Raw genomic sequence first — 72,089 nt, 5'->3', positions numbered from 1 at the left:
CCTTGATATTCCCCCAATATGCTGATCACCAGACCCTTTTCCTGACAATAGATCTATTTTAATTTCTAGGTTTCTGTAGTTACTCTAGGATATTTCTCCCATCTGAAGATTTGGATCTCGGAGTCTCTCATGGGAAAGAACATGTGACATGATCTTTCTTGGTAAGGATTACCTCATTCAATATGATCTTTTCTAGTTCTGTTAATTTACCTCCAAATTTTAGGGTTTGATTTTTCTTTAGCTGAATATATTCCATAGTGTATATGTACTACATTTTTATCAAATATTCATTAGTTGAAGAATATTTACAATGTTTTTATTTATTAACTATTATGAATAGAGAGGCAAAGAATGTAGGTGAATAACTTTTCTCAAAAAAATCTTTTTTAAAATTTTTTGTATTATTATTATTATTATTATTACAAATTATCACCACCTCCCCTCCTCCCAATTTCCCTCCCCTCCCCCCATTCCCCTTCCCCCTCCTTCTCCAGTCCAAGGAGCAGTCAGTGTTCCCTGTCCTGTGGGAAGTCCAAGGTCCTCCCCCCTCCATCCAGGTCTAGGAAGGTAAGGATCCAAACAGACTAGGTTCCCACAAAGCCAGTACATGCAATAGAATCAAGACCCAGTGCCATTGTCCTAAGCTTCTCAGTCAGCCCTCCTTGTCAGCCATGTTCAGAGAGTCCTGTTTGATCACGTGCTCCATCAGTCCCAGTCCAGCTGCCCTTGGTGAGTTCCCATTTGATAAGCCCAACGGTCACAGTGGGTGGGCACATACCTCACGGCCCTGACTTCCTTGCTCATGTTCTCCCTCCTTCTGCTCCTCATTTGGACCTTGGGAGCTCAGTCCAGTGTTCCAATGTGGGTCTCTGTCTCCATCTCCAACCAATGCCAGATGAAGGTTCTATGGTGATATGCAAGATATTCATCACTGTGGCTATAGTATACAGCCAGTTCAGGTGCCCTGTCCTCAGCTGCTCAAGGAGCAAGCTTGGGACATCTCCTTAGATACCTGGGAACCCCTCTAGAGTCCAGTCTCTTGACAACCCTCAAATGGCTCCCTTAATTAAGATATGTACTTCCCTGCTTCCATATTCACTCTTCCTCCATCCCAACTGTCCCATTCGCCCAAGCTCTGCCCATCCTCCCCTTCTTACTTCTCTCTCCCCATCTCCTTTTAACCCCATCCCACCCCGACCCACAAGCTCTCAATTTTTGCCTAGCAATCTTGTCTACTTTCAATATCCAGGAGGATAACTACATGTTTTTCTTTGGGTTCACCTTCCTATTTAGTTTCTCTAGGATCATGAATTATGTGTTCAAAGTTTTTTATTTATGGCTAGAATGCACTAATGAATGAGTACATACCATATTCATCTTTTTGGGTCTGGGTTACCTCACTCAGGATAATGTTTTCTATTTCCATCCATTTGCATTCAAAATTCAAGATGTTATTGTTTTTTACCACTGATGCGTATTTATCCCACACTTTCTATATCCATTCTTCCATTGAAGGGCATCTAGGCTGCTTCCAGATTCTGGCTATGACAAATAATGCTGCTATGAACATAGTTGAACAAAAAGTCTAGTTTCTTGAGTTCTTTATATAATTTGAAGATCAGAACTTTGTCTGATGCAGGGTTGGTGAAGATCTTCACCCAATCAGTAGGTTGCCTTTTTGTCTTAATGACAGTATCCTTTGATTTACAGAAGCTTCTCAGTTTTAGGAGGTCCCATTTATTCAATATTGGCCATATTGTCTGTGCTACTGGGGTTATGATGCGGGAGATTTGAAATAACCAAAAATAGTCCTTTTAGAATAAATCAGTTTTAATAAAAGGAGAAAGAGGGACACTTACAAAGCCAAGGCTCCAGCGAAGCAGAGGGTGACGCAGGGGGAAAAACAAGGCGTCTCTCTGCCACCCGGTTCTTTTTAAAGGTACCCTTCTCCACTGAGGCAGCCACGCCCCTGAACACAGGGATTGGGCCAGCTGCCCTAAAATCTCCCCCTTTTGTCTAAATAAGGCAGATTCAGAAATCAAATACAACTATATACAATGGGAATAGATCATATAAAATTACAAGAAGCAGACAATATTAGGCGAGGAACATATAACAAAAAACATTTACTAAACATTCTACTTCAGGAAGTCTAAATAATGTAGAAGGTAGCTATAATTATCTAATCTTCAACCCCATCAAAGACCTGAGAAGGGAAGTAATATTACTAAAGCAACCAGGAAGCACAAACGAGAAACTTCCAAAATGTGCAACAGAAGACAGAGACAATTGACTATCTGGGCAACCACACGAAATCATGTTAGCAATGTTGAGGCAACCAACTTTGGCTGAGGCCTGATATAACCTGACATACCATTATACAACGGCAAGGAACCTTTAGCAGAACTATCCTATCCTGTCTTGGCAAGATAAGACAGGTCTGTTTTATCCACTTATGGATATTTTGTAGCTTAGTCAGTAGTGGAGATATGGGCTTTTCTTTGCCCAAAGGCCAGTTCTGCCAAAAAAGAAGACAAACTCCCAGTGGAGTGTCTTTGGTGCTCAACGTTCTCTCGGGAGTAGAGCATTGTTGCCAGGAGTGATTGTGTCTCCTAAGTACAAAACTCTAGGTTAGATTAAAGGCCATGTTCTACAGCTCTTCAAAGAGGTCGAAGATTATGCTATCTATACTAAATATAATCTCTATGTGTCTGAAAAAACCCGATTATCCTAAATATAAATATGACAAACATATAGTTCTCAACACTTATCTAACTGTATGACTAATAGAATAGACAACTGTGCAATAAATGAAGACAATGATTTCCAAATGTAAACAAGGACATTACATAAATAATATCTGAGGTAGAAATGTACATTGCAATATAGTAAACAATGTCATTACATAAATAATATCAGAGGTAGAGATGTACATTGCAATATGGTATACAATGTCATTACATAAATAATATCAGAGGTAGATATGTACATTGCAATATGATATATATCTCAATATAACAATTGTTTCAAACAGAGGTAGGATCATACTCTCATACAATGTTCAATATATCAATATACAAGAATCAACACCCATATAGTTTTCAAAAAACAATAACTCACAAAAATCAATTATTCCTTCAGACCACCAGTTAATCCCTCCCCCACTTTTTTTGAAATAAATATATACATATAAGTAGTTTATATCCCTGAGTCCATATAAAATCTTGCTCAACCCCTCAACCCTATACCAGCCGACAATTAGTGTCCCTAAACCTGAGGGTAAACTTTGTTGGGAGGGGGGGCATCGTCATCTAAGATTGCTTCCAGCTGACATAGGGGCGACTTTTCTTCTCAGGGGGTCCTGTGAAAGCAAATGATGGTAAAATACCCAGGGTAACATTTCATCTAGGAAGAATGGTTCTAGCCTCTGAATATTTTGAGGAGATCCGGCCAGAATGTTGTCAAAAATGTGCAATATTCAAAAGTGTTCTGTGCAATTGTTACCAAAAACAGGCCAAATATTAGTGCTACAATAACATGACATCATAATAACCAGTTGGAGTTGATGTTGGGGGGCCCCGTCTTCATCCTGGAAACTGCAAAGATTACTGAAGAAAAAATTTGTTGTTTGTTACAAGAAAGATAAGCATTATCTACCGAGACATATACAGACATATACGTGCATATCTTCAATGAAAGGTGAATTAAAGACAGACATAGATAGGAGGGAAGGCAAAGAAGGCAAATATATTAGTATCATTATTAACATTATTATTATAATTATTCTGTCTCATAACATGGCTCCTGACATGAGACAGAAAATCTGAGAAATCTTTTATAAACAACTTGGAATTGGAGAGGGACTGGGCCAGAGTCCAACTCCAAAACACCAGCTCTAAATATTTATAGAGAAATGCATATTGACGCACATTCAAAAAATTGTTTTTCACACTCACAGAGTTTACCCAGTGTTAATGTTGATCCTTGATGGGCTGTAACTGGTTTCCATCCATCAATATTTAAGATATCCAGGGTCCCTCAGATCCTTTGAAGGTGAGCGTCTTTCTGTAGAGATAAGAAAAGAACCCTGCCTCCAAACTATAGTTCTCTTACCATCAGTATGTTCACCATCCTTGTGCATGAATTGTTATTCTCCTTTTCCAAGGGGCTTCTCCTCTTCAAACCGAACCTTTATTAACTTTGATGGTATCCACGATATTTCTTCTCCTGTGGAGACAAGAGCAAAACCCCTTCCCCAACGCAGCACATCCCCTGGCTTCCATTGTGAGGTCAGCACATCCTTGAAATAAACTGGTTGATTTAATTCAGCAGACTTTTCAATTATCCAATGTCTTTCTGCAGCCGTGTCCCCTTCTCATTAGCGTTGAGAAAATTCAAGGTTAGTAAAGCATTATGTAATCTATTTCTGGGGGTATTTTCCACCCCTTTTTGTTTGTTTAACATATCCTTTATAGTTCTATTTGATCTTTCAATGACTGCTTGACCTGTAGGATTATAGGGTATACCTGTAACATGCTTAAAGTTGTAATAAGCAAAAAACCGTTTCATTTTCCTAGAGACATAAGCTGGACCATTATTCGTCTTTATTTGTACAGGTATACCCATGATGGCCATAACTTCTAACAAGTGAGTGATTACTGAATCGGCCTTTTCTGAGCTTAAAGCAGTTGCCCATTGGAAGCCTGAATAAGTGTCAATGGTATGGTGTACATATTTTAATTTTCCAAATTCTGCGAAGTGGAACACATCCATCTGCCAGATTTCATTCCTTTTAATGCCCTTTGGATTAGTCACTGCAGGCAGTGGTGCTTGGTTATAGAAAGAGCAAGTAGGGCATTTCTTTACAATCTACTTAGCTTGTTGCCATGTAATAGAAAACTCTTTCTTCAAGCCTTTGCTATTGACATGATGCTTTTCATGAAATTCGGAAGCCTGCAGCACACTACCAATCAATAACTGATCAATATCTGCATTACCTTGTGCTAAAGGACCTGGTAGACCTATATGGGATCGGATGTGTGTTATATACACAGGGCAAAGTCTATTCTGATCATTTCTTGTACCTGGATAAACAATGAGGTTAGTTCAGTATCATCAGGTATGAATTCAGCAGTTTCAATATGTAAGATAACTCTTTCTGCATATTGTGAGTCACTAATAATGTTAAGAGGTTCCTTAAAATCCCTTAGCACCATAAGAATGGCAAATAACTCTGCCTTTTGGACAGAATCGTAAGGACTTTGTTCTACCTTACTCAAGTCTTCTGATTTGTAGCCTGCCTTCCCTGATTTATTAGCATCACTATAAAACGTGCGGGCTCCAGTTATTGGAGCATGACAGACTATTCGAGGAAGAATCCAAGAAGTTCTCTTTATAAAGTTAAGCCTTTTGCTTTTTGGATAGTTGTTATTAACTTCTCCTAAAAAGTTAGCACAAGCACTTTGCCATGGTTCATTATCTTCCCATAATTTTTTTTATCTCATCAGCGGTGAAAGACACTGATTTCTGCTGGGTCCATGCCTGCTAGTTGACGAAGTCTCAATTTGCCTTTTATGATTAGTTCAGAAACCTTCTCCACCTAGGTTTTTATTTTCTTACTTGGCTTATGAGGTAGAAAGATCCACTCTAAGATAATACCATCTCTTTGCATTAAAATTCCTGTAGGAGAAAATTTTGAAGGCAATATGACGAGAATACAACTGAGTTCTGGATTCACCCTATCCACATATGCTTCCTGCAATCATTCTTCAACCATTTTCAGTTCTTTTTCTGCTTCAGCTGTTAATTCTCTGGGGCTGTTTAGGTCTCTTTTCCCATCTAAGGTTTTGTTTAAGTGAATTATCATATCAAGTGTTATCCCAACAGCTGGTTGAAGGCTGGAAATGTTTCCCAACAACCTTTGAAAGTCATTAAGAGTTTGTAGTTGATCTCTCCTAATTTGTGCCTTTTGTTTCTTAATTTTTTGCAAGCCTATTCTATAACCTAGATAATCAACAGAATCTCCTCTCTGAATTTTTTCAGGAGCAATCTGTAATCCCCATTTAGGTAGAACTATTTTCACTTCTTCAAACAGTCTTTCTAAGGTATCCATGTTTGAATCAGACAATAAGATATCATCCATATAATGATAAACAACGGATTTGGGAAACAGCTTGTATATTATTTGCAATGGTTGATTTACAAAGTATTGGCACAGGGTGGGAGAGTTCAACATGCCCTGTGGGAGGATGGTCAACTGGTATCTCTTGGTAGTTTGAGAGTTATTATAAGTAGGCACTGTGAAGGCAAACTTTTCTCTATCTTTTTCTTGTAAAGGTATGGTGAAGAAACAGTCCTTCAAATCAATAACTATGAGAGGCCATTCTTTTGGTAATAAAGAAGGCAGAGGAAGTCCAGATTGCAGAGAGCACATAGGCTGAATAACCTTGTTGATAGCTCTGAGATCTGTCACCATTCTCCATTTACCAGATATTTTCTTAATCACAAATACAGGAGAATTCCAAGGGCTGGTAGATTCTTCTATATGCTGAGCATCCAATTGCTCTTGTACTAGCTGTTCTAAAGCTTGCAACTTTTCCTCAGATAAAGGCCATTGTTTTGTCCATATTGGTTTCTCAGTCAACCCTTTTAGAGGTAGGGCCATTGGTGATTCTGGAGGGGCATCCTTTGCTTTGTGTTCTTGTACAGCCCAAATGACTTGTTTTCACCATCTGTAATACCTTTTGATGTTTTCCCCAGAAATATATGCTCTAGAGGCAGCAGGAATGTTAATTTGAGTATTCCCTGCTGCAATAAGTCACGACCTCATAAATTTACTGCAATATTAGCTACATATGGCCTTAATTTTCCGATTTGTCCTTCTTTCCCTATGCATTCAACCCATCTCATTCTTTGTCTTACTCTAGATAGGGTTCCAATTCCCAAGAGCCGAACATTTACATCCTGTAGAGGCCAATACGGATGCCAAGATTCTGGAGTAATGATACTAACATCTGCTCCTGTGTCTAGCAGGCCAGTAATGAAAATGCCATTTACACACAATCTTAACTTTGGTCTTTGATCACTTATAGAAGTTTGCCAAAATACATGTAATTCATCTTTCAGGCCGTTTTTGCTTCTAACAGCAGACATGGGGTTTTCGAATTGTCCTGACAAGGAATGTTCTCTGTTGTAACGGGAAATGACTGGACCACATTCGCCATGGGGGCCTGCGAGAGGCCCCCCATGGCATTTCCCGCTTGCAGCGGATTTCCTTGCCTATCTCTTGACGATCTGCATCCACTGTCCCAATGTCTACCTTTTCCACATCTCCTACATAAACCTGAAGGCTGAGGCCTCCTATTCCTGTTATTCCTGGAAGAGGCATTATTATTATTTCTGTAAATCCTTTGTCTGCAATTCCGTTTCATATGTCCCATTCTGCCACAATTAAAACATTTGGTATTTTGATGTCTTCTTTTACCGTTGGCAATGGCTTCTTCCACCCAGGCCTCTGTATTAAAATCAGCCGATTCAATGTTCATTGTATGTAAGACCCATTCATCTAGAGGTGCTGATCTGATCTTTAGAGGCATCAAAATCCTTTTGCACCCTACATTGGCATTCTCATAAGCCAAGGACTCAATTATTACCTGCCTTGCTTCTGGGTCAGATATCCCTATTTGTACAGCTTTAGTTAGTCTATGTAAAAAGTCAACAAATGGTTCTCCCGGACCCTGTTTAACTCTGATATATGATTCCGTTCTCTGTCTTAGGTCTTGAACCCTGTCCCAAGCCTTTAAGGCTGCAGTAGTACATATGGATAAAGTATGTTCATCATAATTAGCTTGTTCTAGAGGATCAGTATAAAGTCCTTCACCCAGAATTTGATCTAGAGTAATGTCAACTCCCTTTGATCTTTCCTGCTGTTCTAAAAGCCTAGCCTCTTGTCTGAACATACACTTCCAGCTTAATTGAGATCCACTCTCTAGAACCGCAGACACTAGGTCAATCCAGTCCCTTGGTGTAGGGTTCATATTTATGAACCAAGACTTTAGCATCTCCTTAACAAAGGAGCTATGTATCCCAAAATTCATAACAGCTTGTTTAATTCCTTTCAGATTATTCATACGGATGGGTTTCCATGTATATTCCTTGGTGACCTTAGGGTTTTTAGAACCAGTCACCTTTTCTGTTGTTATCACTGGAAAAATAGGCAGAGTTTTTTAAAGCTATCCCGGAGAGTTCTATTTTCCGATGGGGTCGGGATTTTCTTTTGTACTATTTGCTCCTGTTCATCAAAGTCTATAATTTCCTCAATCTTTTCAAATCTGTTTACCATTGCCTTCTGCAATGCCTCAATCTCTTGCCCAGTATTATGTTCCAAGGCTTTCATAGAGGATTCAAAGGTATGAAGTTTGTCCAACACCGATAATGTGTCATCCTTGGACAGAATTTTCATGGCATGAATGGTGCCATCTTGTATCGAAATTCTGTCCAGTAATCTTTCATATCCCTTTGATAAGGTCTTGTTTATACATTCAACGGTTCGAATCTTCTCAGATAATGTTTCAGTTCCTACCGACACGGATTGCAATTTATGATTCAAATCAGCTGTTCCTGCCTCCATATCTTGCATTTTTTTTCTCAAGTGATAAATCCATCTCAGGGAAAGATCTGTTATTCCTTTCCTCACGAGATTCAAACTTCCCCTCGAGAGCTTCATGCCATTTACAAATCTCTTGCATATTTTTCTCAATTGACAAAGCCATCTCAGAGGAAGCTCTACTATTCCTTTCCTTGAGTACTGCAAACGTCTCTTCAAACTGTTTATTGGTGTGGCAGAAGTTATTTTCCAAACCAGTTTTGTCCTTGTTTAGTTTTTTAACTCCTGCCTGTAGGGACTCTATCACATTTCTATCTTCCAACCATGTTGTAATGAAAAAAATAAAAATAAAGAAGATACCAAGCCCTGTAAATATCCAGCCAAAGGAATCCACATCTGTATTGCTCCAAAATTCAGTCATCATGTAATTAAACAAATTATAGAATCCTTTAACAGTGATATTATCAGACATTTTCAATCTGAATTTTTAATTTCAATCGAAAGAAAAATTACCTGTAAATACCGTTGTCTGCCAGTAGATGGCGCAGTTCACCTAGGTTCACATGTTTTTGGGAAACCAAAGATGGCGTCCTGGACCAGGGCATGCAGAGCTCACAGCGGCTGGAGAAATGGTGGCAACAGGGAGGCTCAGGCAGGATGATGCGCTAGCTTAAAATCAAAGTTGAATCTCTGCAAAAGCTTCACAAGCAGCCTGTGGTCGAGTGGGCGGGCGGCCAGGGCTGAGAGCTCCAGATGCGTCAAGCCGAGGGAAGGGGGGAGGGGAAATACAATCTCGGCGCGGCGCGCGTGGTTGATTTCCCACACTAAGATGCAGGCAGCTCAAAGAAAAGGAAAAACTGCAGCAGACAACTTTGCAGGAGTTCCTCCGCATTGGTGGCTATGGGGACGCGCGGAGCCGAGAAATGGCGGGTTGCTGGCCCCTGGAGAAGGGGGGGGGCACGTTGGAATGCCAAAATGATGTGGGAGATTTGAAATAACCAAAAATAGTCCTTTTATAATAAATCAGTCTTAATAAAAGAAGAAAGAGGGACACTTACAAGCAAAGGCTCCAGCCAGCGAAGCAGAGGGTGACACGGGGGAAAAAACAGGGCGTCTCTCTGCTACCCGGTTCTTTTTAAAGGTACCTTTCTCCACTGGGGCAGCCACACCCCTGAACGCAGGTATTGGGCCAGCTGCCCCAACAGGGTTATATGTAGGAAGTGGTCTCCTGTGCACATATGTTGTAGACTATTTTCTACTTTCTCTTTTATCAGGTTCAGTGTGTTCAGATTGATATTGAGACCTTTAATCCATTTGGACTTGAGTTCTGTGCATGGTTATAGATATGGGTCTATTTTTATTCTTCTACAGGTTGACATCCAGTTCTGCCAGCACCATTTGTTGAAGATGCTTTCTTTCTTTCATTGTATACTTTTAGATCTTTTGTTAAAAATCAGGTGTTCATAGATTTGTGAGTTAAGTTCCGGGTCTTCTATTAAATTCCATTGGTCTACTTCTCTGTTTTTATACCAGAACCAAGCTGTTTTCATTACTGTAGCTCTGTAATAGAGTTTGAAATCAGGGGTGGTAACGTCTCCAGAAGTTCCTTTATTGTATAAGATTGTTTTGGCTATCCTGTTTTTTTTTTTCCATATAAAGTTGATTATTGTTCTCTCAAGGACTGTGAAGAATTTTGTTGGAATTTTAATGGGGATTGAGTTGAATTTATAGATTGCCTTTGGTAGAATTGCCATTTTTACTATGTTCATCCTACCTACCCAAGAGCATGGAAGGTCTTTCCATTTTCTGGTGTCCTCTTCAATTTCTTTCTTCCATGCCTTAAAGTTCTTTCAAATAGATCTTTCACCTCCTTATTTAGAGTTACCCCAAGATATTTTATGCTATTTGTGGCTATCTTTACAAGTGAAGTTTCTATGAATTCCCTCTCTGTTTCTCAATCATTTGTGTATAGGAGGGCTACTGATTTTTGTTAGTTGGTCTTGTAACCTGACACATCACTGAGTTATTTGTCAGCTGGAGGAGTTCCTTGGTAAAGGTTTGGTGGTCACTAATGTACACTATCATATCATCTGCAAATAATGAAAGTTTGACTCTTCCTTTCCTATTTGAAGCCCCTTGATTTCCTGATGTTGACATACTGCTATTGCTAGAACTTCAAGAACTATGTTGAAGAGATATGGTGAGAGTGGACAGCCTTGTCTTGTTCTTGATTTTAGTGGAATGGCTTTGCGTTTCTCTCCATTTAATCTGATATTGGCTGTTGGTTTGTTATATATTGCTTTTATTATATTTAGGTATGATCCTTGTATCCCTAACCACTCTAAAACCTTTATCATAAAGGGGTGTTGAACTTTGTAAAATGCTTTTTCTGCATCTAATGAAGTGATCATATGGTTTTTTATTTCAGTTTATTTATATGATGGGTTACATTGATAGATTTTTGTATGTTGAACCAGCCCTGCATCTATTGGATGAATCCTACTTGATCATAATGGATAATTTTTTAAATGTATTCTTGGATTCTGCTTGCCAGAATTTTATTGAGAAATTTTGCATCGATGTTCATGAGTGAAATTGGTCTCTAATTCTCTTTCTTGGTTGGGTCTTTGTGTGGTTTTGGAATCAGGGTGACTGTGGTTTCTTAAAAAGAGTTTGGCAATGACTCTTCTGATTCTATCCTGTGAAACACATTAAGGAGAATAGGTATCAGCTCTTCTTGGAAGTTCTGATAAAATTCTGCATTAAAACCATCAGGTCCTTGACTTTTTTTGTTTGGGAGGTTTTTTATGACATCTTCTATTTCCTCGCGACTTATAGGTGTGTTTAAATTGTTCACCCGGTCTTGATTTAATTTTGGTAAGTGGTACTTATCTAAAATCAAGTCCACCTCTTTTACATTTTCCAACTTTGTGGCATATAAGTTTTTGTAGTAAGACCTAATGATTCTCTGAATTTCCTCAGTGTCTGTTGTTATGTCCCCCTTTTCATTTCTGATCTTGTTAATTTGCATGTTTTCTCTTTGCCTTTTGATTAATTTGGATAAAGGTTTGTCAATCTTGTTGACATTCTCAAAGAACCAGCTCTTTGTTACATTGATTGGTTTGTTTTCTGTGTTTCTATTTTGTTGATTTCAGCCCTCAGTTTGATTATTTCCAATCTTCTACTCCTCCTGGGTGAGTCTGCTTCTTTTTTTTCTAGAACTTTCAGGTGTGCTGTTAGGTCTCTAATGTGAGCTTTCTCCATTTTTTTAATGTGGGCACTTAGAGCTATGAACTTTCCTCTTAGCACTGCTTTCATAGTGTCCCATAGGTTTGGGTATGTTGTGTCTTTATTTTCATTGAATTCAAGAAAAACTTTAATTTCATTCTTTATTTCTTCCCTGACCCAGGGGTGGTTCAGTAGTTGTCTGTTCAATTTCCAAGAGTTTGTAGGCTTTCTGGGGATAGAATTATTGTTAAATTCTAACTTTATTCCATGGTGGTCCGATAAGACACAGGTGGTTACTAGTATTTTTTTTTTTTTTGTATCTGTGGAAGTTTGCTTTGTTACCGAGTATGTGGTCAATTTTCAAGAAGGTTCCATGAGCTGTAGAGTAGAAGGTATATTCTTTCCTATTTGGATGGAATGTTCTATAAATGTCTGTTAAATTCATTTGATTCATAACCTCCATTAATTCTCTTATTTCTCTGTTAGGTTTTTGTTCGATTGACCTGTCCATTGGTGAGAGAGGAGTGTTGAAGTCTCCTACTATTAGTGTGTGTGGTTTGATGGCTGCTTTGAGTTCTAGTAATGTTTCTTTTAAATAAGTGGGTTCTTTTATATTAGAGCCATAGATATTCAGGATTGAGACTTCATCCTGATGAATTGTTCCTGTTATGCATATAAAATGTCCCTCTCCATCTTTTCTGATTGATTTTAGTTTAATGTCAACTTTGTTAGAAATTAGTATGGCCACACCTGCTTGTTTCTTAGGTGCTTTTGATTAAAAAACCTTTTCCCAACCCTTTATTCTGAGTAGATGTCTGTCTTTGTGGTTGAGGTGTGTTTCTTGTAAATGAATGAATGTTGGATTCTGTTTTCATATCCAATCTCTTACCCTGTGCCTTTTTATAGGTGAATTGAGTCCATTGATATTGTGATGTTAATGACCAGTGGTTAACTCCGGTCATCATTTTCTTTGGTAGTAGAGTTTGTCTGTTTCCTTCTTTGAGTTGTGCTGTTGAAGCGTTGCTATTTGTCTGAGTTATTGTGGGCATTGTTGGATTCCTTGGTTTGTGATTTTCCTTCTATTACTTTTTGTAAGGCTGGTTTTGTGGCTACAGTTTCTTTAAATTTGTTTTTATCCTGGGATATTTTGTTTTCTCCATTTATAGTGAATGAAAGCTTGGCTGGGTATAGTAGTCTGGGCTTGCATCCATGGTCTTTTAGTTTCTGCAGAATCCAAGACTTCCTGGCTTTCATTGTTTCCATAGAGAAGTCAGGTGTAAGTCTGATAGGTTTACCTTTATACATTACTTGACCTTTTTCCTTTGCAGCTCTTAATATTCTTTCTTTATTTTGTATGTTTTGTGTTTTGATTATTATATGGTGAGGGTCTTTTTTAGATCCAGTGTATTTGGTGTTTTGTATGCTTCTTGAACCTTCATAGGAATATCCTTCTTTAGGTTGGGAAAGTTTTCTTCTATAATTTTGTTGAATATATTTTCTGGGCCTTTAAGCTGTAATTCTTCTCCTTCTTCCACTCCTATTATTCTTTGTTTGGTCTTTTCAAGGTGTACCAGATTTCATGAATTTTTTGATGAGAATTTGTTGGATTTGCTGTTTTCTTTGATCAGTGCATTTATTTTCTCTATTGTATCTTCAGAATCTGAGATTCTTTCTTCTATTTCTTGTATTCTGTTTGTTATGCTTGTTTCTGTAGTCTCTATTCATTTACCTAGTTTTTTCATATCCAGCCGACCCTCAGTTTGTGTTTTCTTCCTTGCCTCCATTTCAACCTTCAAGTCTTGAACTGTTTCCATTATCTGTTTTTCCTTGGTTTCCTAGGATATCATTTATGGATTTACTCATTTCTTCAAACTTTTTGTTATTCTTCTCATCCATTTCTTAAGGGAGTTTTTCACCTACTGTTTAATGGACTCTATCACTTTAATAAAGTCAAGTTTTTCTACTTCTTCTTGATTAAGGTGTTTGAGTCCTCCTTTCATAAGTTTGCTGGGTTCTGGTACTTTTATGTTGTTTTACAAATTGCTGGAGGAATTCTTGCATTGGTGCCTGCCCATCTCTTCCTCTGACTTCTCCCCTATGGATCTTCTGGTACAGGTTCAGTTCTCCTTGCTGGCCAGGGAGCTCACAGACAAAAGGCCTAACTTGCTGCAGGCAGGCTGTTGAAACAAAGGAACTCCCGCCTGCCTGGTTGTGCTCACTACCTGGTCCCAGCGCCCAAACAGGCTGAGCTGGGGGATTTTATGGCCTTGAAGAGGGGAGGATGAACGGGGGGTTCTGGGTGCAAACTGGGATGGGATAGGAAGAGAGAGGCAATAACCAGGGAGAGTAGCCCCTGCAGGAAGACCAGGAAGTATAGGGGGTTGAGGAAAGTCTTTCCTCTATTGACGGGCTGCTGTCACGGGTCAGGCACTCACTCACCCCACTGATGGATCTTCTGGTAGAGAATCAGGTCTCCTTGCTGGCCAGGAAGCTTGCAGACAAAGGGCCTACCTTGCTGCAGGCAGACTATTGAAACAAAGGAACTCCTGCCCGCCTGGTTGTTTTCACTACCTGGTCCCAGTGCCCAAATAGGCTGAGCTGGGGGATTTTATAGCCCCAAGGAGGGGAGGATGAAGGGGGGGTTCTGGGGCCAGCTGGGATGGGACAGGAAGAGAGAGGCAGTAACCAGCGAGAATAGCCCCGGCAGGAAGACCAGGAAGTATCTATATTTTGTTTTATGATTATTATATGGCCAGTGGATGCTTTTTTAAATCCAGTCTATTCTGTGTTCTGTATGCTTCTTGAACCTTCATGTGTATATCTTTCTTTAGGTTGGGAAAGTTTTCTTCTATAATCTTATTGAATATATTTTCTGGGTCTTTGAACTGTAATTCTTTTCCTTCTTCTATTATTATTATTCTTAGGTTTGGTCTTTTTATTGTGTCCCAGATTTACTGGATGTTTTGGGATGAGAATTTGTTGGATTTGCTGTTTTCTTTGATCAGAGAGTTTATTTTCTCTATGGTATCTTCAGAATCTGAGATTCTTTCTTCTATCTCTTGTATTCTGTTGGGTATGCTTGTTTCTGTAGTCTCTGTTCATTTACCCAGATTTTCCATATTCAACCAGCCCTTAGTTTGTGTTTTTTTCATTGCCTCCATTTCAGTTTTCATGTCTTGAACTGTTTCCATTATCTGTTTGATTGTTTTTTCTTGGTTTCCTAGGGTATCATTTACAGATTTACTCACTACTTCAAACTTTTTGTTATTCTCATCCATTTCTTTAAGGGAGTTTTTCACCTCTTGTTTAAGGGACTCTATCACTTTCATAAATTCAATTTTTTCTACTTCTTCTGCATTAGGGTATTCAAGTCCTCCTGTTGTAAGTTCGCTGGGTTCTGATGTTTTCATGTCGTTTTTCAGATTGTTGGAGGGATTCTTGCATTGGCGCCTGCCCATCTCTTCCTCCAAATGTTCCCCGATGGATCTTCTGGTACAGGATCGGGTCTGCTTGCTGGCCAGGGAGCTCGCAGACAAAAGGCCTACCTTGCTGCAGGCAGGTTATCAAAGGAACTCTGGCGCAGTTGCACTCACCACCCTGTCCCAGTACCCAAACAGGCTGAGCTGGGGGATCTTATGGCCCCAAAGAAGGGAGGAAGAAGGGAGGGGTAGCCTCTGTGCAAGTTGGGATGGGATATGAAGAGAGAGGCAGTAGCCAGGGAGAGCAGCCCCTGCAGAATGACCAGGAAGAATAGAGGGTTGAGGAATGTCTGTGCTCCTTCTCCAAGGCTTCTGCCATGGGTCAGGAACTCACCCCTCTGATGCATCTTCTGGTGAAGGATCAGAGCCCCTAGCTTGCCAGGGGCCTCACAGACAAAAGGCCTAACTTGCTGCAGGCAGGCTATTGAAACAAAGGCACTCCTGCCCGGTTGTGCTTACCACCCCATCCCAGCACCCAAATAGGCTTAGCTGGGGGATTTTATGGCCCTGAAGAAGCGAGGAAGAAGGGAGGGGTAGCCTGGGTTCAAGCTGAGATGGGATAGGAAGAGAGAGGCCATAGCTGGGGAGAATAGCCCCTGCAGAACGACCAGGAAGTATAGGGGGGTGAGGAATATCTGTGCTCCTTCAACCGGGCTTCTGCCTGTGGGTCAGGAACTCACTCACCCCTCTGATGGATCTTCTGGTACAGGATCAGGAACCTCGCAGTCAAAAGAAAAAAATCTTGAATAAATTCATCTTCCTAATAAGTTTAATTTCTCTTTTCTACAAAATATTTTGTGAGCTCTGCTTTTGTTCTTGAATATGTAGATATCATTTAAAACATATCGAGGTTTTATCTAGGATGACATGGTAAATGGAAGTTTACATGGATGTGGAAATCCCCTTTGTTTGGTGTTAATATGTTTTATTACCATTGGTTAATAAAGAAGCTGCTTTGGGCCTGCAGCAGGGCCGAATATAGCCAGGCAGGAAATTTGATATGGAGAGAGAGGAGGCAAAGTCAGCGAGGTGTCATGTATCTGCCGAAAGAGACAGATGCCAGAATGTTACTCATTATCCACAAGCCTCATGGCTTTACACAGCATAATAGAAGTGGGTTAGTTTAAGATTTAAGAATTAGTTAATAAGAAGCCTGAGCTAATAGGACAAGCAATTGTTTAATTAATACAGTTTCTGCGTGGTTATTTTTGGTTTGGGCAGTTGGGAGTGAACAAGCAGCCTCTAACTACAGAAATTTACCTTCAAGTAGAGACAAGGTGTTTTCTGAAGTGACAGAAATGTTTGTCATCCTCACAGTTTATATGAATTGGTCATGTGCCATGGTCATCGCTTATACTGGTGGTTGTTTGAATGAACTTGATATGATCTTACATTGTGTTTGAATTCATTTTCATGCTCTTCTAAATTTTTAACATACCTTCCCTTGTGAAATGTTTTTAAATATTATACCAGTTTTTATTGGCTATTTTTCTACTTTTGTTTATTCCAGATTTCCTTTTTTATTTTAAGTCATTGACTAGACACCTTCATGAAAAATATTCTATTGATCTGTAGCTTGAAATTTTCTTTGTTTAGCTGTTTTTCTCACCATAACAATTTTATGTTTTAATGTAATCTATTTAGTTCTTTACATCTACTTAAATCTAATGATTTCACTGTTTAATTTTAATCAACCAATTAATGAATTAGTTTATTAAACATCTCTTGCTTTCTTTTGGCATGATTTTTTAAGAAATTAGTAATTCTCACAAAAAAGTGTCTGTGACCTACTTTTATTTAGTATTTGCCTTTGTATGAGATGATAAATGAGGATCCTCTTATTGTTCATTCCAGCTACCTATATTTCAGGCACCATTTACTAAAAACACTGTCTTTTACTACTGATATTTTTGGCCAGTTTTGTCGTAGATTAAGGATATGAATGAGCCTACTTTTGGACGTCGTTCTACTTTAGACACTGCAAATAGAAATGAAGAAGCATCTAAATGAATAGATAGCTACTACTTGTTCATGAATTGCAAAACTCAGTTTTTGAACCATAAATTTAAGTATGTCTGCATTGATTTCAGAGCCAATGAAAATTATAAGCTTCAAAATTAAAAAAAAATTGTTCACGTACTTTTTCTTTTTATTGAAAATAGAATCTTTTCACATAATATGCCCTGATTAGGGGACCCAAACACACACAGGAATACACACACACACATACACACACACACACACACACACACACACCACACATACACACACATGGGGAGAGAGAAAGAGAGAGAGAGAGAGAGAGAGAGAGAGAGAGAGAGAGAGAGAGAGAGAGAGAGAGAGAGAGAGAGAGAGAGAGAGAAAGAGAGACTCAAGAGAGTTCCTTTTCATTTCCCAACCCATCTGGGTTTATTCCTTCCTGTATCTCATTAGAAAAGATTAGACTTCTAATGGATAATAATAAAGATTGACAAAATAAAATATAGTAGGACAAAACAGGAGCTATCATTTAAGATTTGGACAGGAAAGACAAAGAGATTTTACAAAAAGCCCAGGAGATGGCAAAACAATCAGAGACCTATGGTTCACATACCCAGAAATCTCATAAAAACACTAAACTGGAAGCCATAATATATACTCAGAAGATACTGTTTGAGTCTCCGTGTTTTCATATGAGCTTTGACCTTGTTAACTTAGAAGTTCTTGGTTGTTTTGGTGTCTTCCATCACACTGGCTTTTGCATTCTTCCTGACTCCTCTTTAATGGTGTTTCTAGAGCCCTTAGAGGAGGAATTCCAAGGAGACATCTCATTTAAGGCTGAATGATCCAAGGTCTTGCCCTCTGAATAATGGCTGGCTGTTTTTCTCTGTATTTGTTCCAATCTTTAGCAGGAGGAAGCTCTTATGATAATTGTTAAGAAAGGCACTGATCTATGAGTATAACAACATGCCATTTCAAAGCATTTTATCACTATGTTTTTTATACTACCAATATTTAGTTTTATCCTAGGTCCCTGTAGGCCAGGGCAAGGCAAGGCAAAGCTTCGTCCATCATATATTCTTTCTGAAAGTTTAACTAGAATTTGATCTCTCTGATTGAGAATCCCATGGATAATTATACAACTTTTTGTAGGAACTAAAGTTTAATATGTCCTAGCCTGCTTGTGCATAACCTCCTACAGCTGACAGCTTATACTAGATAAAGTCATATTGCTTATTTATGTGAAGCCTTCCTATTACCCCATGAAAGTGATGAGAGAGATGCCATGACATAGTCTTCCCTTCATAACTACATGTTCTGGACGTTCTGAGACATAACTAGATCTCTGAATATTTGGATATGATTTGCACTGGCTGAAATAAAGACATTAAATTGACCATCAACTACATATGAGCAGTCATCACTGGGTTCAAAGGGTTTGTGGCTGTATGTGGTAGCTTGCCAATTACCTTCCTACACCAAAGACAATAGAATGTAGGGTTGAAGGCTCTACGTAGGCACCAGATTGACTTTTCTATGTTCAATGTGTTGTGTAGGTGTTGTCTTCAGCAAGGCAACATTGGTGTCAATTTGTGGAGAATAATTTACAGTCTTAGAAACAGCTTGGTTTGTTTAGGGATTCTCATGTTACCCCTTTTGCCAACAGTTCAATTAGATATCATCTAATTCTATTACTAGGAGTTTCATTTGGTGGCAAGAGATATCTAGTTGGACCTTTGTCTCTTTCATTATTGTGCAATTTCATTTATATCACCTTCATGTAAATACATATTTTAGAAACTTCTGCTGTATCAGATTTCCATACTATCCCTCAAGTGACCATGAATTTTTTTGGTGTCTTTCCCCCTATACTTTCTTCATTTGCTTTTCTCCTCCTAACAGCTTGGATCTCCGGTTCTAGTTCCCAAGCACATCTATCCACAAGTATCTACTCTGTCTCTTTTCAATCAAGATCTGTCTGTACCCTTTAGTTCTTTACTGTATCCTTTACTCTTTGTGGTACAATGAATTGTAGTTTGGTTATCATTAATTTAACAACCAATATCCAAATATTAGTCAATGCATACCATAGTTTTCCCTCTACCTCTGGGATATCTTATTCAGTGTGATTTTTCTAGTTCCACCTATTTGCTTGCAAATTTCATGATCTCATTTTTTAATGGCTGAGTAATAATCCATTGTGTTAATGTCCCCTATTTTCTTTATCCATTCTCCTGTTGCCAAACATCCAGTTTCCTGTTTCTGGCTACTATGTATAATGCAGCAATGAATATGACTGAACAAGGTTTCTTTTGGTAAATAGAGCTTGTGTTTATACCTAAAAGTTGTTGTGCTTTGCATTACCCTGATGGCTATGGATGTTGGACACATCTTTAAGTGTTACTCAGCCATTTAGTTTTCCTTTATTGAGAATTCTCAATTTAGAACTGTACCCTAATTTTACTTGAGTTATTTGTTTTCTTAATATGTATTTTCTTGAATACTAAATATATTCTGGATATTAATCCTTTATCTATCAGATGTGTAGTTGGTAAAAGTATTTTTCTATTCTGTAGGCTGCTGCCCTGTCAGAATGACAGTGTCCTTTGCCTTGTAGAAGCATTTCAGTTTCATGAGGACTTATTTATTACTTATTGATCTTACTGCCTGTTATAATGTTTTTATGATCAGGAAGTTGTCATCTGTACCAGTGTACTCAAGACTGTTCCCCACTTTTTATTTTTCAGGATGAGTGTATCTGGTTTTATATTGAGGTATTTGATCCATTTAAAGTTGATTTTTGTGCAAGGTGATAAGCATGGATTTATTTAGATTCTTTTATACTTAATCAACCAGTTTGATCAGCACTATTTGAAGAATATGGCATTATTTTACAGTGTGTGTTCCTACCTTCTTTCCAAAAATATTAGGTATCGGTAGCTGTATAAATTTATATCTGTTGTCAATTCAATTCCCTTAGCAGCATATCTGTTTTTATGTTAATTCCATTCTGCATTTTAACATTATTATGGTTTTGTAGTACATGTTGAATTTGGGAATAATGTTTAGTGATGCTTCCTAGAGTTTTTTCCTTTCAAGGACTGTAAAGAATTGTCTTAGAATTCTGATAGGGATTTCATTGAATTTGTAAATTGCTTTTATAGGATGACCATGTTTAATATGTTAATCCTAACAATCCAAGAACATGTGAGATCTTTCCATCTTCTGATATCTTCTTCGGCTATTTTCTCCAATATCTTAAAGTTTTTATTATACACAACTTTTATGTATTGGTTAGAGTTACCTCAAGATATTCTATATGATTTGAGACTGTAAAAGATGTTGTTATCCTGGATTCATTCTCAGTTTGTCATTTGTATGTAGAGGACTACTGATGTTTGTGCATTAATTTTGTATCCAACTACATTGCTGAAAGTATTTATCAGCTGTAGAATTTCCTTGATACAATTTTTAGGGTCACTTATGTAAACTACCGTATCATCTGCAATAAACTTTTGACTTCTTGCTATTCAGTTTGTAACCCCTTGACCTCCTTCAGTTGTTGACCCAGCCTTGCATTTCTGAGATGTATCCAGATCAGCATGGTGGATGATATATTGTTGAATTTGGTTTGCAAGTATTATAATGAGCATTTTTACATGTATGTTCATAAGAGAAATTGGTTTATCATTCTTTTTCTTTGTTAGGTCTTTATGTGGTTTGGGTATCAGTGTAACTGTTTCCTCATAAAATCTTTGATTAAAGGTGTGCACCTCTACTGCCTGAATTCTGTGGCTAACTATTGTGGCTGCTGGGATTAAAGGTGTATGCAACCACTACATGGCCTGGATGGCTGACTAGTTTGGTTGCTTTGCACTGACATTTTGACAAAATTTGTTTATTAAAATGCAAATATTATACAACTCCAGTCCTGTTTTTTTTTTTGATTCAAGGAGGTTTTAACTTCAATAGAATGGTGGGTAAAAGTGGTCTTTTATCCTGTTACCTAGTATTATTTTGCAAGGGAAAATGAAAACTTTAATTAATTAAATACTATGCACACACACTGAAATAGTCTCATTTTAGCTATACAAAATATGATTTAATATCAGAAAAACACACAAAGTGACCCCCCAAAAACAACTTAATTTAGTGTTGTGGAGGTTAGGGAGTAACCATTATCTAACATATGTAAAAAGTGAGACTCGGATTGAGGACTGTTCAGATGGTCTTTTTTTGTGTAACTTCTCTGTCTACTGTACTTCTGTCTTATGGGCTCCTACCTTTGGACCTTTCCCTTCCCTCATCTCTTCAGTTATAATGATTATTTTGGAAAAGAATGGTAAAGTTTTAATTTTTTTAAATAACCATATTTATGCACATTTATTCTTAAATATGCAAAGAGTAGTGCTCTTAATTTTATTCTTCAACCTATCCTAGTCATGCTTGGACACTGTGAAACTAAAACTAAAAACACATAGATAATTTTGATATGCAAATGCAACGCACGAATTCCAGAGATGAAATTTCTAACGAAACTTGAAAGTTCAAGGCATCAAAAAAATTACAGAGTCTATAGAGGGTCTAAAAAATAACCAACTCCATGATAACGAATGGCAAAGAGAGTGTATTCGATGAAATCTTAAACAAAGAGTTCAAAAGAATAATCATAAGAATATGCAATAATCCCCCGCCCACCCGCCTGCCCGCCCTCTGCCTGCCCTCTGCCCTCCACCTGCCCCGGGGTCTCTTTCCCCTTCCTCCTCCTCCACCCCCTCCTCCACCCGCCAGCAGGGCCCCCCTTGCCTTCCTGCCAGCCCCTATTGTTCCATCCCCTGCCTCCCGCCCTTCCCCCTCCTGCCAGCTCTCCTTTTTCCCTCAGTTGACTCACACCTCCAGTTTTGGCATTCACTCCCACCCGTGACCAAAGACTTGACCACTCAAAAGTCCAGCTCCCTGTAACTACTAGACATGGACACCAGTGTGATTGAAGGTGGATTAAATGTTGCTCTAACTATCAGGCTACTTATGCATGGAAAGTAAGTTGGCAGTATCATCGGAAAGAAAGGAGAATCTGTTAAGAAGATGCACGAGGAGAGTTGTGCACGTATCAACATCTCAGAAGGGAATTGTCCTGAGAGAATTATTTCCGCACACCGCGCCCCCCCTCACCCCCCCTCCCCCGTGTCTGCACTCGGTGTGCTTTAACCAGTTCACGCGCTTCAGGCAAGGGGGCTGGAGGTTAAAATACACAAAGACTCACACAGAGAGACAGCGACACGAATGCCCCCTTTATTGTGTTCATGGGCAGATTATATAGATATAGCCACAGCCAAACGCACCAGAAACCACTCTCCTGCCATCAGGAACTCCTGAAGGTCTCATGCTCAGAGCAGCTGTAGGCACTTAGATCAGGGGATTACAAGAAATTCAGGATCTGGGGTCTCACTGCTCCCAACAAATTATCACTTTGGCTGGACTGACTAATGCCATCTTCAAAGCCTTTCCTATGATCATTGATAAACTGGAAGAGGACATAAGCAGCTCTATGACCAATAGCACTGCTGCCAGCAGACCCCCAGTTACCTTACGGTTAGTGGTCCCTGCTAGTCAGTGTGGCTCTCTCATTGGAAAAGGTGGTTGCAAGTTCAAGGAAATAAGAGAGTACAGGGGCTCAGGTCCAAGTGGCAGGGGATATGCTCCCCAACTCAACTGAGCGGGCAATCACTATTGCTGGCATTCTGCAATCCATCATTGAGTGTGTCAAACAGATCTTCATGGTCATGCTGGAGTCCCCCGCCCCCCCCCCCAAAGGGTGTGACCACCCCTTACCGGCCCAAGCCCTCTAGTTCTCCAGTCATCTTTGCAGGTGGTCAGGCCTATACCATTCAAGGACAGTATGCCATTCCACAGCCAGATTTGACCAAGCTGCACCAGTTGGCAATGCAACAGTCTCATTTTCCCATGACCCATGGCAACATCGGATTCAGTGGCACTGAATCCAGCTGTCCAGAGGTGAAAGGCTATTGGGCAGGTTTGGATGCATCTGCTCAAACTACTTCTCATGAACTCACCATTCCAAATGATTTGATTGGCTGCATAATTGGGCGTCAGGGCTCCAAAATCAATGAGATCCGTCAGATGTCTGGGGCACAGATCAAAACTGCAAACCTAGTGTAAGGATCTACTGATAGGCAGGTCACCATCACTGGCCAGCATCAGTATCTAGTCAATGTCAGGCTTTCCTCGGAGACAGGTGGCATGGGGAGCAGCAAAAACAGTGCAGATTCAACCATAATCTCTTTCTGCTGTTCACCACCACTCATGATCCATCTGTGTAGTTTCTGAACAGTCAGCGATTCCAGGTTTTAAATAGTTTGTAAATTTTCGGTTTCTACACACTTTATCATCCACTCATGATTTTTTAATTAAAAATGTTTTCTTTCTCTGTTCAGTAGTTACGCCGAGATATCAATATTTAGTTTTATAAGCTTCTCCCCCTTTTCCTTTTTTTGGGTTTTTTTTTTTTGGCTCATGAATTTTTGTTTGTCGTGGAAATGTAAGAGTGGAATATTAATACATTCCAGTTTAGTACTGTAATGTCAGGAATTTTTCAAAAAAAATTAAAACATGCACTGGAGCTTTTTCTTTGTGAATAGAAACTGGATGCCACAGTGATTTATGTGGATGTTATTCCTGTCGATGTTATTTTTATACCTTTAAACCTTCACAGAGCCCTGGTTGGGTTTGAATAGAATTAAGATTTTCTTCTGTTTTACCACTCCATGTTTTGTTTTTGTTGTTCTTTTGTTTAATTGCCCTTGGTCTTTCCCTGCCATAATTTTGGGTGACCTTTTGAAGATTTGTTCATGAGGAATGGATGGCAATTACATACATTCACCCTAGGATTGTAGAGCAACAGGTGTGTCTATTGAGCTGGGCCAGGAAGATATGTGCACATATATATGTATATATATATATATATATATATATATATATATATATATATATATATATATACACACATATATAAAACACGCACATATACATACAGATGTGTATCTGGTTGACGGTAAGCTTGGGAGTGACTGCCACTTATTCTAGCTGGCATTTAACCCATTTTTAGTCTTGTCCTGAAATAATTTAGAAAAGTCAACTTAGAATGTTTAAGTTTGACATGTCAGAAAAAGTAGTAAGTAAGTTGTCCAGATTCATCAGAAAAACAATCCAAGATTGTTAACCATGTATTGCATTAATTCACCAAGAAAACCCTCGACAGCTGTGCCTGCATGGAGTGGTTATATTTCAGGGTTGTTCACAGGGGTTACAATAAGACAGTCCCCACCCCTACCAGGCACCAGGATAATAGTAGGGACTTTAACAGCACCCCAGATCTCCAGCTCTTCAGCCTGAGCCATCACATGCTATCAATCTTCTAACTTGCCTCTGGGCCCTAAGCCAGTGCTTGGGCAGAGAAACAGAGAGAAACGGGAACAAAGAAATGTGTTACATTGCCACCTGAGAAACCTCAGAGGGGAGGACCCAGCCTTAGTTTCCCTCCTCCCAAGTGAAAAATGTGTAAACAGTAAATGGAAAATAAAAGTGCAGTCTTAAGTGGATCCTCTCCTGCCCCCCACCCCCACAGTGTTCAGGGGTGGACAGTGTAGAGACAAGACTGGCTTTTCTATTGCCTAGATGCTTGCTGAACATAAGGAATGGGGTGAAGCAAGAAGGGACAGGTTTCCTTTCCTCATAGCTTCAGGGTAGTACTTGGAATCATTCATTTCCACAGCTGCCAGTGTCCCTAGAATTTATTGGTCAAAGGGGAGGGGAGTTCCTTCACTCTCAAGCCTGATTTAAGGCTAAGAAAGCCCCATCTATCTGTTGATTATGTGGCACATATATATTATTTATATAAATATTTCTCTATATACAAGGAAAAAAAGAATATGCAATAATGAAACAAAAGCTGGTTCTTTGAGAAAAACATCAAGATAGACAAACCCTTATCTAAACTAATCAAAAAGCAGAGAAATAACATCCAAATTAACAAAATCAGAAATGAAAAGGGGGACATAACAACAGATACCGAGCAAATCCAGAGAATCATTAGGTCATACTACAAAAACCTGTACTCCCCAAAATTGGAAAATGTAAAAGAAATGGACAATTTTCTGGATAGGTACCACAGATCAAACATGAAGAGAAGGCGAACAATTTAAGTAGACCAAAAGCTGTAAGTAAGTAGAAGCTATCATAAAAAGCCTCCCAACAAAAAGCTCAGGGTCCAATTGTTTTAGCCCAGAATTCTTTCAGAACTTCAAAGAAAAACTAATACCTATACTGCTCAGATTGTTCTACATAATAGTAACTGAAGGAATATTGCCAAATTCTTTCTATATGGTTAGAGTTACTCTGATACCAAAACCACATAAAAACTCACCCAATAATGAGAATTACAGATCAATATCCTTTATGGAAACTGATGCAAAAATACTCAATAAAATACTGGCAAACTGAATCAAAGAACACATAAAAAAATTATCCACCCTGATCAATTGGCTTCATCCCAGACATGCAGGGATAGTTCAATATATGAAAATCTATTAATGTAATCCATATTAATAAACTTAAAGATAAAAACCATATGATCAACTCGTTAGATGATGAGAAAGCATTTGACAAAATCCAACACCCTTTTATGATGAAGGTCTTGGAGTGATCAGGGATACAAGAAACATATCTAAACATCTTAAAATCAATATACAGCAAGCCAACAACCAACATCAAATTAAATGGACAGAAACTCAAAGCAATACCACTAAAACCAGGAACAAAACAAGGCTGTCCTCTCTCTATATATATATCTATTCATCATAATTCTTGAAGTTATAGCTAGAGCAATAGGACAATGAAAGATAAAGGGGATACAAACAGGAAAGGAAGAAGTCAAAGTTTTGCTATTCACAGACAATATGATAATATACGTAAATGACTCCAAGAACTCTCAGTGGACAAACACCTTCAGTAATGTGGTAGGATACTAAATCAACTCAAAAAAAATAAGTAGCCCTCCTATATACAAATAATAAAGGAACTGAGAAAGAAATCGGAGAAAACTTGCCCTTCACATTAACCGAAAGTAACATAAAATACCTTGGGGTAACACTAATCAAAGAAGTGAAAGGCCTGTTAAACAAGAACTTTAAATTTTTGAAGAAAGAAATGGAAGAAGACACCAGAAAACTGAAAGACCTTCCATGCTCTTGAATAGGTAGGATCAACATAATAAAAATGGCAATCCTACTCAAAACAATCTTTAGATTCAATGCAATCCCCATCAAAATCCCAACACAATTTTTTACAGACCTTGAAAGAACAATAATCACCTTCATATGGAAAAACAAAAACTCAGGATAGCCAATACAATCCTGTATAATAAAGGAATTTAAGAGGCAGCACCATTGTTGATATCAAATTCTATTATAGAGTTACAGTAATGAAAACAGCTTGGTATTAGCATAAAAACAGAGACACTGACCAATGGAATAGAATCAAAGGAACGGATTTTAATCCACATACCTATGAACACCTGATTTCTGACAAAGAAGCTAAAACTATACAATAGAAAAAAGAAAGCATTCTCAACAAATGGTGCTTGCATAACTGGGTGTCGGTATGTATAAGAATGCAAATAGATCCATACCTATCTTCATGCACAAAACTCAAGTCCAAATGGATTAAAGACCTCAGTGTAAATCTGACTACACTGATCCTGACAGAAGAGAAAGTGGGAAGTAGACTTCAATGCATGGGCACAGGAGATCACTTCAGAAACATAACCCCATACCACAGACACTAAGAACAACCATAAATAAATGGGACCTCCTGAAAATGAGAAGCTTCTGTAAAGCAAAGGACACACTTAATAAGAAAAAAGGCAGCCTACTGAATGGGAAAAGATTTTTACCAACCCCACATCAGATATTGGACTTATTTTCAAAATATATAAAGAAAGCAAGTAATTAGACATCAATAAATCAAATAATCCAATTAAAATTGGTTACATAACTAAACAGAGAATTCTCAGTAGAAGAATTTCAAATAGCTGAAAGACACGTAACAAAATGTCCAACATCCTTAGCTATCAGGGAAATGTAAATCAAAACGAGTCTGAGATTCCATTTTACACCTGTAAGAATGGCTAATCTCAAAAACAGCAATGATAGCTTATGCTGGACAGGACACAGAGTAAGGGGGAAGTTAAGGTGATCTAATGATCCTTTGGACTGTCTTGGTGTCTCTTACTATGTCTTATTTTTTCATTTCTGTTTTTTTTTATTTGTGTAGTATTTCTTTGCCTTTTAGTTGGTTTAGATAAGGCTTTGGCTATCTCATTGATTTTTCTTAAAAAACGATGTCTTTGATTCACTGATCCTTTGAAGTGTTATTTTGTTCTATTTTACTGATTTAAGTCCTGTGTTGATTATTTCTTTCTGTCTACTCTTCTTGGGTATGCTTACTTCTTTTTGTTATAGAGCTCTCAGGTGTGCTGTTAAGTTGAAATTATAAGATCTTTCTAATTTCATTATATCGGCCCTTATTGCTATAAACTTTCCTCTAAGCACCAATTTCATTGTACCACGTAACTTCGGGTGTGTTCTGCATTTATTTTCATTGAAATCTAGAAAGTTTAATTTCTTTCTTTTTTCTGTCTTGATCCATTTTTATTTCATAAAGAGTTGTTCTGTTTCCATGAGTTTATAAGCTTTCTATTCTTTTTGTTGTTGAAATCCAGCTTTAATCCCTGGTTGTCTGATAGGATGAAGGTTGGTATTGTATTTATTGAGTCTTGCTTTGAGTCTGAGTATTTGATTATTGGTATGGTGAAGGGGCTATTTTTAGATACAGTCTATTTGGTGTTCTGTAAGCTTCTTGTACCTTCATCAGGATGTCCTTCTTTAGGTTGTGAAAGTTTTCTTCAATAATTTTTTGTATATATTTTCTGTTCCTTTGAGCTGAAGTTCATCTTCTTTTTCTACTATTCCTGTTATTCTTAGGTTTGATCTTTTCATGGTACCCCAGATTTCCTTGATGTTTTGTGTTAAGAAACTCTTAGCTTTTTTTTGAACAATGAATCAATTTCCTCTATAGTATCTTCAACACCTGGGATTCTTTCTTTTATCTCTTATATTCTGTTGGTTATACTTGCCTCTGTAGTTCCTGTTTGTTTACCCAGATTTTCCATATCCAGAATTTCTTCTGTTTGTATTTTCTTTATTGCCTCTATTTCAGTCTTCAAGTCTTAAACAGTTTGCTTCACCTGTTTGGCTGCTTTTACTTGAGATTTCTTTAAAAGATTTATAATTTCTTCCATTTTTCTATTTGTCTTAAGGGAATTTTTTATTTCCTCTTTAAAGGTCTCCATCATCTTCATAAGGTTACATTTAAGGTCATTTTCTTCTGCTTCTTCTGAGTTAGGAAGACAAAATCATCCTGTTGTGTGAGCACTGGGTTCTGGTGTACCATGTTGCTTTTTAGATTGTTGGATGAGTTCTTGCATTGGTGCCTACCCATCTCTTCCTTCGGTTGATGCTGGCAGTGTCTTTGTGCCATGGTCCAATCCTTGCAGTGGCTGTCTGTGTCTTTGGGAATTGTTCTTGGTCTACTCTGTACTGTCAATATCTGTGTTTCAAGGAGCCACTGAGGTCTCTTTTAGCCTGCTCTCTTGGTCTTCTCTCCTGGTTTCCTCTCTTGGTTCACTCTGTGCAGTCACCCTCTCTCTTGGTCCTCTTAGCAGGAAACTCTCCTGCCTGTGGCCTGGCTCGATATGCTGAGGCAGGTAGGGGGAGGGACCCGAGATTTTGCCCCTCTAAGGAGGTCCTAGAGAGTGGGGTTTCCCACCAGGCAGTTGGTCACTTACCTCTTAGTCCTTTCAATATTGTAACAAGCTGTGTTTTAGAGTTCCACTGTGGTTACAGGAGGAGAAATGAGTTTGGGCTAGGATGTGGCTTGTAGCTTGTGGGGGGAGAGGGTTTGGTGGATGGGGGTCATTATTGAAGCAGCCTACCTACAGGAAACTCTCCTGCTTGCTGGTTAGATAAGCCACAGCAGTTGAAATAGGGCCCCAGGGTTTTGCCCTACTCTGGGTTCTAGAATGTGGGTTGTCCAGACGCATGGCTGGTCACTTGCCCTTGGTCCTCTTTGTATTGTAGCAAGCTGTGTTTCAGAATTCCACCAAGGTTGCAGGAGAATAGGTGAGTTTGGGGCCAGGATTCAGCTTGTAGCTTGCTGGGTCTGGTGGACGGGTGTGGGTATTGGGGCAGCCTACATGAAGGAAACTTTCTTGGTGGCTGGCTAGAAAACTGAGGCAGTTGGGGTAGAGACATGGGGTTTTAACACCACTGTGGACATCCTAGAGAGTGGGGTGTCCCACCGGGTGCCTGGTCATTCACCTATTGGTCCCTTCAGTATTATGGATAGCAACTTGTGTTTTCCTAGATTTAACATTTTCTTTGACCAATTTATCCATTTCTTACATTGTATCTTTAATGACTGAGAGAGATTCTCTATTTCATATCTTGTATTCTGTTGGCAAAGCATGCCTCAGTAGTTCCTGTTCATTCATTTTTTCATTTCCCGAATTCCCTGAGTTTGGACTTTCTTTATCGCTTCTATTTCCATTTTCAGTTCTATTTTCCATTTTATTCTTTTCCTACAGTTGTTTGTTTATAGTTTCTTGGCATTCTTTAAGGGTTTCATTCATTTTGTCCAATTGTTTGTTGTGTTTTCCTAACTTTCCATTAGAGATTTATTCATTTCCTTCTTACAGAACTCTATCATATACTTACAGTTAGTTTTTAAATTCTTTTTCTTATGCTACAGCTATGTTGCCATATCCAGGGCATGCTGTGGTAGGATTGCTGGACTCTGGTGGAGACATTTTGCTCTGACTGCTATTGATTTTGTTTTTATTCTGGCATCTAGTCATCTGTGTTTAGGGTGATTATAGGTCTAGATGCAGATTTCTGTTTTTTTTTTTTTTGAGTGTTTTGTTCCTTGTTTTTTTTTTCCTCTCTGGATTTTAGGAGATTGTTGGAAGCTAAGTGAAGGAGTATATAGAAGTAACTGGCCTATGAGTTCCTCAAGAATCACAGATGTGGGTTGGAGAGGAAGCTCCCCCTGGTGTTCTGTTGTAGGGCTAGAGATTACCCTGAGGATTCGAACTGGGGGAACAGAGAGAGGGGAGGTCTTGGGTTGGGTGGCCTGTCTGGTCTTTTGGTAGGCATGGTCTGTGTTTGAATAGGAAATATGTGCCTGAGTAATCATGGAGCCTGGGAAGGTTAACTTCTATTGGAAGGTGGAGTATGGGGATGTTCTGAGTGTGAGTGGCCTAACTGGTGTGATGGAATATGTGGCCTATGTTTAAACAGAGGGCATCTGCCTGAATTCAAAATGTAGTATTTTCAAATAAAAACAAAAAAGAAAAGAAAAAGGGAATGACTTGCAACAAAAGTCTAGCATTCTTGAGGACCTTGGCTTGATCTCCAGTGTTTTTCCTATTAGTTGAGTAAGTTCCTTAAGTATATTGGTTTCTTTTAGCTGTTAATATAAATTATTACAAGCAGTAGCTCAAAACAATAAAAAATCACTCTCAGGTCAAGCTACAAATTCAACTCTAAAATTAATTTTAAAAATTCCTTGATAATTTAACATAATGCACTTTGATCATAATATCAATAATAATTTTTCATAGGTCATGCTCTCTGTCCTTAACTCCCAATTAAACTAACTTTGAGGTGCTGTCTTCTCTTCTGGTTTCTCTTCCTCTTCCTTCTACTTCTTTTTTTCCATCATTGAGTCAAGTTTTGGTTGTCTAATTACTGGTGGGAGTGGGACCTGAACTGGAGTTAATTTCCCACTCCCAGATGCTATCATATGCCAGTGGCACTTCAGCTAGTAACTCCTCCTGATATGCTGTAATTTTGTCTGGTTAGAGCTAGTATCAGACTCATACTTTCCCCAAATTTATTTGGACATGCTTTTTCTTACCTCAGGGAACACAGGTGTTTATTTTGAGTCATGAATATTTTTATAAACTGTATTACCGCCAGGCTCCTCCTCTTCCTCTTCCTCCTACTCCTCTCCTTTTCTTTCTCCTCCTTCTCTTTCTTCTTCTTCTCCTTCCTCTTCCTCTTCTTCTTTACTTTTACTTTCACTCTCCAAATTTAAAACCTATTTGAAAAAGTCTGAACTTGTTTGATAAATTGGACTTAAATAAGTTCTTCCAAGTGTCTTAAAGGGGTTTAAAATGATCCAAATCTCATCCAGCTTTAGCACTGTGATGAAGGTATAGAGATATTAGGGCTTCAAGACAGGGCTTCCAAAATGGTAGTGCTGATAGCAATATTTTAGGGAGATTGTTCAACTCTCAGCAGGGTTTGGCTGTGCTAAAAGACTTGTTTTTTTCCCCTGAGAAACAGAAACTGATTTTTTTCTCAGAAAACCTTTAAGTACTATCTGAGCACTCCTCAGTGCAGTAATCATATGTGAATGCTCCTGACCATGGCTGACCTGTCTCCTCTCTATGACCAAGTCCTCAGGCTAACCCACCTGGATATTCCAGAATCAGAGTTCAGTGGACATAGAAAAGATAAATTTAAGTGAAGCTACATAAGTTCAGAAAGGAAAAAGTAATGTTACCTCTCTTATATGCAGATCTGACCTATAATGTATACTTGTATCTATGTAAAAGTATGTAGCTAAAGTCTAAAGAAAGAAACTTTTGAAAAAGACTGGGATTAATTCAGGAAGTAATCTGAAAAATTGACAAATGAGCTAATCTGATAGAGACAATTCCCAAATTGATATTCCCCTCTCCCATAAAACCCTAGTTTGTGCCATGTGGACAATATTTCACTAGCACTACCTAATAGTCCATATCCAATAGATGAAAAACCAGAAAATTCACTTCAATTCACATGCATAAGGGAAGAATTTCTGAACAAGGACTCTGGTATCACAGACATTAAGACCACAATAGACTAATTGGACCTCATGAGACTAAAGAGCAAAGAATATGATCATGATGGTAAAGAGAAAGAATGAAACAAAAACTTCACCAGCTTTGCATATTACAGGGTTATTGTCTGGAATACATAAAACACCAAAAAAACTGAAGACCAAGAAATCAACCCCATTACAAAATAGGGTATAGGACTAAACTCAAATAATAATATATAGTCTACAATGTTCAATGTCCTTAACTCTCAGTGAAATGCAAAGTAAAACTACTTTGGATTTCCTTGTAAAACAGTCAGAAATTCCAAAGTCAAGAATATAAACTACAAGAAATCCTTGTATTTGGGGATCACTTCTTCAATGTGGGTTGGAGTGCAAACTATTACAGCCAATATGGGAACCAATGTAAAGCTTCCTCATAAAGAGAAAAATAGAAATACCCAAGTCCCCAAGGTGTTGGTATATCTGAGACATGAGATATTTTCCAAGGGGAGTACAGATATTAGAATAAACATTAGTAAGAATTCTATGTTGCAGGGAGCAAACCTGGAGAGTTGGAGTCATCAAAGTCCTTGGAGACTAAAGCATCATATGCCAGACATAGAGCTGGATCCTGGATTTGGTATTTTCCTTGGTTGATTTCTGTCTCACATTGTTTTACTCTTTCCTTAGTATATGTCCTTCCCCATATTTCAAAATGGGAAGGTATATTTTCTACTGTTTGGGGGAAGATGTAATTCTTTCTAAAATCTCTGTTTACTTTTAGTTATTGTTCAGGTGGTCTCAGTGAAGATTTATCTTTATGCCTGAGAATTGACTTTGGATTTCAGAGTTTTGATTAATATTGACACATTAAACACTTAGGGGACTTTTGATGTTGGACTCACTGCCTTTTTCATTATGGTATGACCATAAACCTAAGAGGATCAGGAGTGAAATATTGTGAATTGAATGAGAAATGGCCCAAAGTGTATAGATTTTAACACTTGGTCACATGTTGCTGCCACTGTTTTGGGAAGATGTGAGAATTCTAGAACATACATCATTTCCTCTTAGACCTTGGATCTTGGCTGTAGGAAGTATAAAATAAGACTCTGGCTTGAAAGTTTGTGGCCCCATTGACTTAGAGTCCACACTCTGTTTCCTGTGTGCAGCTGAGATGAGATCTCTCAGCTTCTCATTCCTGCTTTTATTACTCTTCTTCTGCACTATAATGGATGCTTAGACTTCTGGAACCTTGGTCAAACTTTTTTATATATTTTGCAAGTTGTTTTGGGTGGTAGTATTTTATCTCATTAATTGAAATTACCCGATATAATTAGGTAACAATATACATTGCTGACTAAAATACCTGACAAAGTGAATTGAAGGAAGAAGAGTTCCAGCTCATGGTTTGACTTCAGAGTGGGGAAATTACAGCTGCATGAGCTTAATCCAAGTGATCTCATTATATCATCAGTCAGTAAATGGAGATCAGTGAATGCCCTGTGCTCAGGTCACTTCCTCCTTTTCCTTCATCCCAGGAAATGGGGCTTACCAGTTCAGGAAGTTCCTTCCACCTCCAGGAGTCTAATCTGTATTATCTCTCAAGGCATAGACTAATATAATCTGAAAAAAAAACTTACTGGTATGTTCCTGTAGTCTTGACTCCTAGGTGACTCTAGATCCTGTCAAACTGACAACCTGTATTAAGCATTATAGCCATATTTTACATAATCACCATAATGTAATTTCAGAAATAATTACTACTCAGACTTAAGATACACCACCAGGCTTTTATTTTGTTGTATTATTTTAATTTTATTGAAAAAATTTAATTTCTATATTCTGATCCTATTTTTCACTCATTTCCAATTCATTCTAAGACCTTTGCATCTCCCATCACAAACAACATGACTATTTTTCCTCTTTTTCTCAAACAAACCAACAAACAAAAACAAAAATATTTGAAACAAAGTACTTAAGACTTTTAGCAATAGTGGAGAGGGTGCTTGAACTGGCCATCTGCTGATATCAGATTGGTGACCACCCTAATTCCCGCCATAGCACCTACATCCAGTAACTGATGGAAGCAGATGCAGTGATCCACAGTCAAGCACTGGACTGAGCTTTTAAAGTCAGGTGAAGAGAGGGAGGAGGGATCATATGAGCAAGGTGGGATCAATATCATAATGGGGAAAACCACAGAGACAGCCAACTTGAGCTAGTGGCAGCTCACAGACTCTGGTCTGGACTGACACATGGGGAACATTCATGGAACCAAACTACACACTCTAAGTGAGGGTGACGATTGTGTGACTTGATCTGTTTGGGGAGGGAGGAATGGCAGTAGACCCAGGACTTATCCTGGGTTCATGAACTGTCCATGTTCATTCATTATCTGTGGTTGGATACCTTGCCCAGCCTAATTCAGGGGCTTGGTCCTGCCTCAACTTGGTATCCCAGACTTTGGTAACTCGCCAAGGGAATCCTTACCCTCTCTGAGGAGTAGATGGGGTTGGGATGGGGAAACGTGGGGAGACTGGAGAAGGGGAGGGAGAGGGAACTGGTGTTGGAATGTATTATGAAAAATATCTTTACGTAAAAACTAAAATTATAAAAGGAAATAAACTACAATAATACCCTTCACCCAAGCAAAACAAAAAATCCACAAAAAATGAAATTAAAGTTAACAAAATAGAAAAAATAGCATCATCAACAAAAAATTTTGGCAAGACAAAAAGAAAATCCCCAAAGATAGCCAAATTAGGCAAAAATTCCAGAAAAATGCCACTGAGTTTGTTTTCTGTTAGCCAAATACTCCTGTGCATGGGCCATGTCCTGCTGTGTAGATAATACACACATAGGATTCCATTTGTTGAAACAGATTTTCCTTTTCAGTGTGTATCAATTGCAGACAACTTCTTATTTAAGGGTGGGACCCTGTGTTCACTTCTCCCTTTCGGTGCTGCAACAGTACCTGGCTTGAATCTATTAAGACCTTGTGTGCGTTGCCACAGTCTCCATGAGTTCTATGTATATCAGTCCAGTTATGTTTGCTCAATACTGTTTTCTTGAAGTTGTACAGTACCTCTAATACCTCTAACTCTTCCTATACAAGGAATGGCGGGCTGTGTCCCTCCACCCGGCTAGCTTTACCCAAAATAATTACACAGAAACTGTATTCATTTAAATACTGCCTGGCCTCTGGCCCATTATCTGTAGCTTCTTATTGGTTGATTCTCATATCTTGCTTTAACCCATATATAGTAATTTATATAGCACCACGAGGGGTGGCTTACCAGGAGAGGTCTTAACCTGCATCCATCTCAGAGAGGAGAAGCATGGCGACCCACTATGGTGATTGCCTGAAGTGTCTCCCCACTGCCTGCTACCCAGCATTCTGTTCTGTCTACTCCGTCTACCTAATTTTCTGTTCTCTTAAAGGGCCAAGGCAGTATCTTTATTAATAATGAAAGTAACACATAGACACTCCTCCATCATCTTCCAAACTTTCAGCCGCCTCTACTGTATAGCTACCTGAGCCATGAGGATAAAGACATCCCATTTAGGAGAGAGTGCTCCAAAGTCTCTCACTCTCTGCATGTTGTCCACAGTGGGTTTCTGTGTTAATTCCCATCGACTATAAGAAGAAGCTTCTCTGATGTGTGTTGATCAATGGATTGATTTATCATTATAGAAGTAATTTTATTGCTTTTTTACTTTATCAGAATAATAGTTTCCCCTAGGTATGAGACCTGTCTAATCTGAGGTTCTTGACTACTTAAGCAGTCTACATATAGGTTCCATCTTATGGGGTGGTCCATAAATCAAATCAGAAAGTGTTCAGTTAAGGCCATAATATTTGTGCCAGTATTGAACAAGTTTATCTTGCAGGCAGGTAACTGAGGTAGGTTTGGGGTTTGTAGTTGGGCAACACTGTGTTTTAAATACAGATATTTTTGACTTGTTATTTCTTTTGTAAAATGAACAGAAAAAGTACCAAGACAGGAAGTATAAAAAAAGTACAACTATGGTCAGAAAAATAGTCCTTGTTTATCTTTCCTTTATTGGCTTGTTAATGATCACTGACATCATGGCTTTGTCCTGATCAAACCTGCTTTACTATTTTGCAGAACAGAAGCTTCTTAAATTGCTCTGCTTTGGGATCCTCAATTCTCAAGGACAATTGTTACATTGAAGTCAGCAATGTTTTCTTATTATTAGAGATGGGGAAAATTCATTTAAAGGATTTTAATGCAAAATGTAGTTTTTCTCAGAAACGTATTTTGGTTGAATTTCCCATCAGCAGATCTACAGATCTGCAGCAGCCTAAAGGCTAGAACATTTGTCTTATGATGTAACTTCCCATGAGTGTACTATAAGTTTAAGGAAATAGTCAGAATAATAAACTATGAAATAGACTATTGAAAGGATATTGTTTATATCATATATTCACATTATATGTCAAGCAGGAATAATAAAGACAATGTGCAAAAATCTCCTTAGTAGAAAAACTTCTAAAATGGAAATAGTAACTTATTAGTGGTTACTTTTTCTCATTTATAAGATAGAATCTTGAATGAAGCTCCTAAATTGATATTAAGGATCCTTGGTTAATTTGAAATTTATGTGGAATTACTTTTGTTCTATATATGATATTTCAAATCGTTGAGTACTTCCTGCTTTGTGATTTCAAACCACGAAACTGGTATTGTTCCTCTATTTATAAACCTTTTGCCATATTTGTTTTCTAGCTCTGTTTTAAAGCAACAGACAAACCATTTCCAGTATGACTGGGTAGATGAGTCTGGAGTGATGCTCCACCTGGCATAGTTATCTCCTGCTTCTCGATATTTTTTGTATGAGAATTTCATGTCATTTACAAAAAAAGGATAATCACTTACTACTAAACTAGTACAGAATTCAGTGACAAAGTCCTCTGTGTTGTTCCATTTAGCTCCACGTACAGCCTGAGGACGGTGGAGTGACACACTGTGGTCTCCATCATGTTCAGGAATGGTGTTGGTACAAATTGCTTTACAAAAAGGACACTGTTTCCAGCAGCCACAGAGCTGGTGAGAGAGAATTTTCTCAATGTCAGGAACCATTTCATCTATGGGCTTACTTGAGCAGTCCTCTTCGACTTTCCTCAGTGCAGGATCCAAAGCTGCACTCATGGCTTCTTTGAGAAACTCAGTGTCCTTTATCTCCAGGTGCTCTATGCTTATCAGGTCTCTTCGTGGAAAGATCAGGTGGCTCCCTAGATGATCACAGAACAAATCCAACCAGCGAGATGCAGTGCTGCTTTCATCTTTAGTTACTTCTGTGGCATTTTGAACGGCAGAGAGGATGGCATTCTTGATGCCCTCTAAACTTATTTTTGAAAAAGTCTTTATTTTTTCAGCTTCTTTTTCTGAGCAGTACCTTACAATGTGCTCTGTAATGTATTCTCTAAAAAATGGTTCTGAATGATGAACGTATTTCCAATACTTCTCAAAATTTTCTTCTTCTGCTAGAGAAATGAGAATGTGTTTCTCCAGGTTAGCCCTGTTTCCATTGAATGCAGGGCAGGTGGATTGCATATCCCCAGTTACTTTATGAACCATTTCCCTCCATACAGTGGCAGAAATAGCAGGAGTAAGCTTAAGCCAAAGAAAGTCAACAAAGGATGTGATGGAGGTGGTACCTTGGCAGTGCATCTTAAAACTCATGAAGAAATCATCTTTCTTTCTATTCATATAGTTCACAGGATCATTTGCAATCTTGAATGCCTCATGCATTTCTTTGAAAATCTTTGATGCTTTCTGGAATAAGCACAAGGATAAGTCGATGGCATAGTCTCTGGTAAATATATATTCTTCTTCAGGGAGCACAGATTTCATTTCATTTTCTACTATCCTCAAGATTTCATGAAAATCATTCTCACTGTAACCACACTGTTGCTTCCAAATGTTGTTAATTGTTTCATTAAATCTTAAATCAATATTATGAGTAACGTTTTTAATGGATTCTTTATGAAAGGTCTCTAAATTCGTGGGGCTTAAACCATGTTGTTTTTTCATTTGGATATGTTTGTCATAGTTTATTTCAAACATCTCTCCAGAGTCCCTTTTTAGTTTTTCTATAATATTTTTCTCTTTCTTGAAATGCTCCAAAAGGATATTTTCAGAATCCAAATCAATGTTAGGATCTGATACAAGAGGAACGTTTGGAGTCACATTGGAGATCCAATTTGTCCAAAGTTGATCAAATTTCTCATGCAACTCTTCATCACTGAATTCTTTACCCTTCACACTTAAAGCCAACTCTCGGCTCCTCTCTAACAATTCATTTTCATATTGTGATACTTGGTTATCTAGTATTTCTTGGCTTTGTTTAAGACTGAGAAGCTCATTGCCTTTCTTTCTGGTGTCTGAAATAAGTAATTCGTTAAGCATTTGTAGCTTCTGTTCAAAATAAGCTTTCCATTGGACCAATGTTTCACTATCTGGGTCTTCTTCAAAATACTTGTCAAATTCTTTCTTGATGGTTTCATATTTTCTGTGAAGTGGACCCTCTAGTGTATTGGTTGTGATTGTCTTTATTTTTGAATTCTGAATCTGATTGTTCAACTGGTTTTGTAATTCCAGCACATGGCTCCTCAATTCCCAGGTCCAGTGATTATATATAGTTTCAAGTTTACTCATGGCTATGACTTCCTTAGTGTTTCTGAAATTGAAAATGAAATTCTCACTGACCAGGGCTTTCCACAAATCTTGAACTCGGAATTTTACATCTGAGATTTTCATGATCCTTCCCCTGGATTCCTGCTGGGCAGTCTGAAGAATCACACTCTTCAATTCCTGGACATTGTAGCTGTAATAAGGATTGGGAGAGGCCATTGGGGGATTGCCATCCCAGAGGTGAGCAAAGTAGTAGACATGATTCTTAACATCAAATTTAATTACATCACTGAAGCAGGTTATGTGTGAGCACTCTTCCACCTCAGCAGCTAATGCTGTCATTTCATCCAGTCTCTGCTCCAGTCTCCTTCGTCCTTCCATAGTTTGGTCTTTAGCTGTAACTTCTCCCACATTCTGATGGACAAAGATGCAACTTGGGGAGATTTTCACTTGTTTCATTCTCAGAAAGGCCAGGACAACTATTTGTAGGACATCCTGCATCTCTGCTGGGTTCTCCCCAAAAATATTGATTAGAGTCATGTTTCCAAGACAAGTAACAAATGTTGCCAACTCATTGTCCCAATTCTGGGATTTGTTTTTGAGTTCTGGAGCCCGAAGTCCTTCTGTGTCTACAACGAGCAGACAATCAAAGCCAAGTTCCTCTGTGAATGTCTCTTCTACCTTCAGGAGCTGCATGTAGGCCCCCTTGGTGCACCTGCCTGCACTAGCTGTGAACTGCAGCCCAAACAGGGCATTTAGTAGGTTGGATTTCCCTGAGCTCTGCAGTCCCAGGATAGAGATAACAAACAACCTTTTGTCTCCAAGTGTCTCTGAGAGCTTGTCTAAAACAGCTGCCACCCACTTTACAGGCACATAAGAAGCATCCCCATCCATCAACTCAGTGGGAAGACCAGCTACCATCAGGTCTGCAGCAATTTGGGGGAGGCAGAGAAAAATGCTGTCTCTGGGGGAGGAAGTGTCTCCCAGAGCTTCATAGATCTGGGCAACTTCTCGGAGAAGGTGCTCAACACCTAATGTGCAGTTAAGAATCTCAGTAGCGATGGCTTCTATCTGCTTCTGCTGGTCAATCAAGAAGTTGCTTTCACATTTTTTATGTTCTTCTGTTTGTTCCAATGACCACAAAGAGCATTGTCTCTCCTGTAATTTGTCTAATTGTCCTTTAGTAAAGTTCTGTAAAAGCAGACTCAACCAGGTCAAGATATACTCTTTGGAAGGAGTTTCTTCATTTTCTTGAAGGATGTTAAGGAAAGAGCACATTACATCATTGAGAGGAAAGGCTTTTTCTAATTGTTGATGGCGGATTTTTTGTTTCTCTGTGTCAATATCACTTTTATGTTGTTCAATACTCCGATTTCCTTTTTCTGTCAGATGATAGAGTTCTTTGTCCTTCTTACACCAAATATGCCAGAGTTTTCCCTGAAGTGGTAGTAAGTTTTCTTTTATCTTTGATAATTTATGTTTGGCTAGTAGGGCCATTATAATCTCAGCCTTTTCTTTAGCTTTCCTACAGTCTTTCTGGTCTTCATCAACCAGGAATCCTTGTTTTCGAGCCATCTGTGAACAATCTTCTAAGCTCAAAAAAGTTTCAGAGCATTTTAGTAAATGTTTTATGGCATTTGTGAGTTCTTCTATTAATTCTGCTTCAGTTCTATCTCTGATGCCAATTCTTACTCTTATACCAGAATTATTGACTGAGACAATTTTTTTATCATCCAACAAACACAATAGAGGTATTGAAGACTCACTCAAGTGTCTGACAATATTCTGGTTTTCTTTATTGTCATCAGAAGATGACATGAGGACCACAATGACAGAAGAGATATCCTGCAGAAAGCTGAGTTGTTGCCTATGGTCCTTGGCATCTCCATGAAGATTGGTGAAGGCCACACACTTATCAAATGTGTCCTCACCTTGACTCCCAGGGCAGAACCAGGAGATCTCCACCACACCCTCCATCAGGACACAATATTTGGTGCTTTGTCTGCAGAACCTGTGAAAAAACACATCGTGTTTACGTTTATGAAGGAGACAGTTCATGATCTGAGATTTGGAAGCAGAGAAGTCATTTCCCACTCTAATGAAGGACACTATGGGGGTAGAAACACAGCACATCTGCTGATTCCTGTGACTGTAGCTCTTGTCCTGTGGTGATTTACTTGACTCTTGCCAACTTTTCCTGATTTGTCTGAGAGACCAGAGAAAGAATTCCATCTGATAGGTGTTGGGATTTGGCACCACAAGCGGGAGTGCAAACTGACAAATGGAAAGTTTGGACAAAATGTATTGCCTGGCAAGATCATCTGCACAGTGAAAAATGGCCATCTGGATGTCCATTGGGTGAATGCATGGCTGGGAGTCTGTGTCCAGAGGATCAGTAGGTTCATCTCTGTCATCAGACAACTCTTCGAATGGATCAAAAGTTTCAATTTCCTCATAGCAGGGATCTAAAGAATTATAGCTTTTTTCATTTTCTACCTTTTTGAGGACCAGATTTCTGAACCCACAATCTAGCATCAGTAGCTTTTGTAGGAAATAGAAGGGAAGTTCCTGTTCAGATGCTGGTTGGGACTTGTGTACAGAAGTCTTGCATATCAGATGGAAGTCAGCTCTGCTCATCTTTTTTGGGTAGTGATGTTCTAGGCCTAGGCGTTGTAGTAAGTCTAAGAAAGGTCCTTTTTCTATCATTTCCTCTTTGTTGTTTTCATTATGTTGCTGGTTACAAGTCTCTTTATTTTCATGGGTGTGGCACTGTGACTGTTCTTTTGCCTCATCCATCCAGCATTCTTCAGGGATCTCCATTGTTTGTCTCAGCTCTGCTTCTTTCCTCTTAACTTTTTCTTCTTTTCTATGCCTCCTTTCTGACTGCAAGGCCCTCAGTTCCTGCAGTGCCTGTCCTGCCTGCTGCTGTCTGCTATCTATCATCTCCCCTGGAATCTCCTGGAACTCTGCAACACCGTTTGGCTGTGAGATTTCAAGCAGCTTCTTCAGAGCCTTTTCCTCCCATGTGTGTTGTATCTGGGACTTCAGCTTCTGGAGGTCTCTTTCTCCTAAGTGTTGTAAGTCCAGGGCACTAGTCACACCCAGGTCTTCCTGAAGCTTAGGCAGCCAGTAGTCAACAGACAACCCCATGTTGGTCAGCTTCTCCTGGAGATCTAGCTGCTTTCTGCTTCTGGAATGATCGCGCTTTGTTGTTGCCATGGCTCTGTGAAGAACAGATACTTATTTAGTCTGTGTCCAAATATAAGACATCTAATCCATGTGACCCAAAGTGTAAGTCTTCTTAGGAGACTTATTATTGAAGACTCCTATGCTTTCTTTTTAATTGTCTAATTTATGTTTACTTAAAATCTTTGTCCTGTCATTTTCTGTTTACTGTGCATAATTTATATGTCTAGCTGCCATTAAGAGGTTCAATATAATAGGCCAGATTCAGGTATTTCATTCTGCATTGACTGAAGCCAGAACCACTAATGGTGAAATTTGAATACATTAAGAGGTGATAACCAACTTTTTATTTGACAAAAAAGTAATTTCCTTATGCTGATTAACATTTCTGTATTTGTTTCTATGAAAACTATGTTGACTGTTGTAATTTATATCTTCCTAAATACAAATCAAATTATGTAATATTGTGTTGGTCTCTCATCATTATAAATGAATTTCTGTTTTATGCTTTGTCACTTGCTTCTAACATTTCCTCTTGCCCCAGGATATTGTGTTATAATCTTTTCTATTGATGTGATAAAACACAATGGTCAAGGCAACTTAGAAAAAATGTCTAATTTGAGGCTTGTGATGACATATGGTTAGAGTCTATCACCGTCATGGTTGGGAGGATGATAGTAGTCAGGAAGACATGGTACTGGAACAGTCAATGAGAGCTCTTGTCTTAAGACAAAATCACAAAAATAGAGAGAGGAGTAGGGAATGGCTGGGGTCTTTTGAAACCTCAAAGGTCATACCTAATGACAAATCTTCAACAAGTCAACAACTACCAATCCTTCTCAAGAATTTCCACCACTGTGGAACAAATATTCCAATATGAGCCCATGGGTATCATTTTCATTCAAACCACTGTATTCTACTTCTAGCCTCCAATAAATGTATAATGCAAAATGCATTTCATCTAACTTCAAATGGTCTCATTATCTTTAATTCTCAACACTGTTCAAAAAATCCAAGTTCAAAAGATTCTTCTGAGAGAAAAGATGATTTCTGAATTGTAACTCTGTTTAAAATCAAAAAGCAAATTGAGTGCTTCTAACTTCTTAGGGCAAAGAATATAATTACCATTCCATAAAGGAGGGAATGGGGCATAGTGGGAGCATAGTGGACCAATGCAAGACCAAAATACAGCAGCAACACACTGCAAATTACACAGCTCCATGTCTGACATCAAAGCGTAGACCCTAGATGGCTTTATTCTTCTAGCTTTGCTGGCTACAACAAAGCTAGAGGTGGGGGAGAGACTGGAAGAAGAGGGAGAAAAAAACTATGGACAGAGTGTAAAAACAAATTAATCAATTAATATATCAGAAGCTATAGTATTGTACAGTAAATATACTGCTCACAGATTAATAAAGGAAGACCCACAAGTATACAAATTATGGAAAACCCCGTTTTGCAGAGCCTGTGAGAAGACTTGACTTTTGGATAAATCGCTGTCAATTCTGTTAAATCTTGTGAAATCATAGTGATTCTCCCTTAAAAATGGGATTCATTCCCAAAACACAGAGCTGTGTAACTTCTCCTGCAGGGCCAATGCAATGACCTTTCCATTCTCCCACACTATGAGACCTTAAAGCCAAAACATTTGCTCTTCACTCTAACAGTCAAATTTACAGAGATTCAATTCCACAAAATTACTTGCTAACAGACCATATAGAATTTTTTTTTTTTTTTGGTTTTTCGAGACAGGGTTTCTCTGTGGCTTTTTTAGAGCCTGTCCTGGAACTAGCTCTTGTAGACCAGGCTGGTCTCGAACTCACAGAGATCCGCCTGCCTCTGCCTCCCGAGTGCTGGGATTAAAGACGTGCGCCACCACCACCGGGCTACCATATAGAAATTTTTATAAAAGATAGGCACTGAGCAGAGAGGCAGTATGCCCCGCCCTTAGCAGACAGGCAGGTCTGGGTGTGGGTGATGTCCAGGTTCAGGGATCTTTAGTAACTTTATCTAATGGTTTGTAATGTCAGATATTTCCCCTTGGATGCTGGCTGTTTCCTAGGTGGTGTCACCTGTTCCAGAGTGCTGTTTTGTCAGGTTCTACCTGCCCTTTTCATGACCTTAATATGCATATTATCGTCTTGGTCTATGGAATTTTTCAACTATGTTTGTAAAATCTAGAAACCTCATGGAGACACCCCTTGTTCTTCTCCCTGATTCTTTGCACGAAGGAATAAAGAGCATGTAGTGGTAACATACAGGAGTTGATTTATTCTGTTTACCCTCAGATCCAATTATCTAGTTTTTGCTTGTCATAGTGAATCTTTCTGGATCTTGAGAGGGTTAATGGGATTAACCCCAAAATAAACCTTGATATTAATATTAAATATTCAGTGGGAACCTAAAAGAGTGAATGAATGCCAAGATAGAACAACAAAGCTTGTACACTAGATAGGTTTGAAAGGTTGGAACACATCACAACATACTACAGGGCACCTCTGACAAACATATCCAACACTATATCAATGAGGAAAAATTAATAGTACTTACTTTAAAATCAGGGTTGTGACAAGGAAGTCCATTTTCTGACCTCTTAATCATACAGTCCTTAAGGTCTTAGGTAGATTAACTAGGAATCAGAAATAAATAAAAGTGAACAAATAAGGAAGGAAAAAAATCCAAGTATCACCATCTGAGGATGATGTGATCCTATACACTAGATACTCTAAAGCTTCCATGATAAAACTGTTATAATTGACAAACATTTTCATCACACTATTAGTATACAATATAAATATTAAAGATATCACGATCTTTCCAAATACCAATAATGAAAAGAAAGAAATTGATAAAAAAATATTTTATTCACAATAAATGAATGAATAATAAAAATATGGAATAAAACTGTTTTACTGGCATTGGGACCCTACTTCTCCCTTAGTCATCTTAATGCATCTTAATGCATCTTGATATGCCATGTTTTGTTGCTATCCATGGAAGACTTGCCCTTTCCTGAACAGAAATGGAGGAGGAGTGGACTGGAGCTAGAATGAGAGGAGAGAGGAGGGAGGGAATGGGAGGAAAATAGGAAGGGGAAACTGTAGCTGGGTTGTAAAATGAATAAATAAATAAATTAACAAAACCCAAAATATAGAATATATGTACTTATGTTTTATTCTGTCAAAATAATTAAATCATTTGGTGGAAAATGGATGAATAAAGAAATAATCATATTAAATAAAATATACCAGGCTATGACAAATGCAACATTTGATTTCATTGTTTTATTAATTTTTATTGAGCTCTACATTTTTCTCCCTACCTTTCCCCTCCCCACTTCAAACCTCCCCCAAGGTCTTCATGCTCCCAATTTATTCAGTAGATCTTCTCTTTTTCTACATCCCATGTAGATTAGATCCATGTGAGTCTCTCTTAGTGTCCTCATTGTTGTCTATGTTCTCTGTGATTGTGGTTTGTAGGCTGGCTTTCTTTGCTTTATGTTTAAAAACCACGTATGAGTAAGTACATGTGATGAATTGTGATAATTGTCTTTCTGTGTCTGGGTTACCTCACTCAAAATAATGTTTTCTAGCTGTCGTTATATTTTTCTGCAAAATTCAAGCTTTCGTTATTTTTTTCTGTTGTGCAGTACTCCATCATGTAAATGTACCACATTTTCCTTATTAATTCTTCAGTCGAGGGGCATTTAGGTTGTTTCCAGGTTCTGGCTATGACAAACAAAGCTGTGATGAACATATTTGAGCACATGTCCTTGTGGCACCATTGTGTATCTTTTGAATATATACCCAAAAGTGCTATAACTGGGTCTTGAGGAACGTTGTTTCCTAATTTTCTGAGAAATCGCCACACTGACATCCAGAGGGGCTGTACTAGTTTGTATTCCTACCAGCAATGCAGAAGTGTTCCCCTTTCCCCACAATCCCTCCAGCATAAGTTGTCATCAGAGTTTTTGATCTTGGCCATTCTTACAGGTTTAAGATGGAATCTCAGAGTTGTTTTGATTTGCATTTCTCTGATGACTAAGACTGTTGAACATTTTTCCTTAAGTGTCTTTCAGCCATTTTAGATTCCTCTGTTGAGGGTTCTCTGTTTAGGTCTGTACTCCATTTTTTATTGGATTATTTGTTCTTTTGATGATTAATTTCTTGAGTTCTTTGTATATTTTGGAAATTAGACCTCTGTCTGATGTGGGGTTGGTGAAAATCTTTTCCCATTCTGCAGGCTGTCATTTTGTCTTGCTGACTGTATCCTTTGCTTTGCAGAAGCTTTTCAGTTTCAGGAGGTCCCATTTATTAATTGTTTTTCTCAGTGTCTGTGCTGCTTGGGTTATATTTAGGAAGTTGTCTTCTGTGCCAATGCATTCAAGTGTATGTCCCACTTTCTCTTATCTAAGGTTCAATGTGGCTGGCTTTATGTTGAGGTCTTTGATCCATTTGGACATGAGTTTTGTGCATGGTGATAGATATGGGTCTATTTTCATTCTTCTAAAGGTTGATATACAGTTATTACATATGCTTTCTTTTTCCAGTTGATATTTTTTGCTTCTTTGTCAAAAATTTGGTGTTTGAAGGTGTGTGGATTAATATCTGGGTCTTTTATTCAGTTCCATTGGTCCTCCTGTCTGTTTTTATGCCAATACCAGGCTGTTTTCAGTACTGTAGCTCTATTGTAGAGTTCGAAGTCAGGGATTGTGATGTCTCCAGAAGTATTTTATTGTACAGGATTGTTTTTGCTATCCCTTTTTTTTTTTTTTTTTTTTTTGCTTTTCTATATGAAGTTGAGTACTGTTCTTTCGAGGTCTGTGTAGAATTTTCCTGGGATTTTGATGGGCATTGTGTTCAATCTGTAGAGTGCTTTTGTTAAGATTGCCATTTTTACTATGTTAATTCTGCCTTTCCAAGAGCATGGGAGATCTTTCCACTTTCTTGTGTCTTCTTCAAATTATTTCTTCAAAGATATAATGTTCTTGTCATACAGGTCTTCCACTTGCTTGTTTAGAGATACTCTGAGATATTTTATGCTATTTGTGGCTATTTTGAAGGGTGATGTTTCTCTGATTTCTTCCCCAGCCCTTTTATCATCTGTGTACAGGAGAGCTACTGATTTTTTTTTAGTTAATCTTGTATCCTGCTACATTACTGAAAGTGTTTATGTGCTGCAGAAGTTCTTTGGTAGAATTTTTGAGATTACTTTTGTAAACTATGATATCATCAGCATATAGTGAGAGTTTGACTTTTTCTTTTCCAATTTGTATCCTCTTGTTCTCCTTCCGTTGTCTTATTGCTCTAACTAGAACCTCAAGAACTATATTAAATGGATATGGAGAGAGTGGACAACCTTGTCTTGTTCCTGATTTCAGTGGGATTGCTGGGAGTTTCTCTTCATTTAGTTTGTGTATATTGCCCTTATTATGTTTAGGTATAGTCCTTGTATCCCTGCTCTCTCCAAGGCCTTTTTCAAGAAGGGATGTTGTATTTTGTAGAAAACTTTTTTGGCATCTAATGAGATGATCATGTGGTTTTTGTTTTTCATTTTGTTTATATGGTGGATTACACTGAAAGATTTTTGTATGTTGAACCATCCCTGTATCTCTGGGATGAAGTTGACTTGATCATAATCGATGATGGTTCTTATGTTTTCTTGAATTCAATTTGCAAGTGTTTTATTTAGTACTTTTGCATCAATGTTCATGGGTGAGATTGGTCTGTAATTCTCCTTCTTAGTAATGTCTTTTTTGGTTTGGTTATCAGGGTAATTGTAGCATCATAAAAAGAGTTTGGAATTGTTCCTTCTGTTTCTATTATGTAGAATAATTTGACAAATATTGTTATTAGGTCTTCTTTGAAAGTCTTGTAGAATTCTGAGCTGAAACCTTCTGGTCCTGGGCTTTTTTTGGTTGTGAGAATTTTGATGACTTTTTCTATTTTTTTCAGCAGCTATATGTCTCCTTAATTTGCATATCTGGTCTTTAATTTTGGTAAATAAGATTTATCCAGAAAGTTTCCATTTCCTTTATGTTTTCCAATTTTGTGGAGTACAGGTTTTGGAAATATGACCTGATGATTCTCTGTATTTCCTCCATGTCTATTGTTATGCCCCCCTTTCCATTTCTGATTTTGTTAATTTAGATATTCTTCTCTGCCTTTTGATTAGCTTGGATAAAGTTTCATTTATTTTGTTGATTTTCTTAAGAACCAACTCTGTCTCATTGATTTTTTATATTGTTTTCTTTGTTTCTATTTTCTTGATTTCAGCTCTCAATTTGATTATTTCCTTCTGTCTAGTTCTCTTAGATGAGTTTGCTTCTTTTTGTTCTAAAGTTTTAAAATGATCTGTTAATTCACTTGTGTGGGATTTTTCCAGCTTCTTTATGTAGGCATTTAGGGCTATGAACTTTCCTCTTAACACTGCTTTCATTGTGTCCCATAAATTTGGGTATGTTGTGTGGTTATTTCATTGAATTTTAGGAAGTCTTTAATTTCTCCCTTTGTTTCTTCCTTGACCAACTGATGAGTCAGGTGAGCATTGTTTAATTTCCATGTGTTTGTGGGTTTTCTAGAACTAGTATTGTTGTTGACTTCTAGTTTTAAACCATGATGATCTGATAAATTACATTGGGTTATTCCATTTTTTAATATTTGTTGAGGTTTGTTTTGTTACTGAGTATTTGGTCAGTATTTGAGAAGGTTCCATGAGGTGCTGAGTAAGGCATATATTTGTATGTTTGGATGGAATATTCTATAGATGTCTGTTAAGTCATTTGAGTCATAACATCTGTTAGTTCTCTTATTTCTCTGTTCATTTTTTGTCTCACCACCTGTCCAGTGGTGAGGGGGAAGTGTTGAAGTCTCCCACTATTAGTGTGGGAAGTTTAATGTATGATTTAAGCTTTAGAAGTGTTTATTTTGCATGTGAGGGTGCCCTTGTATTTGGGCATAGTTTTTCAGTATTGAGATTTCCTCTGGATGAATTTTTCCTGTGACTAATATGATGTGACCTTCTTTGTCTCTTTTGACCGATTTTAGTTTAGGTCTATTTTGTTAGATATTAGGATATCTACACCTGCTTGTTCCTTAGGTCCATTTGATTGGTATATTTTTCTCAACCCTTTACTCTGAGACAATGTCTGTCTTTGAGGTTGAGATGTGTTTCTTGAATGCAGAAGAAGGATGGATTCTGTTTTTGTATCCAATCTGTTAGCCTTTGACTTTTTATAGGTGAGTTGAGTCCATTTACATTAAGGGATATTACTGACCAGTGATTGCTATCTCCTGTTAATTTATTTTCATTGTTGGTGATGTTATTTTGTATGTTTTTCCCTTCTTTGGGTTTTGCTGCTATGAGATCATCAATTGTCTGTGTTTTTGTTGGTATAGCCAGCTTCCTTGGGTTTGTGTTTTCTTCTAGTATTTTGGGTAGTGCTGGGTTGGTGTCTAGGTATTTGTGAAATTTAGTTTTGTCATGGAATATCTTGTTTTGTCCTTCTATGGTGATTGAAAGTTTTGGTCGGTATAGTAGTCTGGGCTGACATCTATGGTCTCTTTATGTCTGCATAATGCTTGACCACAACCTTCTGGCTTTCATTGTCTCCAGTGAAGTCAGGTGTAATTCTGATAGGTCTGATGTTACTTGCCTTTTTTCTTTGCAGCTCTTAATGTTCTCCCTTTACTCTGTATGTTTAGTGTTTTGATTATTGTGTGGCAAGAAGACGTTTTATTTGGATCCAGTTTATTTGGTGTTCTGTAAGCTTCGTGTATCTTCAAAGGCATATCTTTCTTTAGTTTGAAAAAGTTTTCTTCTATGATTTTGTTAAATATATTTTCTGTGATTTGAGTTGAATTCCTCTTTCTTCAATACCTATTATTCTTAGATTTGGCTTTTTCATGGTGTCTCATATTTCCTGGATATTTTGGGTTAAGCTTTTGTTGGAGTTAATGTTTTCTTTAACTGATGAGTCTATTTCCTCTATTTTAACTTCAGCACTTGAGAGTCTTCCATCTCTTGTATTCTGCTGTTCATGCTTGAGCTTGTGGTTCCTGTTTGTTTTCACATGATTTCTGTTTCTATAATTCCCTCGGTTTGTGTTTGCTTTATTGTCTCTATTTCTGTTTTTGTCTTGAATAGTGTCTTTCATATGTTTGATTTCTTTTTCTTCGTTTCCTTTAAGGAATTTGCTGATGTCTTCTAATTTTTTGTTTGTCTTTTCCTCTATTTCCTTAAGGGAATTTTTCATTTCCTCTGTAAGAGTTTCAAACATTGTCTTGAAGTTATTTTTTTAGTCATTTTATTCTGCTTCATCTATATTTGGTTGTTCAGGTCTTGCTGTTTTAAAGTCTTTAGGTTTTACTGGTGTTGTGTTGCTCTTTGTGGTATTGCATGTGTTCTTACCTTTTCTATTCATCTTTTCCTCTAATAGATGTGGTTGGGGTTGTCTGAGATTTTATTGAATGATCTTCTAGGTGCCAAAGAATCCAAAGCTCAGATGGTTGTTCCTTGTGGTACAGTCAGTGCCACAGTTCTAGTTATCCTGTTGGTTACTTTGTGTTCCTGGAGGTAGCTCAGTGCTCCTTGAGTTTGCTGTCTCAGGCCTACTTGGTCTAGGTTACTAGCTTTGATCTCTTTCTGTAAATTCTGGTCTGGATTCCCTCCTGTAGAAGTCCCTGGCTTGGAGTTGGTTCTGCAAAGGTTTTTGGTTCTGTCTCAGAGATATGGTTCTGTGCCCAGAACCAGAGAGGACCTGGCTCAGGATTACTCCCTCAGAAGTCCCAGACTCACATTCAGACCAGCAGAGGTTTCAGGTTCCTGCCTATTCCCTTTGATGTCCCAGATCAACTCCCAGACCCACATAGGTCCTGGCTCAGGCCTACTCCTTCTGAGGTCCCAGACTCACACCTGGTCCTGCAGAGATCTCTGGTTCCTGCCTACTCCCTCAGAGGTCCCAGATTCATGCCCAGACTGGCAGGATCCTGGCTCAGGCCTAGTTCCTGGGAGGTCCTAGACTCATGCCCTGACCCACAGGTGTCATGGTTTAGGTTTACTTCCTTGAAGGTCCCAGATTCTTGTTAGAGTCCACATTACCTTCTCTCTTCAGGACTTCTCACAATTAAAGAAGCAGTTGGGTTCCTTCTCTGCTAATCCTGTTTATATTAAGGAGTTTCTCTATCAATTTAACCTGGCATGATCTCTATGTCATCCAGGCCTCTACTCTCACATCTGAAGAGCAAAGTAGGGTTCAGACATCACCTAGACAGTACACAGACAAGACCCACCTAGTGGAAAGTACAGTCCCTGTGAGGGACTTGGCTGTGTTGATACTGGAGTTATCAACCAGGCCAGAATGGCTGGCAGAGGTGGGACATCATGGTGTGCTGCCTCCTTCAGGGTATGGAGATAGTCTTGTAAAAAGTTGTTAATTTCCACAAACTCTGAGAGATCACATAACAAGCTGATGAAAATCTGGCCACTCTTTAAAACTGATTACAAGGGACCATGGTTCAATATACTCGACTAGACCTAGCCTTCCCAACAGAAGCCACGGTCCTGGCTAACCATTTCATTTCTCTGTCAGCATCAGATGTTAGAAAGAAATTTAAAAAGGCTGAGGAAGGTCCTCAAACTCCCCTACAGGAATTGGTGAAAATGACCTTTAAAGTTTATGATACCCCAAAAAGAGGCAGCTGAGTCTTCCTGACAGACAAGGCTGCAATAGGCTGCTATGCTCCATGCCCAAGTCTTAGCAGTTGCCTTGAGCCGCCAGGACCCCCACAAGGGGGACAAGGGAAGTTGACCATGAACAAGGCTCCATCCCACCAGAGTTCAGCCTAAGTTAACTCCATTAGTAGCTTGCTACAAATGCAGCCATAATGGTCATTTGGCAAGATATTTTCCAAAGCTTCAGCTGCCTACAAAGGCTATGCCCTATCTGCCAGCAGCCTGGACACTGGAAATCACAATGTGCCCAGTGGGCTCATCCTCTATGCCATGCCACGGAGGTCCAGCCTCACCAACACTGGCAAGTAAGACTGTGCCAGTCTTCAAACTACTCAGCCTGACAGAGGATTGACGGGGCCCAGACTTGGTGACTCCCGTTGCCTTCTCCAAGCCTACAGTAAAGCTGCAGGTAGTGGGTAAGTCATTGCTTTCTTTGGGACAGGAAAGCTACCTACTCTGTTTTAACATCTCACTTGGGTCCTATAATTTCCTCACCAATTTCTGTCATGGGGGTGGATGGGACACTTTCCCCCCACTTAAGACCCTGTCACTGCCCTGTATTCTTACAGGTGATTCTTTTCTCATTCCTTTCCTAGTCATATCTACTTACCTTGCATCCCTACTTGGTCATGATATTCTCAGTCACGTAGGGGCCACACCAACCTTGTCCCCCACACCTTCCTCAGAGTCCCACTTTCTTCTCACATTAATAGCCTCACAAGTTCCTACCACAGACTGTCCCATCCCTACTCTCCCTGAATCAGTAGCTCCTCAAGTATGGGTTATTTAAACCACTGTGGCTGCTACTCACCAGCAGCCAGACCTAGTTCACTTTAAAGACCTTCCTTTCCAGACCCAAGTTTCCTATTCCTGAAACCCACCACTGAGGTCTAAAGCCTATTAGCACCCACCTTCTATCTCAGGGACTTTTGACTCCCATCAACCCACCCTGCAACACTCCAATCCTTCCCTCGTGTGAGCCTTATGGTGTTTATTTGTAACATAAGGGGGCCAGGCCTGCTTGATGGTGGTTTCTGTCCTGCCTGGTACCCCACAGCAGGCAAGCTCCAAAGAAGTAACACAGAGATCTTTTAAGTTATAAAGCTGATTGGCCCATTAGCTCTAACCTCTCACTGGCAACTTTCATATCTTAATTAACCCATTTTTCTGATCTATATTAGCCATGTGGCTCAGTACCTTTTTCAGTGGTTGCAGATCACATCCTGCTGCTTCGGTGATCTGGGCAGGAGTGGGAGGAATCAACTTCCTCCTTCCCAGAGTTCTCCTGTTCTCATTATATCATTTCTCCTTCCTGTCTGGTTTTCCCACCTTTACCTTCTGCCTGGCCAATCAGCATTTATTTAAAACATGATTGACAGAATACAGACAATTCTCCCACACCACTTATTATTTGGTTCAAAATTTCTGCCTCATAAGTGAGGTAGTTATTCAAATTCATCCAGTGGTTAACAACCTATACAATCTCCTGTCTAATGTCCTTCTTGCCACCTCCCACTTTACTGTTTTGGACCTGAAAGATGCCTTACTTACTTACCCTTTATACCTTGACTCATAGTTCCTCTTTGCCTTCACCTGGGAGGACACTGACACCCGGTCCTCCGAACAGCTTCTTTGGCCAAACCTTGGCTCGAGAACTCTGAGTTTTGACCCTGGTCCTATCATGCTTTTCCAGTATGTTGATGATCCCCTCTCTGCAGTCCCACATTGCCTCTGTCCCAACAGGCCACCTCTTTGCTCTTGAACTTCCTTGGATCCCTGGGATATTGAGTCTCACCAGCTAAGGCTCAGCTGTGCTCTCCCACAGTGGTATATTTGAGTGTTTAACTCAGCCCAGGGTCTAAGACCCTGTCCTCTGGACAGGGTTCAGGCCTTGCGGGATTTACAGCCCCCAACCACAGTGACTCATATTCTCTCATTTTCGGGCCTGATAGGATTCTTCTGTCATTGGATCCCTAACTTTGCCATTATAGTCAAGCCTCTGTACCAGGCAGCCAGAGAGACCCTCAAGGGGCCTGTAACTCACCTGGCCATCGCTTCCTTAACTTCTCTATGCTGCAAGATGACCTTGTAACAATTTCTGCCCTTGTCCTTCCATACCCCACAAGATCTTACCACCTTTATACAGATAAACAGTTAGGAGTGGTCACTGGAGTTCTAACCCAACTGTTTTTGCCCAAACAGCTGAACCTCACCCACCATCTGTGGAGGGCAGACATGCTTGAGAGCTCCGGCAGCAGCAACTGAACTCATGTGGGAGGCTCTCAAGATTACCCTGTCCAGGCCAATCATGGTATATTCTACCCACTGCCTCTCAGATCTTCTATGTCATTCTCTTTCCCTTCTTGGGCCTTTATGAGTTCAAGTCATTCACTTACTGTTTCTAGAAAACCCCAAAATTACCTTGGCCTCTATTCCTGCCCTAAAACCTGCAGCCCTCATTCCTGTTCCCTCCCCCCTCTGATACCTCCTCTCATTCTTGCTCAGAGGCTGTGCAGGCCTATGTTCACTCTGGCCCAGTCTTTTAGATCAACCACTTAGAAATCCCCAACTCACCCTATTTGCTGATGTAAGTTCCCTTAGAGACAACTGAGGAAACTGCCAGACAGCATATGCAGTGGTCACGTCCAATAAAACAGTTGAAGCGACCTGCCTGCCAATGGGAACCTCTTCACAAAAGGCCAATTAATTGACTTGACTAGAGCACTCCAGATTGCCAAGGAACCAAAGAGCTAATATCTATACTGACTCCAAATATCCATTCTTAATAGCTCATACCCATTCTGTACCTTGGAAAGAAAGGGGCTTCCTTATTACCAAGGATACTGCCATAGTTAATAGACACCTTATAGCCAATCTCTTGGAAGCATTCCAGCTCCCTGCAGAAGTAGCCATAATTCACTGTCAGGGACACCAATCCTCCAAGGATCCAGTGGCTTTAGGCAATGCCAGCTGACTCAGTGGTCCCAGAATCTGGCCTCCAGCAACTCTGATTCTACAGAATTTTGTTTTGTACTCCCTCCTATCATCCCTGTGATCAACCAGAAGAGAGAGATGAACTCATAAAAAAGGGGGCCAAAAAATTCCCCAAAGGATGGATGGTTCTTTTTAAATAACTGTCTCATCCTTCCTCAAGACCTGGCATTGTTGATCATTTCAGACATTCACCAGACCTTATGCATAGGCCCCAAAGTTTTATTCTGTTTCTTAAAGTCCCTCTTTGACCTCAACCATCTTTGAGCTTGTATTTCACAGATTTACTCCTCCTGCAAGGCATGTGCCAAGGCCAGTCCACAGGGTTGTCCATATATGTCAGTCTTTGCTTCAGCTTCATGGGCATCAACCATGCAAAGAATGAGAGTTGATTTCACTCATATGCCTAGCCATAAAAATCTCTATTATTTCCTAACAATTGTGAACACTTTTACAGTATGAATAGAAAGTTTTCTGGCCTCCAGGGAAACAGCAGATGTGGTGGCTCAGGTACTCCTGGACCACATTCTTCCTTGGTTTGGCATTCTACAGACAATCTAAATGAACAATGGGCCAGCCTTCACTTCCAGGGTCATGGAGCTTGTGTCAGAAGCTCTCAACATCTCCTGGAAGCTCCACATCCATTACCACCACAATCATTTGGAAAGGTGTAGAGGGCCAATGAACTCATCAAACAACAACTAATCAAGCTTTCCATTGAACTCAGGTTATCTGGGCCCTCCCTTCTCCCATTGCCCTTATCTGTCTCTTGGTCACCCCATGTTCTCCTATGACTCTAAGCCCTTTCAAGCTCCTTTATGTCAGGCCTTTCCTCCTTAATCACCACCCACCAGCCCAAACTCCTCTACTGGCTGGGTACCTAACCTACCTCTCCCTTTTCAGGTCCTCTCTCTGTTCATATGTTGACAGTTGTCTCCCTGCCCCCACACCAGTGGACCCAATCGCCCCTAAACATGCCCCACTCTCCCCATGGAACAGAGTACTCCTCAAACAGCTGGTTCCTAGGTCTCTCAAATCATGATGGACAAGACCCCACAAGGTAATCCTTACCACCCTTTTGGCTGCCAAGCTTCTAAGATACCCATGTTGGCACCACATCCCCAAGCTCAAGCGGGCACCTATTCAGGATTCTTAGTCTGTCTAAAACTAGAACCCTCCATACTCTGATTTTCTAAGATGCCACAATGAAGGGCCTACCTGCTCCTTTTCCTGGCATATTCACCTTTGTCAATACAACCAAGACAGATGATAACAATCTATAGTTTCTCCTAGCAACCTGCCTTCTCAGCTCTCTCAGGGAACAGATGCCTTGTTGGGGCTCATGAGGCCTGGGCATGAGGGCCAGTGTAACTTCCTAAGCCTAATTTGAGTTTGGTGAGACCTAGTGTAACTTCCTTAGCCTAACTCAAGTTTGGAGACCGGTCTCTGGCTACCTGACCTAGGCCCACTTCTGCCCAGCCACCACTAACATGGCAGACTATTATGGCACTTCTTCCTTGCTCTGCCTTGGCCCATCCCAGGATTTTCCACCCCCATCACAACCCTATATAAGTCCCTGTTTGATATCATTAACTGAGTTCCTGCTTTGACAGACCCCTGACTCAGTGGGTGCGTTTCTCCCAGGTTCCCTGGGGAGTAGGGCTGAGTTGAAACACTCACCATCCCATTCAGCCCCAGGGAGAGTCTGGCAGGTCCGGCTCTGCCCTACTCTTTCTGCTAGAGAACCTGGCAGATTTGTGCCCCATGTGAGGCTCTTTCTGCCAGAGACCCGGCAATGTCTGAAGTCTTCAGGATGACAGTTAACTGGATGCCTCTCCAACCACACCTTCCACTAAGTAAGCCCACCAACTCTCAACTCTATCCTCCCCCACATCCCACCATACCCATAGCAACTAGACAGACTTAAGCTGGTGCCCCTATACCCAAAGAGTCTGGAATGTTTGGGTTAAGGCTTCACCCCAGGCCCTGGCATCCATATAGCCAAAGAGTCTAGAATGTTTGGAAAGAAGTATCATCCCAAGTCCCCTCCCCTGGGAGTTGCCTCAGCCCAGACTCCAACAAAGCCTGCCAAAAAATGACCCCTCCTTAGAGATGCTCAAGACCACTCACATAGGGTATTTAAGCAGCAACCCAGAGAACAAACACGTGGTTTCCAGTCTTCCTTCCTGTCTCCACACTGGGGATATAGAACACCACCCAGATGCACTGATATCCATTATAACTATGCCTTTTTAAATTCAGTTTTATTTGGTATGATTTGATTATTGTGTCTGAGAGGTTTATCAGGGTACAAAATCTTTTTAGAAGGCACCAAGCACAAACCAAAGATTCAATGTGTTTATTTTACACATCTGAAGGAGGAAGCAGTTTAAGTCATCTTAGTAGGAGGACTTTGTAGAACAGCAATCTCAGGAAAGAATAGAATCTGCAGTCATCCAGGAGGAGGACATTGATGTAGATAATTTCTGTTTACACTGTCAATAATCACACTCAGACCAGAGGAAGGATTTATCATTTCCCTCAGAGCCTCAGAAGCAGAAGCCTGAGTTATTGTTCTGAATTATTGGAGTCTTTGACGTGCTATGAACTCAGAACTTCATCTGTTGCTCACACATTCAGCCAATGCCCTTTTGTTGCTCACGAAAATTGTATATCAATCTTACCCATCTGAAAACTCTGTAAGGTACATTAATGACCAACCTGGAAAGACATGCCTTCTGTGGCTATAGTGACCTGAATATAACAGGAGCAATGCATCGTTATCGGTTTTTTTTTTGTTTTTTTTTTTTTTACCAGATTTACAAACTTTTAAAGATGATACCCAAACCTGGTACCATTAAGTGGGCCTGTGCCTACATATGTCATAGGCCCTATAGGAGAACCTTGTCTTACTGTCTGCTAAATCTACATAGCATTCATCTGACTCCTAATGACTACACCCATGGATCAGTGGGTATATCATTAGAGAAGTTTCTTTTTGCAGCAAGTTGCAGTTAAGAGAGACTCACAACTTGTCATGGCTCAGAGAATAAGAAACTGCAATTCCCAGCCCCTTTTGGGAAATCATTATCATACCTACAATTTAGTAGATTTAGGTATCCTTGCAGGAGATGAGGCAGCAAGATTTAAGTTAGAAGTGGTAGATAACTGCAAAGAAACAATATTTTCTAGACATATCAGGGAAGAATATGTGAACTAACAGTTGGGAGTTGTGAGTTCAATGAACAAGATGCACAAACCCAGGTCTAACAAAATCCCAGCATTGACAACAGAGTTAGGCACAGACTCCCATGATATCTGAAAACTGCTGAGACTGAGAGTTAGTTTTCCTCAATGTGTGGCACTTCTAAGTTGACTATGCTGCTGTGGATGATCACACACCCAAGATTGCACTTGTTGGATTTGGAAAAATAAAAGAGAAGTTGCAGAGTTTAGTCAATAGGGAACAGAGGTGGGTCTGTTAAGAGTGGGTGGAAATAGCTAAATATGATCAAATCATACTATATAAAATTCTCAAAAATTAGAAACATTTGTAAAATCATAGTAAAAATGGAAACACAACTTAAATGTAGAGCATAAATCTCAAGTCTCTTAATTAGCTAAAACAGGAAAAATCCTAGATTTTCTGGGCATGATTATAATGTTTTAGGTATAAACCAAATGAAATAATGTATTGATTGGTCAGCATTTCAATTCATATCTAAACTTTCATTCCAAAGGGACTTGTTAGGACTTAGTATCCATTTGGTGCTCCTAATAAACCTTAGGAGGTACTGCCTATTTGGATGAGTAGGTTATACAGAAGCAAGCCTCTGGATTGTGTATTCTGCTTTTTGTCTAGTTGTAGGTCTATGTATTTTGTTTACAATGAGGTGATTATCTTTGCTCTGTCCCAATTTTACAATGTGGTGATATGCCTTATCACAGAACCATGGTAAAGGAATGAGCTGATCATGGACTGAATTCTCAGATACTCTGAGTAACAGCAAGTTTTTCTCCTTTAAGTTGATTTTTACAGAGATTTGGTCACAGTGACAAAAAACTGACTAGCACGATGCAGCACCATTGAAAAAATTTATGATCTGTTGAAAGACAAAATGAAAAGAACAAGAATCTAATGTTTGAGTTATGATGAGGCTACAAGCCCAGTGAGTAGAAGGTGGTGGTTTGAGTAAAAATGCCTCCTTATAGGTTCATGTATTTGAAGGTTTAGTCACAGCACTATTTGAAAGGAACAGGAGATGTGGTTTTATGTACTAATGTCACTAAGCGTGGATGTTGAGGTTTGAAAAACTCAAGGTAGGCCCAATAGCTCACTCTTCTTGCTGTCTTCAGGATTTGGATGTACAACTCTCAGCTATCATGCTTGCCTCTGTGTAAACATTCTTGCTGTTGTGAAGACAATGCACAAAACTTCCCAAACTGTAAGCTAGCCCCAGTTGAGTATTTTCTTTTATAAGATGTTCCAAGGTCATAGTATCTCTTCACAGCAAAAGAACTCTGTTTAAGGCAGAAGTTGGTTCCAGGAGTGGAGTATTGCTGTGACATGCCTGATTGTGCTGGTTGTTGGCAGAATGTGGATGTAGGAACTTTTGATTAGGAAAGCAATGATTGCTTCAAGTAATACTTAATGAGCCATATTAGTGGAAGCATAGAAGGCAGTGGTGGTGAGAGTAACATAGATTATGATTCAGGAGATTTCAGAGGAGAAGAATATTAGTAAGTGGTCTAGAGACTATTATGGTGATATTTTGACAAACAAAAGGGCTGCTTTTTGTACTTTTCCAAAAAATCTGCCTGAGAATAACTTAGAAAGTTTGGGATTATTGGTATAGGCCAGAGGATATTTCAATAGGTCCTAGTACCAATTCTTCCTATGGTTGCTATAATTCACTCTTATGTAGATTTATAATGAAAAGGAACAAACTGCATATAGAAAACTATAACATTTACGGCTTGAGGAGAAAAGAAAAACAGGACAAATAATGGTGCTAAGTCCATTGTATAAAGAGATAAAAAGTTTAAAGAAAAGCCAGATGTTAAATGGAATGGAGAGAGTTATGCCCTCAGGACAAAGTCCCATTCAGGTAAATTTAAAATTGTGGAAATGATTTAAAGACAATCTCAAGAAGTGAAGGAAACCATGGGAAACAAAAAACTGGTGCAACTGAATTTGACCAAGGGGAAAGTTCCAGCCCTAGCAAGCAGCAGATCTTGGCAGCTTCAGCCAAGTGTTTCTGTCTTTAGAATAAAAGATACAAGAAAGGGCCTAGAGAATATCCTTCTATGCTAAGGAAAACTGATGAGGCCATATATGTGTCAGGGGTGTCCCTGAATAGAGGCCCAAACAAGGCATTATGTGAAGCTGTAAAGTTGAAACCTGGATTTTGTTTAGAGACATAAGATTCCTGCCAATGAAAGCTGAAGACTTGGTGTGGAAACAGTCCAAGAGAGAAACATGAGTTTCAGTCATCAAAGCTGATAGTACTAGGAAATCTGAAGAATACTTTGGCATCAAACATGGAGATGCAGAGATTGAAGTTTGTCCTGCCTATTTTTGATCTTTCTTTGGTCTCATATTTCCTCACTGTGCTCTCTTTCCTCCCTTTTGGAATGGTGATGTATATTCTGGACAATTATACGTTGGAAGTATGTGATCTGCTTTTTTATTTTGATTTTATGTGGAATTGCATTTAACTTCTATGAGTGTCAGAAGATTCTTTACCATCTCTTTTCATCCTTGCTTCCAACTCTGAACTCATATAGTACAGTGGACTTGGAGGGCAGCATTTTGTCCTTGAGACTGAACCTTCTGTAATGGTTCTCACTATGCTCCTTTTTACAATTTTTGAAATAGTAGTGTATATTGAGAGATATTGTATGTTGTAAGTATGTGGTATAATTTTTTATTTTGGTTTCTCAATTGTTTAGAGTTAAGTGATAGCCTGGAATTTCAGAAGATACTTTGTACTTTAAAACATTGTTGAAGATGTGATAGGCTATGCAGATTTAAAAAATTTGACTGGAAGCATTTTGCATTATGATATGGCTATAGGCCAGTGGAGGTCAGGGAGTGGAATGTGGTAGAGCCCATTCCCTATGGAGGAATACCTTGCTCAGCCTAGATACAGGGAGGAGAGCCTTCGCCCTGCCTTAAGTGATATGACAGATATTCTTTGTTCCCCATGGAAAGCCTCACCCTCTCTGAGGAATGGATGGGGAGTGGCATGGGGGGAAGGTGAGGGAGTAAAAGAAGGAGGGAGAGGAAACGTGGATTGTTATGTAAAATAAAGAGATTGTTTTAAAAAATAAAATAAAAAAGAAAGAGAATGTCCACTATAGATTTGAATACTTTGCCACCAGTGTTTCACACAAACTGAGTGCATTAATAGGTCTGGCCTTGTTAGAGGAACTCTGTCACTGGCATGGAATTTGGGCTTTCAAAGGCTCAAGCAAGTTCACTGGCTTCTGTCCTCCTGCTATCTATTGATCCAGATGTAGAATTCTTAGCTATTATGTCTTCCTGCATGCTGACATATCCCCTGTCATTATGAAAATGTATCAAATCTCTAAAACTGTCAGTGTCTCAAATAAATAATTTCTGTTATAAGTGTTGCCAAATCATGATATCTTTTCACAGTAACTGAAGACTAACTAAGGCATAATTTATATGCTTAGAGAAAATATATAATATCTAATAAAGTTGTACCATTCTATACATATGTAACCTTTAAAAACCAATAGCATGAAAATGAACAACATAGTAAAAGACTTGGGCAAAGACTTGGTGTAACAAGCTCTTCACCTAGAAGAGTTACAGATAGTTTATAGATTTATAAATGATTTTTTACAAGATTTGTTGTTTGGTAAATGCAAATGATTGCAATCATTATATATTACCATTATTAAATTAATAACTATCTGCATTCCTTGCAATACATAATACTTGCAAAGAAGTGGAGGAAGACATGTGAATTCAAATAAGTTTACATAATTAATGAAGATGGTTTAGGCTTTCCAAAAGAAACATTTATCATAGAATGAAGAAATATTAATGTTTGGTAATTTCACACAAATGTTGAAAGCTTAAGTTAACACAAACATCTGAATACAGACTGAATGGAAACTTTACTCATATTTGCTAAGCTAGTCACAGGTAACCAAGATGTCTATTAAGGGCTTCAATCTGGAAAGCCATTCATGAGCTAGCTCATCTGTTTGAACTCCTGTTCACCAGTTGGTGGAGCACTTGTGTGAAAACGTTGACTTTTCACTTTTGTCCACAGAAACTAAAGCAGGATGAAAGCCTGACATCTCTGTCTTCATTGTGTGCCTCTGTATTTGGCTGAAGGGACAGAGGTAAGGTATTGTCCTTAACATTTCCTTTTAAAGGGATATTCAATCCCAGGAAGAGGAAAACCTAAATGGATCAACAATTCATCTCTTAGATGAGATTATTTTCTTAGAAGACTGGACTTTATTATCTGTGATGGAAGAACAGATGAATAATTTAATAATCTATTGGAACACCTTGCAGTAGTGACTACTTGCTAGTAGTTGAGATATTCATGGATACATGGAGTGTGCAGAACTATAACTAGAATAGGATTGCTTAACTATGCATACTTTTGATTTTCTATTTGAATCTAAAATATTCATACTAATACCCTGAAGATGGATTTAAGTACCACTGGTTCTATTTTTTCTTCCAATTATGGTTATATAGAGAAAATCTCCTCTCTATTTTTACCAACATACATTTCTTTAACTGTTATACAAGCCATGATCTTTGTTACTTTGGATCTCTGGTTTTATATTAAAACCTTTGGTCAGGTTCTTATTGCAAAGAATTATTCATACAGAATGACCTCCTATATTATGTAATTTAAAATAATAAAGATCCATCATTCTTTGGGGTGAGTGAGGAGTGAGTGCCCGAACCGCGGCAGCTGCCCGGAGAGGGACCACCGACTCTCCACAACTCCCCCTGCCACCAGCACACTTCCTGCTCTTCCTGCAGGGGTTATTCTCCCCGGTTACCGCCTCTCTCTCCCTGTCCCTTCCCAGCTTGCACCCAGAATCCCCCCCCCTCCCCCTGCCTCATCCTCCCGTCTTTGGGGCCACAAAATCCACAGCTCAGCCTGTTTGGGCTCTGGGGACCTGGAATTGAGTGCACCCAGGCCGGTGGGAGGTCCCCTCCTTCATTTGACTGCCCGGAGCAAGGTAGGCCTTTGTCTGAGAGCTGCTTGGCCTGCAAGGGGACCTGACATTCTGCCAGAGGATCCATCATTCTTTGGGGTGTCCTGCTCCAGTTCTAAGGCCATCCACCCAAAGGGGTCAGACTCTGGCCTCCAGGCAGGTCTGAGGATTTCTGTGGAGGGGTGCGGGCTCCTTCAGATTGTGCTGCCAGGTTCGCTGTGTGGTATTCCATCCCGCCCTGCCCCCACCTTGGCCCTTTTGTCTGGGCTGCGACCCTGGGCTGCCTGCAATCCCTGATCCGGTGCCCTGACATTCCATCTGAACTGGTGAGTGAATGCTGTCCCTGGGGCAACCTGCCCTGGAAGAGAGCACAGACCCCCTACCCCCACTTCCCTCTGCAGGCTTGTGTCGGTTTCTCCCTTCCCTGTGTGTCTCCCAAGCTTTCCCTAGTGTTCTCAGGTGTCCTGCTCCTGTTCTAAGGCCATCCACCCAGAGGAGTCAGACCCTGGCCTCCAGGCAGGTCTGAGGATTCCTGCAAGGGAGTGTGGGCTTCTTCAGATTGTGACGCAAACAATAGGTCCTCCTCTGGCACTGGGGAGATCCAACCAGTTTCAGTCACAGCAATTATTGGTCTAGGACACCAAACACCTCCGGGCTCCTTTTGAAGGAAGAGATGGGCAGGCGCCAATCCAGGAGCTCCTCCAACAACATGAAAGGCAACATGACATCACCACATGCCAGACATCCCGAAACAACAAGAATTGAACACCCTACCCCAGAAGATATAGAAGAAACCAACATTAAACAGTACTTTATGAAAATAATAGAGGACCTTAAACAGGAGGTAAAAAACTGCCATAAAGAAATGGAGATGACAAACAAAAAGGTAGACGAAATAAATAAATCTCTCAAAGATACCCAAGAAAAACAAGAAAAACAAGAAAAAGCAATCAAACAGGTAAGGGAAACAGTACAAGACCTGATAAATGAAATGGAGGTATTGAAGAAAACACAATCTGAGGGACGACTGGAAATGGAAACTCTGAGTAAACTAACAGAAACTTCAGAGACAAGTATTTCCAACCGAATACAAGAGATGGAAGAAAGAATCTCGGACACTGAAGATACTATAGAGGAAATAAACTCACAGATTAAAGAACTAAACAAATCTAACAAATTCTTAACACAAAACATTCAGGAAATCTGGGACACTATGAAAAGACCAAACCTAAGAATAATTGGGGTAGAAGAAGGAGAAGAATTACAACTCAAAGGCCCAGAAAACATATTCAACAAAATTATAGAAGAAAACTTCCCCAACCTAAAGAAGGATGTTCCTATGAAGGTACAAGAAGCCTACAGAACACCAAATAGACTGGATCAAAAGAAAGCATCCCCACGCCATATAATAATCAAAACACAAAACATACAGAATAAAGAACAGATATTAAGAGCTGCAAAGGAAAAAGGTCAAGTAACATATAAAGGGAAACCTATCAGAATTACACCTGATTTCTCAATGGAAACCATGAAAGCCAGAAGAGCTTGGATAGATGTGCTACAGACACTTAGGGAACATGGATGCAAGCCTAGACTATTATACCCAGCAAAGCTTGCATTCACCATTGATGGAGAAAACAAGATATTCCAGGACAAAAACAGATTTAAACAATACGCAGCCACAAATCCAGCCTTGCAGAAAGTAATAGAAGGAAAATCACAAACCAAGGAGTCCAACAACGCCGACAATAACTCAGGCATCTAGCGACCCTTCACCAGCACAACTAGAAGAAGGGAAACACACAAACTCTACTACTAAAAATGACTGAAGGTAACAACCACTGGTCATTAATATCACTTAATATCAATGGACTCAATTCACCTATAAAAAGGCACAGGCTAAGAGACTGGATACGAAAACAGAATCCAACATTTTGCTGTTTACAAGAAACACACCTCAACCACAAAGACAGACATCTACTCAGAGTAAAGGGTTGGGAAAAGGTTTATCAAGCAAATGGCCCTAAGAAACAAGCGGGTGTGGCCATACTAATTTCCAACAAAGTTGACTTCAAACTAAAATCAATCAGAAGAGATGGAAAGGGACACTTTATACTCATAACAGGAAAAATCCATCAGAATGAAGTCTCAATCCTGAATATCTATGCCCCTAATATAAAAGCTCCCACTTATGTAAAAGAAACACTTCTAGAACTCAAGGCAGCCATCAAACCACACACACTAATAGTTGGAGACTTCAACACTCCTCTCTCACCAATGGACAGGTCAATCAGACAGAAACCTAACAGAGAATTGAAAGACTTAATGGAGGTAATGAACCAAATGGACTTAACAGACATCTATAGAACATTCCACCCAAATAGGAAAGAATATACCTTCTTCTCTGCGGCTCATGGAACCTTTTCGAAAATTGACCATATACTTGGTAACAAAGCAAACTTCCACAGTTACAAAAAAATATTAGTAACCACCTGTGTCTTATCGGATCACCATGGATTAAAATTAGAATTCAACAACAATGCTACCCCCAGAAAACCCACAAACTCATGGAAACTGAACAGTCAACTGCTGACCCACACCTGGGTCAAGGAAGAAATAAAGAAAGAAATTAAAGTCTTTCTTGAATTTAATGAAAACAAAGACACAACATACTCAAACCTATGGGACACAATGAAAGCAGTGCTAAGAGGAAAGTTCATAGCACTAGGTGCCCACTTAAAGAAAACGGAGAAAGCACTCATTGGTGACTTAACAGCACACCTGAAAGCTCTGGAAAAAAAAGAAGCAGACTCACCTAGGAGAAGTAGAAGACTGGAAATAATCAAATTGAGGGCAGAAATCAACAAAATAGAAACACTGAAAACAATCCAAAGAATCAATGAAACAAGAAGCTGGTTCTTGGAGAAAATCAACAAGATTGACAAACCCTTAGCCAAACTAATCAAACGGCAGAGGGAGAACACGCAAATTAATAAGATCAGAAATGAAAAGGGGGACATAACCACAGACACAGAGGAAATTCAGAAAATCATTAGATCTTACTACAAAAGCCTGTATGCCACAAAATTGGAAAATGTAAAAGAAATGGACAGTTTTTTAGATAAATACCATATACCAAAGTTAAACCAGGACCAGGTAAATGCTCTAAATCGTCCTGTTAGTCGCGAAGAATTAGAAACTGTTATCAGAAACCTCCCTACCAAAAAGAGCCCAGGACCAGATGGTTTCAATGCGGAATTCTACCAGAACTTCCAAGAAGACCTAATACCTATACTCATTAAGGTATTTCATAATATAGAAACACAAGAGTCACTGCCAAATTCCTTCTATGAAGCTACAGTTACCCTGATACCTAAACCACACAAAGACTCAACCAAGAAAGAGAATTACAGGCCAATCTCACTCATGATCATTGACACAAAAATTCTCAATAAAATACTGGCAAACCGAATCCAAGAACACATTAGAAAAATTATCCATTACGATCAAGTAGGCTTCATCCCAGAGATGCAGGGCTGGTTCAACATACGAAAATCTATCAATGTAATCCATCATATAAACAAACTGAAGGAAAAAAACCATATGGTCATCTCATTAGATGCTGAAAAAGCATTTGACAAAATTCAGCACCCTTTTATGATAAAGGTCTTGGAGAGATTAGGGATACAAGGGTCATTCCTAAATATAATAAAAGCTATTTACAGCAAGCCGACAGCTAACATCAAATTAAACGGAGAGAAACTCAAGGCTATCCCACTAAATTCAGGAACACGACAAGGCTGTCCACTCTCTCCTTACCTCTTCAATATAGTGCTTGAAGTTCTAGCAATAGCAATAAGACAACATAAGGGAATCAAGGGGATTCAATTTGGAAAGGAAGAAGTTAAACTTTCATTATTTGCAGATGATATGATAGTATACATAAGCGACCCCAAAAACTCCACCAAAGAACTCCTACAGCTGATAAACTCCTTCAGTAACGTGGCAGGATACAAGATCAACTCCAAAAAATCAGTCGCCCTCCTATACACAAAGGATAAGGAAGCAGAGAGGGAAATCAGAGAAGTATCACCTTTCACAATAGCCACAAATAGCATAAGATATCTGGCAGTATCGCTAACCAAGGAAGTGAAGGATTTATTTGACAAGAACTTTAAGTCTTTGAAGAAAGAAATTGAAGAGGATACCAGAAAATGGAAGGATCTCCCCTGCTCGTGGATTGGGAGGATCAACATAGTAAAAATGGCAATTCTACCAAAAGTAATCTATAGATTCAATGCAATCCCAATCAAGGTCCCATTAAAATTCTTCACAGAGATTGAGAGGACAATAATCAACTTTATATGGAAAAACAAGAAACCCAGGATAGCCAAAAAAATCTTATACAATAAAGGTTCTTCTGGAGGCATTACCATACCTGACTTCAAACTCTATTACAAAGCTACAGTATTGAAAACGGCTTGGTATTGGCATAAAAACAGAGAAGTTGACCAATGGAATCGTATAGAAGACCCGGATCTTAAACCACAAACCTATGAACACCTGATTTTTGATAAAGGAGCCAAAAGTACACAATGGAAGAAAGAGGGCATCTTCAACAAATGGTGCTGGCATAACTGGATGTTAATCTGTAGAAGAATGAAAGTAGATCCATATCTATCACCATGCACAAAACTCAAGTCCAAATGGATTAAAGACCTCAATATTAATTTGAACACATTGAGCTTGATAGAGGAGAAAGTGGGAAGTACTCTACAACAAATGGGCACAGGGAACCATTTCCTGCGCATAACCCCAGCTGCACAGACATTAAGGGCAACATTGAATAAATGGGACCTCCTGAAGTTGAGCAGCTTCTGTAAAGCAAAGGACATTGTCACAAAGACACAAAGGCAGCCTACTGACTGGGAAAAGATCTTCACCAACCCTGCAACTGACAAAGGTCTGATCTCTAAAATATATAAGGAACTCAAGAGACTAGACGGTAAAATGCCAATTAACCCAATTAAAAAATGGGGCGCTGAACTGAACAGAGAATTCTCAACAGAAGAAGTTCGAATGGCCAAAAGACACTTAAGGTCATGCTCAACCTCCCTAGCTATCAGGGAAATGCAAATCAAAACAACTTTGAGATATCATCTTACACCTGTCAGATTGGCTAAAATCCAAAACACCAATAATAACCTTTGCTGTAGAGGTTGTGGGGTAAGGGGCACACTCATCCATTGCTGGTGGGAATGCAAACTTGTGCAACCACTTTGGAAAGCAGTGTGGCGGTTTCTCAGGAAATTCGGGATCAACCTACCCCAGGACCCAGCAATTCCACTATTGGGAATCTACCCAAGAGATGCCCAATCATACAACAAAAGCATATGCTCATCTATGTTCATAGCAGCATTATTTGTAATAGCCAGATCCTGGAGACAGCCTAGATGCCCTTCAGTGGAAGAATGGATGAAGAAAATGTGGAATATATACATGCTAGAATACTACTCAGCGGCAAAAAACAATGACATTTTGAATTTTGCAGGCAAATGGATGGAAATAGAAAACACTATTCTGAGTGAGGTAACCCAGACCCATAAAGATGAACATGGGATGTACTCACTCATATTCGGTTTCTAGCCATAATTAAAGGACATCGAGCCTATAAATTTGGGATCCTTGAGAAGATAATAAGAAGGTGAACTCCCAAAAAAAGATTTAGTAATCCTCCTGGTTATTGGAAGTAGACACGATCGCCAGGCAAAATTGGGAACTTGAGGGTTGGGCAAGACTGGGCCAAGGGAAGATGGGGAGAGAAAAGTGTGAAGGTGAGAGCGGGGGGAGCTCGGAGGAATGGGGTGCTTGGGATATAGGAAGGGTGGATATGAGTGCAGGGAAGCATATATCTTAATTTAAGGAGCTACCTGAGGGTTGTCAAGAGACTTGACCCTAGAGGGGTTCCCAGGTTTCCAGGGAGATGCCCCCAGTTAGTTCCTTGGGCAGCTGAGGAGAGGGAGCCTGAAAAGACCAGTTCCTATAGCCATACTGATGAATTTCTTGCATATCACCATAGAACCTCCACCTGACGATAGATGAAGAAAATGACAGAGCCCCACATTGGAGCACCGGACTGAGCTCCCAAGGTCCTGATGAGGAGCAGAAGGAGAGAGAACATGAGAAAGAAAGTCAGGACCGTGAGGGAACCTCCAGCTGGCGACAGATGGGGAAGGTGACTGAGCCCCACATTGGAGCACTGGACTGAGCTCCCAAGGTCCTGATGAGGAGCAGAAGGAGCGAGAATATGAGGGAGAAATTCAGGAATGAGAGGGGTGCATTCACTCATGGAAACGGTGGGACAGAACTAATGGGAGATCACCAACTCCAGTTGGAATGGGACTGATGGATCATGCGACCAAACCCGTCTCTCTGAGTGTGGCCAACAGCGGGGGCTGACTGAGAACCAAAGGACAATAGCTCTGGGCTCTGATTGTTCTTCATGGACGGGCTCTGTGGGAGCCTTCTCAGCTTGGTCGATCACTTTCATGGACCTGGGGGGAGTTGGGAGGACCTTGGTCTTAGCATAGAGTGGGGAACCCTGTTGGCTCCTTGGCCTTGAGAGAGAGGGAGGGGAGGTATGTGTGGAGGGGAGGGGAGGGAAGGGGGAGAAGGAGGGGAGGGAAGGGGGAGGAGGAGGGGAGGGAGGGGGAAGGAGGAGGGAAGGAGATGGAAATTTTTAAATATAAAAAAAATAAACCATGAAAAAAAAAAGAAAAAAAAAGATATAAGCTGTTGTTGAACTAAAAAAAAAATAAAATAAAATAATAAAATGTCATATAAAGAATCACACTGCAGTATAATGCTTAGATGAGACCTATGTCTGTTTTTCCCCATTTTTAACTCTAGACAGGCCAGACACAGCCCATCAAAATTCCAGTTCATTATCTCATAAAGGATTGTTGGAATCATTTACTCATGGTCATCTATTAAAAGCCTAATATTAACTCTGACAAATTTAGCTAATTTTCCTTCTTTCACATCTCCTGGACTCTGTTTGACCCTCCTCCAGAGACAGTCCATAACTAACTCTTCCTTTCCTTCTCCTAGGTCAATTTCCTGACTACAGGGAGAACAGTCTCTAAATACCCATCTGCCCCATATTGGCCTCTTCCTCATCATGTCCATCCTCCCACATGAGCAAGATCCTACTCTGGTCAGCAATATGGTTCAATGAGCCCTTGCACATGATCTTACAATGTGAACTGGATACCTGGGACCCACACAATGCCAAAGGAGAGAAAATAATCCACACAGATGTTTCCTGACCTCCACATGTATGATATGGCAAATATGATTACCCAGCATGCACAAAGTCACAATAACAATAACATGTATACCTAAAAATGAAAAGATCCTATTCTGCCTGGTTTGTGATATGTTTTTTCCTTTTGTTGTGTCTGTCCCTTTCCAATGTTTGAAATAATCCTTTCAAAGAAGAGCTCCCACTTTAAGCCTGGACTTCTTTTGTTGTTGTTGTTCCTATTAACCACCAAGTTAGATTTTCATTTAGAATTTTATTCTCCCATACTTTTAGCTTGTTTATGGCGTAATAGTTTTAAGCGTATGATGAAATATGGACTTATAATGTCTTTTTTTTTCTCAAGATGTCATTTCTCTGAGTAGCAGCCCTAGCTATTCTGGAACTGGCTCTTGTAGACCAGGCTGGCTTTGAACTCATTGAGACCCACCTGCCTACATCTCCCAAGTGCTGGAATTAAAGGCGTGAGCCACCACCACCCGGTTTATGTTGTCTCTTTTAATGTTTGCAAGCTTTGTGAATATGAGGAAGACATTGGGATAGTTCTCTCTCCTTCCCCCTCCTCCAAATAGCTAGGTTTTTACAGTAGGTTTGCTTTATACTGCTTTGCCTTCTATCTCGAGTTATTTCCCCTACCTTATATTGACTCATCTCTTTTGTGTGTATGCTAATGTCCAAAGAGAGGCACATGTGTCCTCCCCCTTCACCTCAACTCATCTATGGTCACTTGTGAAAAAGAAATGTGTTTCTCTGAAAAGAAAATACAGCTTCTGGTTCCAAGAGGTAAAGGTCTGAGGTCCAAATAAACCTTTTAAGAAAACAAGAACCTCTATGATTAAAGACAAAGACTGTTCAATGAGAAGTTTCTCTATTTCCCCTTGAGTGACATAAAAGTCTTTTTCATCACTAACTCTTGAAAATGGAAATTAAAAATAGTAAAGTCTGTTTTCCTCAGGGTTGACTTTGTCCCTCTTTTCAGTGGAACAGAAATATGAACTTTAGATTCATTGCTAAACAACGCTTGTGGCTTCAGCATGCCGTAATTGTAATGGCTCCTTATCTTTTCCATCAGTTTCCATTTTGCAATGTCTATTCAATTTATTCTATTTTGTATTTATCAGTCCACCCTGCTTCCCACCTACTCTTTCACTTACTTGTCTTCTTGAGGCCAGGACGCTGCTCCAGACAGAAGTGCAGGGAGAGTGTGATCCTTCCTGGAGGAGGCAAGGCTGCAGAGTGTCAGTTACAGCACAGTGAGTGTTATTTATCTGGGGGCAAAGGCTGAATTTACTCTCAGCACAATAAAAATCCATGTTCTCCTTCTTACTGGGAGGAGTTTTGTATATTCCTGTTTATATTGTGTGTTGTGTCACCTTGGAGTAGAGTCCAATTTATAAGTAACTAATCTTACATAAAGAAATTAAAATTCCAATTTATTGACTCTTGAGTGAAGAACAACAAGGGCAGGAAACCCAGATGTCTTAGTAGCTTTTAGGAAGAAGGACCTAGATAAGCAAAGAAAAGTGTGCTTTATGGATCAGAGATGAGAAAATCAGGCTGATTCTGGGGAGATGGGTCAAATGGATAATGTGCTGACTATGCAGTTATGATGACCATTTTTCATTCACCCAGAATCCACATAAATGTTAGGCAGGCATAATGGGTGTCTAATACCAGCACTA

At 39.4% G+C, this 72,089-nt stretch overlaps 1 protein-coding gene and 1 pseudogene across 1 annotated transcript; one reads left to right on the top strand and one right to left on the bottom strand.

The window, feature by feature from the left end:
* The first annotated feature begins 22,260 nt into the window (after window positions 1–22,260).
* On the top strand, window positions 22,261–23,640 carry LOC119822464 (annotated as a pseudogene).
* Window positions 23,641–36,941: 13,301 nt separating this feature from the next.
* Window positions 36,942–42,176, bottom strand: LOC119822405 (interferon-induced very large GTPase 1-like). Its single transcript, XM_038341714.1, has one exon. The coding sequence runs from the start codon at window positions 42,174–42,176 to the stop codon at window positions 36,942–36,944; it is 5,235 nt and encodes a 1,744-aa protein (XP_038197642.1).
* Between the last annotated feature and the right edge of the window lie 29,913 nt (window positions 42,177–72,089).

This window comes from Arvicola amphibius, chromosome 1, assembly GCF_903992535.2.
Source record: "Arvicola amphibius chromosome 1, mArvAmp1.2, whole genome shotgun sequence".
Classification (NCBI taxonomy): domain Eukaryota; kingdom Metazoa; phylum Chordata; class Mammalia; order Rodentia; family Cricetidae; genus Arvicola; species Arvicola amphibius.
This window is presented reverse-complemented; position numbering and strand designations above follow the sequence as displayed.

Excerpts from the sequence above, each read along its gene's own strand:
- LOC119822405 (XM_038341714.1), bottom strand. The coding sequence starts at position 42,176 with ATGGCAACAACAAAGCGCGATCATTCCAGAAGCAGAAAGCAGCTAGAT.